The following is a 50,613-nucleotide window of genomic DNA, read 5'->3' on the forward strand; positions in this document are numbered from 1 at the left end:
TAAACCTTTTTACTCTTAAGCAAATTTGCATTTGAACATCGATGTTTGATTTAATGTGCACAAACAAGATAAATCTGCTGTGAAACCAGGTTCCGAACATAAAATCCTCTAGTTCTGAATCTCAGACTTAACCTACAACATTTGAATAATTAATTCGAAATAATGCTTTAATATCAGGTAGCTATATTGTCAGGTAGCTCAAGTTATGTTAGCAAAGAAAGATGTCAGAATCCTTGTTGATTATTCAGAAATTTTGTCCGTAAAAAAATAAATAAATACAAAATTGCTAAATCTCTACTCTCTCCAATAAAATAGGAGTGTTCTGCCCTTTTAAATTTAGTAACTATTCTCTACGAAATTTGATCCAAAACAATAATTATTAAACATATATTAAACTTTATTAATATAGCATGTCATGTTTCTGTTATCTGCGTAATAAAGCGTAAGTTTAAATTAAATAGATCGCCAGATAATCAATCTCTATAAGGCCGCGGTGGCCTGGTGGTAAGGTCTCGGCTTGTGAGCCGTAGGATTTCAGGTTCGGGACCCGATTCCACCGAAGAATCGTCGTGTAAGGGGATCTGCACGTTAAATCCGTCATGCCAAACGTTCTCCCGCTGGTGTGGTGTGGAGAGGGGGGTGCCAGCTCAGGTGTCGTCCTCGTCATCTGACCGCGATTCAAAATTACGAGGCCCGTCCCAAAAGAGCCCTAGTGTTGCTTTACAACGGTCGTTAATATAACTAAACCAAATCAATCGCTTTGTCAGATCTGGTACAAAATCTGATGCAATTCTAAAATTTATGTGGAAAAAATCATAAGCCGAATTTCATATACCTAGCTCAGCTTGTTTCTAAATTATCATTGATGGATTTCTATCAACTATATTTTTAAATTTAAATATTAAGCCTCCGCGTAATATTTCTTTTATCTAGCTCTTTAAGTTTTTGAGTTATTATATTCTCAAACTTACAGACAGTTGTAATTCCAAAAATGGTTTGTTTGAATTCAGGAAAATCTAAAAATGTAAAATTTATTGATTTCATTTATTTCGTTAATTAATTTAATTATAATTAATTAATTAACATTTATTAACGTGTTTGAATGGAATTTGTTAATTTTTATTAATGTTGAGATCTAATTTTTTGATAAAACAGCAATGTATCTTTGTGCATTTTATGTATAATGAAAATTAAAAGCAAGGTAATCTTAACGTTTTTTTAGCATTTTTTTTATGCGTATCTTCATACACTTCATAAAGGAGGAAGTAAAAAAGCAAGTAAAATTTACGTTTACTTTAGCAAATTTTTTTGACGATTATAAAACTTTCTCTTTGCACAAATCTTATACTAGAAAGTGAAAGAGCAACTCTCTCACTGTAAGCTCTTCTATCTGTGTATGCATTTAGTATAAAGAAAGGGAAGAATTAATTTTTACAGTTATAATAATACAATTATAAAATAATTTTTTTTTAAAAAGTAATTATTTTATAAAGCTGAGGGCCAAAAAGTAAAGATACTTTGTAGATTATTAATTAAATTCAAATTTTTAACAATATCCTTTGCTTAGCTACTGAACTTTCAATCAACCAATTGTATATGCATGTATTTTTGTATATAACTGTTATTCACTTAAAAATTCGAAAATACAAGGACGTGTCATTTCACAAATATTTGAGATGAGATAGTCATCCTTCTGATAATAATAAAGTTAGGTGTTTTTTAACTATCTATTTATTATATGAGAATAGTATTTTGAAATATTTATCTAAAAATTGCGCATATAAACTTCCATATATTTTTGGAACATGTTTTATCCGAAATATATTGATTAATGTATTTTTCATAAAAAAGCATTCAACTGAATTTAATTTTTAGTCAACAAAATTACTCAAAATTTTATTTGTTCTTTTAATTTTACGATTCTTCTTATTATGTCCAAAAACATATTATTTGCTGTTCTGTGAAAGAACAATAAAATAATTTTTTCCGGCATCAAATACGAACAAAATATTTAAAATAATAAAAATCATCAACTTATATATTTAGTAATAAAATATTCAACTTATAATTGACTTATACATCCTGAACTTATCAAATATTTCTATTAATGTGACTCCTTATTCTACTTCAGAATACTTTTTCTTTTTTAATTTCTTTCTAATTACTTTTGTTAGAATTTTGTAAATTGATGCATTCTGAAGAAAATTTAATTAATTATGAATACGAAATAAATAAATATGATATTTTTAATTAAAAAAGGAAGCAGAATATAATTTACAAACGCCGTCTCATAAAATTAACTATAAAAGAGATTCTTGTTATTGCATTAAATTGTTTTTGTTCTTTCTTCCATTTTATCGTCTGTTGCTTTTAGAAACAGGTTTAGGATACAAGAACCGGAAATGACGTTCAGCAATCCGCAGTGCTTTCCATGATGTCACTTCCTGGTTGCGAAGGTGTCCGTTGCTTGGCAACTGCGTCTGTCACTGATCGATTTTATCGCCCGCATTACGATGCAACACCGTCTTGCATCTAGTCATGTTGGTTCCTCATTCGAAATGTAGTTCTGAAATGAAGTCGAATCTTTTTCATTTTTGTTTCGTAATTCTTTTGTTAATTGTCGTGTCTCGTACTGCACGGGGAAAAGTAATCAATGCCAAAGATGAAGGGAAATTATATCCTCTGCTGATGCCAGATGTTCAACCGCTTATGGTGAGTACTTTTTTTACCTGTAAGCCTAAAGCGAAATGTCACGTAAAATTCATTCTGTTTCGGGTCATATATTTTGCTGCTGACATTGCGGCTCCATGTCTGCATGTGAAAGGTACAAAATGTGGATCTTCTTCAAAGAAAAATCTGCTGACAAATGTTTAGGAACGAATTTTCTTGTTAACAGTGGCAGCATATGGTGGTTTCGTTTACCAAGAAATGGCAATTTTGGAGTATAGTTTTTAATTATAACAAATAGCCGGAAGTAAATATAGTTTCGCTTTCGGCTAAATAACTCCAGAGAATTGTATTTTTTTAAAAAAGCTTTGTCATTTTGTTAGTTTTATAAAATGTAAAACAATATCTATTGTAATTAAATTATTTAGAAATAAAGCTTAATGAAGAATTTTAATAAATGCTTCGAACATGAAAATTATATTGAGTTTTTTTTAAAATTAGTATTTTAAATTTGAAGACTTAAAGTTTACTATGAAAAACTGCCGTTTATGTAATGTCTATCTATCTGTAATTTTCTAAATAAATATAGAGCTTTTTTAAAAAGTATCATTAAACATAAAAATATATTGTTTTGAAGTATTACATTATACATTATGTGGTATCGTATCTCTACAAATATTACCAGATAGTGTCATTGTATAATATTTGAAAGAAAATTAACAAATAATTAATTTTGAAACTCAAAAGAAAAAAATGTATAAAGTTTTAAATAATATCAGCATTTTATACTTGACTATTTTGAAAAATTGTAAATTATCATATGGTTCTTCATTGGTAACCTTATTATCAATATCAATTATTATTTATCAGGACAATGCTTTTATTCAATATGTTTTTAAAATTTTAATATAATTTTCTAAAAATGTTCATGGCAAAACTGCAATGGGGAATATCAAATATTTTTTTTAGTTGGTTAAGTTTTTGTTTTTTAAAAATGAATTATCTTTTTGTATATATTTCAAATGTTATTTAACTTATAATTAATACCTCTAAATTAATTCATTAAAATGCGGTTGTTATTTAATTATATTACGAAGTTATGTATATTTATATGAAGTTATGTATATTATTTATATTTATATGATCTGTATCTGCACATTTAAAGTTCCAAATCTTTTTACTTAAATAAATATCTTGGTGTTTTTTTTTTTTTTTTTTTTTGCTTGGAGTCAAAAATTATTTAATGAAATTTAATTTGTTTTTAAATCTAAAATTTTTAAAAATTGAAAATTTTAAGATATTATACGAAGATATTTTTATTTTGTAATATAATTTTTAAATAAATTTTAATTTTAATAAAAATCTAGAGTTGGATTTAAATATTTTATCACATAAAATGCACTGATGGATTTAACTATTCGGAATATTTCCAAAAAATTAGATTTAGTATTCTGCAATAAATAATTTTACAGTTTTGAAATCGTATAAATTTATTTATCGTTCTCTTCGTTTCCGTTGTAATTCCAATTCATGCTTATTTTTGAGTAGATACAATCTAAATTTCACTTTAGATTTGTTTTTTTTTTATCATGTGAGAACATGATATTGTTTTGGTTAGGGGGAGTTGAAGCTCGAAATCACGTAGGAAATGAATATAGCATAAATGGCAATTTTCATATCATCTTTTAATCGCATATATTTTTTACCTGCTTTCACCAGTATTACATTATTATTATGCATGCTTCTTTGAAAGCAGATGCGTTTTTAAAAGGTTGACTTGCTTTTACCAGTATTGCCTTATTATTACGTACGCTTCTTTGACAGCAGATGCGTTTTTAAAAGGTTGACGTAGAACTATGACATCATAGCTGTTATTTCATCTCAAAATCGGTCGAGTTCCAAAGCTTTGTTTTCCAGCTAGAAAAATTGAAAATGAAAGTTTTTAAAAAATTATATATATATATATATATATATATATATATATATAGAGAGAGAGAGAGAGAGAGAGAGAGAGACCGTGGATAGAGATCGATAGAGAAGTCTCGTGATTGTTTCAAACCGGTTTAAACTGGTTAATGACTTAAATTAATTAAGACAAATAATGACTTAGAAAAAAAATAATATTGTTTGCAGATGATAATTTGAAATTTGTGATCGTAGATTTCATTTTAATATTTCTCTAGTTTTTTCTCTTCTTCATTTGATAACTTTATACGGTCTATGAATTACCACTAAGAAAATTATTTAATTCGTTTTAAAAGTTTAAAACGAAAATAAACCAAAAAGAAATGCTGACAGTCTTGCTCCAATAAACCAAAAAGAAATGCTGAAATCAATCTTGCTCCAGTAAGATTGTCAGCATTATTATGTCAGATTAAAAGTAGAAAATAATACAAAAAAAAAAAAAAATTAAAGCTTCAGCAGCTTCTGGAATTTTCCGGAGTTCATTATTTTTATACTATTTTGCCAATAAATACTCTTGATCTCTTTTCTAACTATTTATTTAATAAATCTCTTCAGAGTTTTAAATTTGATCCAATTGCATTAATTATTTTCAAAACAAGGAAGTAACCTTAGAGTGATGATATCTATATCTGGCCAAACCCTATTCCAAAAATAGCATCATGATATTAGTGCTGATTTTTCCTAGATTTCTTCGATTCATTCATAGATTTATAAAATTATGATTTATAATAAGATATATTCAGATGGTTTAGGATTAAAATTTTTTCTACAGTGAAATGTTCTATCTTTTCCAATAATGTTTTCCTGAATAATGTTCCAGTATTATTACTGCAATTTATTGTTTTTTTATGAACACTGAATTTTTTGAGGGAAAAAAATGTCACTCTGCATTTTAGTTCCACTATTATATATCTAAATGCTTTTACCATCTTCTTTAGTAAGCGTTTACTTACTTACTTACTTAAGCGTTATTTCGAATCTATTTAAAAAATGTGAATATGATTCCAATATTTTTAACTCATAAAAAATAATTATGGTTTTAGTTTAAAAGAAAGAGATTTAGTAAAAAGCTGCAATTATCATGATGTTATTTTTTTTTCAATAGCAGAAAAAAATAAAAGAATAAAAATAATTCGATTTTAAGGTATTTCCATAATAGATATAGAAGTGCCATAATTAAAAAAAAATTGATATGTAAAAATATCAGCATAAAAATATCCATATATGATGGAAAACAAATAAAATCCACTCTTTCAATGACAGATGCTTTTCTTTGATTTCAGGTTTTTGATACATAATCGAGAGTAGAGTTATCGTTTTCAGGAATAAAAAATTAATTTTAAACTACATAAAGAGTATAATTTTTTTATGAAATTTTAAAACGTTGTTACTGGAATAATGATCTAATTCAATGATTCAAACTTCTAATTGTTTTTATTTGCGTTCAAAGTTAAGGACATAATTGATTTAAACGATAAACTCACTCGAGAAAAAAAAGATCTAAATCCTTCTTTAGAAACAGTTTAACATAATTTGGGGTGCTTTTTTTTCAGTGCTGGTTGTAGAAATTAAGTATTTTCGTCATTCAAATTCAAGAACTAATTAGCTGTATACATTTTCAGTGAAAATACAGAAACAGCGTTTGAAAACATTGCGACCAAGCTCATTAACATTTTATTACGGAACATTATTTTATTAAATTTATTAAACAAAGAAGACTACAAAAAAGAAATTATTGTATTTAGTAGACAAAAAGAAAACTGTTGTGATCTTAAAAAAATTTGACCATAAGATATTAATGAATCTCCACTTATCAGACTCTATGCTTCCGCAAAACACATTTTTTGCATACGTAATATAGAAAAAGTATAGCAATGGTCAAAAATCGAACTTTAGATTTGATGAATCTCCACGTTTTAGGTCTCTCCGAATTCGAAAATTTTATTTTCACTATAAACACAAATTTGATTTTCGAATTCTATTAAAGGCATGCCACGGATTAATCGCCAAATGACTCTACAAGGATAACACGATATATTCAGTAAAAATGCTGAATCCGCGCCAAAAGTTAATATTTCTTAACTATTGTACGCCAATGCCATGTAAGGCGTTCAGTGGTATGATAGATTTAGTAGAGGTATGCGAGAAAATTTTGGAGAGACCTCTCAAGCTGATTAATTATGCCTGTCTGTCTGCAAACCCGATATATCAAAAATGATTTGAGCTAAACGCATGATATTTGGTACGTGGCCTTGAAACCAAATTCGAATACACCTGTCAAATGTTGAACGAAATCTTTCTCAGGAAATTTGTCTGTCTGTGTATCTGAGAGCATGTGAATGTGATGAGTTCAAAACGTATACAATTAGATGGGGAAAATGTTGTCAATGATTTTATATTTGATTTTCTTTATACATTCGTAACAACTTTAGATCTAGATCTGTCTAAGGATTGACCATTTGTCCATCTGTCCGTTCGTATGCATGTAATAAAGATAACTTAAAAAAATATAATGATTTGGATCAATGAATGTTCGCATGTGATCTTGTCACTAAAGCTTTGTAACTTTTTTTTGTCAAATTTAGATTTTAATCGATTGTTAAAAAAAAAATTGTCTTTCGAAAGGTATCCCTTTTATTCGTCCTTATATTATGAAGCCCAAAACGCTCATGTGCGGAATGCGGAAATTAAATATCTGCTTTTTCATGGTGTTCATGGCTTAGTCTAAGGTTAACAATTTTTATGAAAGTGAAGGAGGAATGACACTTTTATTGCGGAGTAGGCGAGAAAGTTTCGGGAAGACCATTCGTATTGATTAATGTCACATTATTAAATAAGTACGGCTTTGATCGGGGAGTGAAAAACTTCAATATCAATAAGCATCTCTTATTTGTGTAAATGAATGCACATCTTATATTTTCGCTTATTGTAAATTCTTAAATATTTAAAAAATTAAATATAAATATAACATATTACATTTATTATAATTATATATGCCAGATTTAAATTATATCATTAAATATTTAAATTTATTACAATATATATACATAAATTTAATATATATTATTACATTTATAAAATATTACCTTATTTATCAAATTGTAATTTTATCGCCTTCAGATGATTTAAATCAATTGCATCAAACACAGATTTGTGACTAATGCACGCGAGAAAACTATTTCGTGTCTATTAATCAAATGTTATTTTTTTAATTAAAGCTATTAACTACCTTTGAAGGAGTTGTTCGTCAATCCTATATATGTAAAATACTTGGCAAAACCAAGAGACCAAGTCACAAGCATTGGACAGACTTCGCCATTTTTTTTTCTTTTTGTTTCACATGATAGTTACTGTCAAATACATACGTTTCAATAGTCACCTGTCTCATACCAATCTCATGTTTTGAGAGAAATTTCAAAAATGTTACTTCGATTTCTCCACTTTGTGTTTCGCATGAAAAATGCATACCCTTAGATACGTTATCAACGGTCGTCTGCCGTTTTCGCCTCCATTTTCAAAAGATATCGCAAAATAAAAAATAAAAGAGGCTTCCTTTTCAACAACTGGATTCGGTATCGCCAAATATCGTCGCCAACTCATTTCGCCAATTAGCAGGCATGGTTAACTAATCAGAAAACTCTATCATTACTACCCATTCTCAATTTATATTAGTACATACATTCTTTTTTATACTGCGTATTGCATGAAAATTAGTCAACAACAAAACTAATTACAATAGTATGATCAATAGCATTACAATAGTATAGTGATTGTTATCAATCAGATTAATTTAACCATGTCTTTCAGCTTTGGGAATCTACATCTTGTCACACAAAAAAGAAATTTCTATTTTAAATTATATTTGCATATTAATGATATAATTTTCTGATGGGTTAGCGATATTTCAGATTAGTGAAATTATTTAGCGACGAAAATCTGCGAAATTGGTCCAGTTGTGGAGACTGAAGCCTTTTTCGATATTTTATTTTGCAATAATTTTCAAAATGGCGAGAAAAAAGAATAAAAGATCATTGATGACTTAGGAATCATGAGTGTTGATATAGAGCTCTTTTTTTTTTTTTTTTAGTTGGTGCAACTGTTTTGTTGGGAAAATTCTGTCGATTTTTTTCCTGATACAGAATGCGCAGTGATTTTTCGATTTCTCTGGAAAATGGGGAGACTTTGGGGGAGGGGGGGGGAAGGTAAGACTGCTATTGAAGATCTGTTTAGAGGTGGTGAACTTTTATATAAAATTTGAATTTACGACGGGGTTGACGAAATCAGTCCCGGAGTTCCTCATAAACAATGTAAAGTCAAGCAATGCATTTGAAGTGATATATTTAGAAACCGTGAAATTTCATATGGAATAAAAAACTTGAGTAATCGTACTGGCGGTTTAGGTCGGGTGTTTCTATGGTTATCTTTATTAAATGCGCATTAAATGTTTCCATATGTTCATGTCACTTTTGTGCACGTATCATCCTTTCTTCTGAGTAAAAATTTCAAATATTTTAAATTTTTTTATTCATTTTCCTTCAGTATTTCCACTTGTTAAGTTTGATAAAATTTTATATCATTCTTTAAAATATATTTATATTTAATGAGGAAAATTAGCCTTTGGTTGTTTTTAAAAATCGTTTGGTATAATTTGCAATTTTTCTAAAAGTAATGAGTTCTAAAATTCGTTTGGCACTACTGATATCCTCATTTTCTTTAAAAATACAATCTCAAAGATTAAGAACATCTTTATACTATATTTTATATCAAAGTATATTTTCATTAATATATTTATATTTATTAATGCTTTTATTTTTTAAATACTAATGTTTTCGTGTTGGCATTTCGATTTTACTTTCTCGCTGCTGATGTTAACATTCAATGGCCATTAGGATTTGTAATATATTTTTTTGTTTGTTTGCAACCTATACATATTCATGTGTGTATTATACAGTGTAGATGACATACATCCTATTTTTGCATATACATACATGCAATTTTGATTTTATATTAAAGTCCTTAGGTATGCATGTATGTACTTTACCATTATCGTATAAATATACGTGGGAACATTGCATACATATATATGCATACGCACGCATTTAGTGCATTGCATACATACACATGTAAACATGCGCATTTTGTGCATTGAATAATAGCATGTATGTGCATGAACGTATGCATTTACAGCATTACTTACATGAATATGTTTAAGTGCATATGCATTTCGAATATTTCACACTTAAGTATGAATAAATACCTATTGGATAATATGTATTCGCAGTATATGCATACATATACATTTAGTACGTACAATTAGCACGCATGTACATTCTCATTTGATTTTGGACATTACACATATATTTACTTCATATATACACAAACGTTATATTAGCACATGCACTGTATATGATTGTACAATCGTATGGTGAACATACATACAATTGTTCATAGATCATAGTATCCGTACGTACGCACATATGTGCATTAAATAATACATATACACATGTAAAATTAAATGTATTAGATAGTACGTAAGTTTCGAATATACATATGTATGTATGTACTACGGAGTGCGTTAAATACATAGTGCACTAAAAACATATGCACGTATTTAACTAGTGTATTATATAAATATATAATTACGTATATACGACACTTTAATGTGTACTTGATAAATTACATAAGTACTAGTTGCTTGTTTTAGACTTTACATGTGTAAGTATACGCATACCTATGGACATACGATTGCCGGTTTACATGTATTTAGTATATTGCATACGCAAGTATATTATAAGCCGTATTAAATACACATATATAACAGAAATAAGTATGTAACTTACGCAAGTTGAAATTTATATTTATGTATATGTTTATTATAAACATAGATTTATTTACATTTGTATAGTACATATTACATTACATACAAACACACATGTATTTAGTGCGTTGCATATATGCATACATTTTGCTTCACATATACACATGTGGAATGGCTGTATACGTATTATAATATGATTATATTCGCAAGTAATTTGAACGTAGCAAAAATTTGCGTACATGCGTACGTTACATCCATATGAATGGATATTTCATAAATATATCAAAACATAGCAACACTGGCAGGAATTGTAATTGAGTCCTAAGGGCCATCACTGGCCACGGTACAACCCTTCCCTAAGGAAGTACGTCCCGTCATCGATGGGAGGAGCCAGACCCCCACCTTTTCGTGCACCCGCAAGGATGGCAAGAACCAACCACCATGCTAGAAGTTTCTCCTCCTCAATTACGAGAATTACTCCCCTGAGAATTGACTTCAATGATAAAAAGGATCTCAGTTTTTCTGAAAAGAATAAGGAACATGCGAATTTGATTAAAAGACAATTGGTGAAAGGTCTTGGCTCCGTTAACAATTAATATTTTTAGCAGCATGTTTATAAAATTCAACTGGTGCTGCTATTTTGAAGTTGTAATTGTGATTTCTGATATAGGTATATATTATTTACTGATGGTTTCTGCTAATTAATCTTGTGTTATTTTTAAAATTTTTGTACTAAGCATGTATTCAAAAAGTATTTTGGTTCATTTTCATCAAATCATAAAATTCCAAAATACCTTTGCATTACAATAAGCTGTAAATTATTTATTCCCGATTCAGGTGTCCATCTACATGCTCACGTATTTTTTATTATTTACCTGGAACTCAGACGGTTTTCTTACTTCCCGAACTTATTAATCTATTTTGCGCGTTCCGCTACGAAGAGCAACCGGAACAACTCTTTTTTAACGACAATGAAAAAAACTTCGAACAAACGAAGCTGGATAAATGTGTTTGTTAGACCCTCCGGAATCGCAGATGGTTGGCTAAAGGTCGTCAGCCGAGATTGTAATCTAGTGTTGTGTCGACACCCTGAAAGGTTTATTTTCACCATATGATTTCATACTTTTTGGTGACAATATTTCTGCACATAATACCAAACCTAACTAACGACTACGACAGTAATAGTATCATTTGTTGATTGCTTTTGCTTAGAGATGCATGATATAAAAAGAAAGGAGGCACAAAAATAAGTAAATGGACAAATAAAATTTGAAAATGCCTATTATTGAACGGTAAAAAAAAGGACACATAATTTTTTACATAAATTAAATATACAATATAAACTATGTAATGTAAAAAATATAAAATATATAATATATATAATATAAAATATGAAAAATATAAAAAAATAGATAAATGTATGTGATAAAATATCTTTTATCGAGAAACCGAATTAAACGATTCTAATTGTGATCTTTTCCTGTCCGACGTTTTGAATATTTATTAGTCACCTTAAACGACTAGTTAGTTCCTCAGGAATATTGGTAACATTCAATTTCAGATGATTTCTTTTTCATAATTTGAATGTCCATGACTCCTGTTAAAAGTATTTTTAAGAATCAAAAATTGATATACTTGAGATTGGGTTATTTTCATAGCCTTACACCTATTCCCTTTATCATGTACATGATTTTCTTAATGGAGATAAGCCCCGTGTTCTTTTAAAAGCATAATTGTATGAATAACTGTTTTTGAATTGGGTGTTATCTTTCGTTGTACTCAAACTTTAATTTCTTATGCTCAATTCTTTATTTGAAGCAAATTTATATTTATTAAATTTTTATTTTAAATTTATATTTTCCAGAATTATTAAATTGTTAGGTGAAATTTCAAATGCATGTATTCAATATAAATCAATTTATATTTTTCAGTATTAAACTGTCAGGTAAAATTTTAAATTAAATTTTAATTCATTGTTAATAATTTGACAGTCAGAAAAGCTAATATTTTTTGAGAAGGAAGCAAATCGATATGAGTGATATACAGTTAATTTTTTTAAAAATCTAATTTCATAATACAACAATTTTTTAATATTTTTAAAAACATTTTGTTACTTTCCCGAATATGAAATATATAAAAAGAATGCAATGCAAAAAATTCGAATTCAAAATTTTGATGAATTTTTACATTTTAAATATTTGAATGACGCATTTTTTTTCTTTGAAATTATGTCTTTCTGTGAACATGGTACTCAAAATGACTCTCGGCTAGAAGGATGAAATTTGGTATCTGATTTTTACACCAAATTTATAGATTTCTACCAAATTTGGCAAGCATTTATTTAGAGGAAATCTGCCTGAATGTCTCCAGTGCAAGTGAACTCAGTAACTTCGAAATAAAATAGGGATAGATGGTTAGAATTAGGCACAGTTTTTGGCATTTATTTCTTGTATTTGTATGAAATTCTAAATCGGGGGTTGACTGTTTGTGATTATGTGTTTTCGCATAACGTAAAAATGTTAATCATTAATGATATTTGATACACAGTTTTAGCATCTAAAGTATAGATTCTTATATTAAATTTCGAACTAAATTCTGTAGCTATTAACTAATTAAATTTCGAACTAAATTCTGTAGAGCAAGACTATCAGTATGTCTGTAATACGCATGCATGTATATGCAGTAACTAAAAACTCAACGGCCTATATAAATGAAATTTGGTACACGATTTTGTCCCTAAAATAGCAGCTCTGCGCATACAATATATTTTATCTAGTATAATCTTTACTATATTACTGTTCCTGCTATATTATTACTATTACTATACTATATTATAACTGTTACTATATTGCATACTGTTGACTATATGCATGTATACGTGCTAACTCAAAAACTAAACGACCTAGATAAATGAAATTTGGTATATGATTTTGTCACTAAAATAGCAACTGTGTGCTTACCATAAATTTTATCTAGTATAATCTTTACTAAATTATTAATACTATATATTATTACTGTAAGTATACTATACTATTACTATAACTATACTATATTATTGCCATTACTATACTATATTTTTACTATTATTATATTATATTATCACTGTTACTATATTACATACTGTTGACTATATGCATGTATACATGGCAGTTCAAAAACTCAACTAATTAGGTAAATGAAATTTGTTATACGATGTTGTCACTAAAATAGCAGCTTTGTGCTACCATTAATCGAGTATAAGCTTTATTATATTACTATTACTATATTATTTCTCTAACTATAATATATTATTATTATTACTATACTATATTATTACTGTTGAATATATGCATGTATATGTGAAAACTTAAAAATTCCACGACTTAGATAAACAAAATTTGGCGTAATATTTTGTTACTAAAATAACAGCTTTGACCATACCCTATATCTAATCTAGTATAATCTTTACTATATTACATATTATTTATTATATACATGGCTGTTATGTGTGACATTCATTTTTATTTTAATGAAAATAAAAATGTGAAAACTCAAGGTGTTTACGGTCTTTTCCGAAATCCATAATTTTATACGGGGAAAGAGATAATATCATTATTAGAAAATATGCGCGAAAGTTTCGACGAGACCACTCTCGCAGATGTAAATAAAAACTTGTGAGATTAAAATAAGTTGCATTTAAAAGCATTCCTCTTGTAAAAAATAATTTTGGGAAACAGCGCCTCGCGATACACACGTGTATACTGGAACCGTGTCATCAAAAGGTTCAATTCACACTCTGTTGCGTACGGCCTTATCTAAAAGAGGATCTAATGAAAACAACCAACCAGCAAGTTGTATAAACAAGGTTAGAAACATGGTTTATTTACTTTGCTTTGGAAACGATCAGAGATGAAAAGTATATTTTGAAATTTGAAGGTCTGTTTTATGTATGCGTACAATTTTATAGCTGCGTATTTTTGTAAATCATAAAACACAGACAGAAATTGCATAGAATATATATTTAATTGCTGACATGATTATAAAACATTTAAGGTGCTTTACCACTTTGTGCAACTAAAAATTACTTTGTGTAAATAACTTTTGCTGTGATATGTGATGAAATCTTTTATTATTATTGTCTTAAAAGAACGTTTTTGAATAAATTAAAAAGTGATTAATAAAATTTATTTGTTTATTATGCTTCCAATATTACGCAAAAAATGAAAGTGGGGATTTCTCGCATATTTTCTATTAAAGGTGAATTTTTGTTTTAGACACGTTTTTTCCAAACCACAAAACTATAATCCAACCGATTAAAGTATAACCGCTCCAACCGATTAAAGCCAAAATTTAACACAAAACTATAATTATAGTCACAGAATCGCATATCAAATATAAAAAAATTGGATCACTGCGTTTTTGAATTGCATTTACTTACTCTGAAAGTACAGATTAACAGACAGACAACCTTGTTGGATTTGGCTCAAAAATTGTTATGTATTTGCAATATAAATTCTAAATCTATATAACGTAATTTTTTTCACCTAGTTCTCTTTGTTATGTTAACTTATATTCTATCATATACCAAATCTCATCTGTCTAGCTCATATAGTTTTTGAGTTATCTTTGTCACAAACAGATGGACACACTAACATTATCGAAAAATGTTTTTGCGAAGTCATGGAAGTCTAAATTCTTAATAATTACTACATTTTCTTTGCATCGCGTATACGAGTAAGTATAACTAGAAGCATTCGCTATTAGGCGTACGCCTACTATATTAATAGCGTTAATTTAGTTTATATCAAACAACTTTGGTGAACTATATCTTATCCTAGCAAATGAAAGTATTATTTTAAATTTCGTTTATTAACATTATTTTGATTGATTAGCTACGCTCCAAAGTGGCGAAATCAGTCCATTTATTGTTCATTGATCGTGTTATTGTTTTATTTCGCAATATCTCTAAAAATGTGATAGGATAAACCTAAAATAACTTTAAATAACATATTATGTTAAATAACATGTTATTGTCTAACCTAAAATAACTTTAAATAACATATTATGTTAAATAACATGTTATTGTCTAACCTAAAATAAGTTTTGAGATGAAACAAGATTTGGAAAATCATCAACAGTATGTCACAGTATTTTCTTTTAGAACAATGTTATTGAGATTTATCCCAAAAATAGAGAGAGAGAGAGAAGCGAAAAATGATGTTATACTCAAGAGGTCGTGAATTTTCAAATGAATTAAAAATTGGCGAAATTGCTGCAGTGACAGGAAGTGGAGAATTCTGTCTTGATTTTTCCTCCTATAAATAATATTCAGTTAAGTATTATTTTTGAGATTTCTCTCAAAAATTGTGCGATGGGAGACAGGCGACCAATGCTGCAATATTAATTTGATTAAAAAATTGTTTCATTTGAAAAATGATGATATTTAATAAGCCATTATTAAATATCATCATTTTTCAAATGAAACAATTGTTTAATCAAATTAATATTTTAGACCGAGGCACGAGTTCTTTGGATTTTCGTAATTGTTTTAAAGAAAGAAATATTTTAGCCAAGAAATTTTGATTAACCAATAACGTGTTTAACTAAACATATTTAATTTTTTAAAAATAAGAAGCAATACTAATAATAACTAAAAAATAAGTAAATAATAACTAAAAATAACTAAAAAATAACTAAAAAAAATAAGAAGAAGAATAAGAAAATAATACTATTTTTTTATTATTTATACATTTAGATAAATATATTTTTATAATTAATTAGCGTTATAATATGTACTAAAGTTCGAAATTTTAAACAATTTGTGATTTAGTGAATTTTTATACAAAGAGAATGCAAAGAGTATGCAAAGAGAATTTATTTAAAGATAATTTTCCTTTTTCTTTCAGAAAGAAACATATTTATGTACTGGATTCCGGATGCCGAAAAGTGATTATGAATATATTGGTAAGAGTATATTCATTCTATTTTATTATCTTTAATCTGAAATTTATGTAAATCTTAACAATAAAATGAGTCTAATTAAGTAAAATATTCAAGTAAAGCTTTTTTATTGAAGCGTTACTAGATTATACTTCCTAAACATGATCGAATGGCATTCCAAAAAAATTTATAAATTACTAATAAATTTCGAATTTATTATTTTGTTGCCTAAATCTTCATTTCATATTTCTATTCTAAATTTAATTAATCGAGTAAATTAAGAAAGAATTACCTCATCGGTATTTGCAATAAAAGCACATCAAGGAATATTTTAACTTTTTGTCTATGAAGTATATAAAGATAAATTACTGTAATCATCGAACAATACTAGATTATACTTCCTAAACATGATCGAATGGCATTCCAAAAAAATTTATAAATTACTAATAAATTTCGAATTTATTATTTTGTTGCCTAAATCTTCATTTCATATTTCTATTCTAAATGTAATTAATCGAGTAAATTAAGAAAGAGTTACCTCATCGGTATTTGCAATAAAAGCACATCAAGGAATATTTTAACTTTTTGTCTATGAAGTATATAAAGATAAATTACTGTAATCGTCGAACAATTCAGCCTCGATTTGTTAACGAATCTTTAACGTTTAAGACATATGGAATTATGTCTATCTGTGATCAAAATAACTTTAAAATGTTTTGAGCTAGACAAATGTAATTTGGTACGTTATCTTTTCGCCGGATGGATGGCTGTCCGAGTGTAAAAGAACATCATAATTTTAAAAAAAATAAAAAGTTGGACAGATAAAATTTGGTATACCGATTTAGTATCTATATTGCTAAATTTGGAGAAAAAAATTCATCAAATTGACTGTCAAAATGGATAGCATCATCAAAAAAGCGATATATCAAAGACTTAACAACTTAAGTAAAAGAAATTTGGTATACAATTTTAGCATTTAAAGCATTGAATTTAATCAGATTTTAAACCAAATCTCACAAAAGCTTGACCATTTTTTTTTTAAACTTTCACGTGCCTGTAAGCGAGATTACTTATAAATGCAGTGGTAAATATATTTATATGTGACCTTGTGACTAAATTACAGTTCAGTGACCCATTTGAAGGTTGATCGATCTAAAAATGTCATCCAAAATGCATATTCTGTTTTCTTTGCACGTGTTTACAATCCGAAACACGCAGCCCTCATGTGCGGAATTTGGAAAATATAAATCTGAGCACTCGTGGTGCTCATGGCCATTCTCAAGGCTTTACCCACATTATTAAGTAGGTATGGGAGAGGGTAATAACATCTTTATTAGTGAGAATGCGGGAAAGTTTCGGGGGGACCCCTCTCGCAAATTATTTTATGGAATAAAGATACTAAAGAAATTCTTACGAAAATTGATCGCAAGAAATATATATATATATATATATATATATATATATAATAGATTATACAAACGCATTTAGTGAGCCCTATCGCACGTGCTAAATATAAAAAATTCCAAAATTGTATTGTATAACACAAAGCATTTACGCAGTGCAAAATACACATAAATTGTCGAACATTATTTTGTTATAGAGGTAATAGATGAATAATTTTGCATTCAACGTTTAAATTTTAAAATTTATTTTAGAATCAATTTAAACGATGAAAATAATTTCCTTTCGATTTTCTTGCGTACTTCCACGATAGGGCTTGTTTCGTATTTAGATCGCTCTTTCTCTTTCTCTCTCTCTTTATATAAATATATGTGTGTGTGTGTGTGTGTGTGTAATGATATTTTAAACTCTTATTTTAATCCAAATTGATTTCCAAAACTTTAGATTAATTTAGTCCATAGTAAAAGTCCCCTTTCCCATTTAGTCCCTTTTCGGTTTAATTAATTCCTTTGTAAAAATTACTGCGCCATCAATCTACGTATCAAGAGAAAGTGATCCTTTCGGTGCCCTTGCCAAGGTAACGTGTATTCAATTGGCGCGTGGCCGGAACTCCCATCTTATATAAGACTAGTGATCATTTGTTTCGCGCTTTTTCTTACTTCCCCTTTTGTGCCACGCTGTGTTGGACGTGCCTTGTCCACGTATCTGCTTGTAAATAATTATGCTTTCACGAAATGGATATTAAAATTAATTTAAATATATAAATTGTCTCTCCAACGTATATATATATATATATATATATATATATATATATAATGTAATGTAATGATATTTTAAGCTCTTAATCTAATCCCAAATTAATTTTCAAGATTTTATCTTAATTTAGCCCATCGTACCTTCATTCTAAAATATTCTCTTATTTCGTGATCCAATTCCACTTTCGGTTTAATTAATTCCTCTGTAAAACTAATGCGCCATCAGTAGTACTACGTATCAAGAGAAAGTGATATCTTCGGTTACCCTTGAAAAGGTATCAAAGGTCATTGCATTGACACGTGGTCAGAAATCCTATGTTATATAAGGCTAGTGATCATGTGTTCGTCCCTTTTTCACCGTTTTTGCCTTCTTTCTTACTTCTGCTTTTTGCGCCGAGCTGCGCCTTCTTGTTAAAATCATGCCTGTCACTCAGAATAGAATAAAACGAAATTAAAGATACAAAGTCTCTTCACTGCTTGTTCAACCTGCATTCTACTTAAACCCAAATATGCTACATATTATTTAGCCGACAGTATTAGAAAAGTTTTATATATATATATATATATATATATATATATATATATATATATATATATATATATATATATATATATATATATATATATATATATATATATATATATAAAACTTTAAATTGCTTTTCTTTTAAAAAAATCTAATTTATTGGCGAACATAATGCGGTTATGGCATCTGTTGGTCTGAAATTGTGTTCGAATTAGGCAGGAGATATATTAAAAAGCTTAAAATTCGCACTCTTTGAAAAGGTAAGAATAAGTAAATAAAAGCAGACATCTAGGAAAGAAATACCGAGCGTCTGTTTAAATAATATTGTATACAAACATGAATATCGCATAGTCAGGTCTTTAAAAAATAAAATCACAAACTTATAAAAATTAATTATTATACCTCTGGTTAAACATATCATGTTAACCAGGGGAGATGGTCGCCCCGAAACGTCCTCACGTACTCATCAATTAAGGTTCTTATCCTACTCAAACCCCTGTATAAAATTATGGGCCTTCGTTAAGGCTGCATAGTTACGAACAATAGTTAGTAAAAAGAACCTTAGTGAACAATAGTTACGAACAATAGCCTTAGCGAACAATCGTTACGTAACGTAAATCTTTGGCATGTATCTAACATTTTTACTGTAACGAGAATATGTATTTCAAACGTCTTTTTGTTGGCTGATTGGCACCAAAATTTGGCGCGAAATGACAGCTGTCGTTAAAATATAACATACCTAATTTCATATATTTAACTCATTCCGTTTACGAGTTATTGCATCTATATAGCATGTGAAAGGACAGGCCGGCAGAGGTCAATCGATGAAGGATTTTGTTCAAAATTCGATAAGAATCGATAATGTAGATAATAAACTTGTGTACAAAATTTTAGTTTTTTTCACTTTGTGGCTATCGATTTCCCTTGTAATCGAAGAGTCCGACAAAGAGACTTCCTCTGGAAGGATTTCGTTCAAAATTTGATAAAAAATCAACACATTTGGTCGTAAGATTTTATACTAAATTTTATCCGTCTAACTCAAAACGTTTTTGAATTATCGTGTTTCCTGACTGACAAATATACGAATTTAATTCCAAAGATGTGTTTTTATTACCCAGGAATTTCTGGAACGTAGAAATTTGTCAAAATCTCGATTTCTTTCTTTTTACGATTACAATAGCTTCTCTATACTTTGTGCGTGAGACTGTAAAAATTAATAGAAATGTGAAGTTAAATTGAGCAGTTCATTAAAAATGGAACCTCTTATTGTGCGCAGTTGCCCCAAAATAGATCAATTCACCTCTTATAGGAACAGACTCAGACTTAATAGGAACAAAACGCTAACACAGAAAGTGCACAAAGCATGAAATACTATTACGGTTGTAAATATACGATGTTCAATAAGAAAAAAACGAATGTGCTTTTATATTTCATTTTATATGGCAATAAAACTCGCTCATAAAATTCGGTTCGAGGAGACAAGAATTGTCAGCGTATAAAAAAAGCAAAAATGGGGAACGTTTTTCATTTATTTTATTCATATCATAGCTCCAATGCGATTGATACGTGCTTTGTAATATTTATGATGAATTGCTTCGTACATAAAATGCGGCTCTTGTGTTGCTCTGATGTGTGCAATCTCTAGAATTTATTTTTCTCATTTTTCTTTTCAAATGAAATGTAATTTCTCTGATGATTTCTTATTTTTAACTTTTTTACTTTCTAGTATATGTAGTATAGAGAAAGAATAGTAATCTTCAAAATATTCGAATGTGATGTTTTGAAGAATCTTCACGTGTTCCCTGTGTTCGTAAAACACGTTTTTAGAAATTGTCAGTCCGTATATCTGTGACAAAGAAAACTCAAAAACATTTTGAAATAAACTACCAATGTTATGCAAGGCGTTCTCTAGGATATCACTTTTATTAGAGACTATATGAGAAAGTTTTAGGGTGACCACTTCCGCTAAATTTAAAAATATGTTGGAACACGATTTCAAATATTGATTTAAGTAGTGGAATGGAAACTTGCAAGATGAAATGAATTCAAATTTCCGACGCTGCAAAAATGTGATATTTCGCATAAATATTTTATTTCACTCATGCATGAAATTTATTTCATATTTGAAAAAGTTTAAGTAACTTTCCAACTAAGGAAAAATTGAATATATTCTTGCAATATATATTTTCAGCAAGAACATGTCATTTTTATCTTCTTCTAATAGGAAAAAAATATATAATTTTCAAAAGAAATCAAACTCTTAATTTTGGCGAATTTCCTCTCCTCAAACCTCCATCGGTTAAAAAACAAACATATTTTTAGAATTACAATGGAACCTAGCTTAACAAACGTAATTCTTTCCCAAATCTGGCTACTACCGTGGCAGCAATACTGGTGGGAATTGTGATTGAGTTCTAAGAGCCATCTCCGGCCACGGCACAACTCTTCCTGTGGGAAGTATGTCCCGTCATTGACGGTAGGTAGCCAAACCCCGCCTTTTCTGTACCCGTTCGGGTGGCAAGAACAAACTACCATGTCCTCCATGTACCTTATTGTCTTCATTTCTGAGGTGCCACCTGGTGGGAGATATTACTCTTAATGCGAAACATTTTTTTTTTCCGATAGGAATCCATTTAAAATAGGGCAATGCGTTTCGTTCCGAAAACAAGTGTTTGTACATATTTTAACAATGTAATTTATTATTATAATACAGTTTTTTTTAATTAAAAATATTTTATACAGGCATTTGTTATTGTCTAAGTTTCAAAATTTGACGAAAATGTGATATAGGATTATCATTAAACGAATTTTATTGAGCTTTGCTATTGCCTGATTAATAAGGTGCAAGTTCACAGATAAAAATTTAAGACCATTTTTCTTCTGTGAGAAGTCTGCATCTAGTGCAATTTACTTGGTTACGTTGCGATTTCTACAACTGGGGTGATGATTCCAGAAATTTTGTCTCTCAATAAGACGGGGCAGCACCCCATTTGAACACTGAATTAATGATTTCTTTTATGTATTCCTACAACGAAAAACCTTAGAAACGCTTAGGGAACTAATCAATATCAATGATGACCATTGACAGAATGAGTGGAACGAAATTCAGTTATCACATGGATGTGTGTTGTGTGGCCTAAGAGGTGCACATAGAACATTAAGAGTGTGCAGAAAACTTGATGAGTTTGTGGTTATTTTAATGTATTATTCATTTTTATTTGTATAATACTTTTGAATATATAGCATTTTTAAAGTGAATGTATTAGCCTATTATTTAAGTAAGATTCAAAGTTCAAAATCTGAGAGGAACGTCATCAATATGTAAATGATTTCTTACAGCCTGTTGTATATTCTAGAAGGTATAGGAATTACCAGACTTTATTTATTCGCTTAAACAGTCAGATGTGATTTGCCGAAAAGAACTAAAATTTTATCATATATTTGCGTGAGAACAAAGTGCGTCAGACAGCAGGTGCGAGTATTTACCATAATTATTAAATCAACACACTTCAATACCTGCATACGCTACGCAGCATCCAAATGTTTACTGAAAAACTGCCTGGCATGTATAAGTGCATGAAAAAGCTGAAAGTGGAAATATCGATTCAATCTGTTCGCTGATCTTGCAGAGCAGAATGTTTGATAAAATTGCTGATAAAGCATGAATGGTTTGCATTGCACTAAAGTATTAAACTTTCTCGACAAATGTATACATATTTATGCATTCATACATTCCAGCCTACATAAGAAATTATGCAGATGTTTTTTTCATGATAATACCAAACGACTTTTAAAAACTACCGATTGCTAGTTTTTGCTACAATTTATTAGTATTTTTTATATAAGAACTAAATTTATACACTAATCAAAATTCTATTTCTTTTTATTTATATTACTTATTTAGTGTTTCATTCAAGAAGCAGATACAGATGATAATGGATTTTAGCACAATAATTTTTTAATCAAATTAGATAAAATTTAGAGTTTTTTCAATTGAAAGCGTTACAAAAATGTTTTTAAATGAAGCACACATATTAAAAAAGCTGAATGTTTTAAAAATTATTTAACAATGGATTGCTTTGTTTAGAAATCGTCTGCAACCATTTAAATATTTATTAAATTGTGAAAAATTGATTCATGTTGAGAAAAAAATGAACAAAAATAACATTGATATCATTGAAAAGTAAAAATTTTTAATTTTAAATTGACATAAAAATATTTCTATTGGAATAATTTGCTCCGAAATTACTGCTGCAAAATAGCATAATTTCGATTAATTTCTAGGTAACTGAATATTTAGTTAAATTGGAAAGTTAATTGTATTCTTTCACTAGTATGAAATAATAAATTTGCGAAGTTAAGTTAAAGTCGGTCCATTTGTTTAGAAGGATATGCGGAGCATAATACATGCATAACCTAGATTACTTTTATTTATATTAAAATAGTATAATCACTACAGTTTAATACTAGTAAAACGGTATAAAGTCAAATTAAGTGAATAAAAATAGCATTTTAAGTGTATTAAAAAGTAGATTTTTAAAAAAAATTATTAATTACACTATTTTCTAAAATTTAATATGAAATTTATTACAATAAATATAGCGGGATCTTCAAAATTCATTAATTCATAACCAAGTTGCATAGTAGATGAAAAATAAAAAAAAATGTATTTAAATTAAGAAAGTAGTTGATAATTAGATTGTGTAAATCTTAACCCATTAACTGCCATTATTTTTTGTAATTTTTGGTTGGAAAAATTATATACATGCAAAAAAAAAAAAAAAATGTGGAACAGTATAATTATATTTCAATTGTATTTTGTTTTGAAAATATTCGATATTTTTTAAATAGAGCATCGTTATAAATTGAACAATAAAATCATTTCAATAAAAAATAAATAAAACTCAAACACTGAGTAAATAACAGATTGTTACTGTAACCTCTAAATTGGGCTGGGATAGCCTGCTTGGTAGGGCGTTGGTTTTGTGTCCCTTGGGTTACGAGTTCGAACCCCGTCGGCCGAATACTCTCTCTCTGTGTGTGTGGTGGCTGGCGCATGTATAAATTTGTCGTGGTCGCTAAGTCATCCATGTCGAGAGTAAAACCACTGGGGGATACTGGATCAGGGGTGATCGTTTTCTGAATCAGGTCTAAAGTACAATGTGTGAATGAAAGGTGTGAATGAAGTCCGCCCCGTAAAAAGGGTTGTGACGGTTGTGTAGCTAAGACGTACTCTTGGGCCTAGATGGCGCTATTGAAAAACAAGAGACGCACCCTTAACTTAAAATCACTGACTTCGTCAGTGGGCTTGTCTATGACAAATGCCATTAGAAACAGCAACCTCTAAATTGCATATTTGTGTAAGGTGTTTTATTACAATATAAAACCAAACCGAAAATATATTACTTCGAATAGGACAATTTTAATCCATTCAACAGAAAGATAAATTTCAAATTTGTCCGCATGTAAAGAAACAAAGCACAGAATACACACCTTCTGACAAACACAATATTGTTTAATATATATAGAATAAAACTAAACTATTTGGCGTACCAAATATATTTTTGCCCTCGAGTAGTGTACGTGAAATTCTGAAATCTCCAAATGGGGATCATAGCAACTAATGGGTTAAAACAGTGTACTGCCCTCGAGAATATCTGAGTTTTCACACCAGTATATTAGAAATTTAATAAAAAGCGTATTACTAATTTTCTCTTTGCAAACATGAAACAAGTCAATTTAAATAAAAATACAAAAAAAAAAGATTCTAAATAAAGAACTGTGTGATTCATGATATATAATTTCATTCTTTATTAGATATTTATACTTCATTTTCTTTTTCAGTCGAGTTCACCCCCAATGCATCCATGCACACGGCCCACCACATCTTGCTGTATGGGTGTGAACTTCCTGGAAGGTGGCAGAGGGACAGTCCCAGGATTGTTTGGGACTGCGGCGAAATGAGCGGTCAGAAATCTGGATTCCCTCGAGGTCCCACCTGTTCCTCGGGATCTCAGATCATCTACGCATGGGCGAAGGATGCTCCTCCCCTTCATCTCCCAGAAGGTAGATTAATACTTTCACTGTTGACCCTTCATACAGATTGATGAATGAAATTAAAACTCATGCTATTTATGCCAATGTTGCTAAGAGATAAAATGTTTTTCTAATCTGGCCCTGTCTCCCACCCTCCACACCCCCAATCTCTTGTAGATAAGACAACAAACACTGAACATTCTTTCCAATCTAGCTCATTCTGTAATACTGTATTTTTGTCTCGTATGTATCATGGATAGCAATGTCCGTGGAACCATGGATGGGAGTTTTACCTTGTGAATTATTACCATGTGAATTTTGCCAAGGTTCTATTGGGTATATCCTAATTTGGATAGTCTGGCACTGATTCTCGCTTTTTCTGGAAAATAAGGTGTCATACAAGAATAATAGAACATTCTTGATTTCAAATCCATCCTATAATGTATTTTTACCTCAGAGGGTTCATGGCTCATAATGCTTCAACAATACCATCACCCATACATCCACAATGAGTTTCTCAGGCTGTAGTAAGTGTATCATAATGTGGGAAATATTTTTATAATTTAACACTGGCCCTGACCGTTTCTAGACGACAGAATGTCATTTTTTGCATCCCTTGTTCTTCTTGTATTGTTGTGTTTTTACTCCATGTGTAACATTCGCCACGCAGAAATCTTCTGAGTTAGTAATGCCATCGTTTACCATGCTGGAACTAACTACTTTAATAAAGCCATCATCTACCACGCAGATCCTGCTCAGTAGTAGTTATTTTCATATAATTCGGATTTCGATTATCTCCTATGATTAACCGTACCGAGACATCAAGTAGTTTTTTATTCGTTGAATTTTTTCCTACTTGTCAAGAAAAATGGAATCCTCATTTTAATTTTACTCATCAAACTTTTCACTAATTTGGGACCTATTTTTCTTATACAAGAACTGAATGTCAAATTGGCTCATTTCTGTGTAGGATACCATCGCTACACTCATCGCCCTGTCATTTTTAGCCAGAGAATACCAATATGTTCTACATATCCTGCTGATTTTTTTTGTGAATGAGACTGCCTTTCTTTTAAATCTCACCTTGATTAATATCTTCATTCATTGTCTCTAATCTTGCAAAATTTGATGGTTGAGAAAAATGCTTTTTTTTAAAATCTTTTTTACTTGCATTTAATATTTTTAGACTTGTTCTTCTTTTCTTGTAATATTTATAATCTTTTAAACAATTATTTTTATCGAGCTATTTATGTAAATAATGTTTGATTTTTAAAATTTATTATTACTGGATTTGATTTCAATCATAATCATAGCTCAGTTTAGAATGGCTTTTGAACCATGGCAGAATATGTGACATAGAATCGTCAATATGTGGAATGCAATCATCAATATGTGACAAAGATACTAATATATGATCAATATATGACATAAAGATATTAACTTCTGATCAATATGTGACATAAAGATGCTCACATCTGATCAATATGTGAAATAATGATACTAATCAATATGAGACATACAATCACCAATATGTGATATACAGTCATCAATATGTGGTATACAATCATCAATATGTGGAATACAATCATCGATATGTGATAGATACTAACATCTGATCAATATGTGACATAAAGATGTTCTAATCTGATCAATATGTGACATAAAGATGTTCTAATCTGATCAATATGTGACATAAAGATGTTCTAATCTGATCAATATGTGAAATAAAGATACTAACATCTGATCAATATGTGACATAAAGATGTTCTAATCTGATCAATATGTGACATAAAGATGTTCTAATCTGATCAATATGTGACATAAAGATGTTCTAATCTGATTAATATGTGAAATAAAGATACTAACATCTGATAAAAATGTGAAATCATCAATATGTGACATAAAGATGTTCAAATCTAATCAATATTTGAAATAAAGATAATAACATCTGATAAAAATGTGACATCATCAATATTTGACATAAAGATACTAACATCTGATAAAAATGTAACATCATCAATATGTGATATAAAGATAGTCACATCTGAACTCTATAGTGCCCCTTGAGATCGGTACGCAGGGTACCTATACCTCACTTTCCCCACGATAGTTCTATCAGATCGCCGAACCCCAATTAAACTATAAAAATCATACTGAGAAAGTTGGAATTTATTTTTTAGAGTTACTTTAAGGATACAATAACGATTTTTTTTGTTTTTAAATGTCCTTGAAAAGTTTTAATTAGCAATTTCTAATAATTCAAAAAGTGTTAAAATCCAAGAAAATTCCATTTTTTTTAAATGTTTTTTTTTCTCTTATAGGAGTTGCGTTCAAAGTTGGAAAAGGTACTGGGATAAACTATCTGGTGTTGCAAGTACATTATGCCCACGTGGAGAAGTTCTTAAGTAAGCTGGAATTTTTTTCTACTTAATCTCATAAACATTGACGAAATTATTTTAAGCTCGACATTGATTCTTTTCCTTCAATTTTTAATGAAAATCTATATATCATCGAACTGTAACAATTAAATGTCATAGAAAAATTTCTTCATAATTCATTCTGAATTTTTTGCAGAATGAATGATTCATTATAGCCATACAAATTAATGATTTGAAATATATATATAAAGCTTCTTGATGTTGAAGAAACTTTTCCTACGTTATTAAACTTGTCACGTTAATTAATAGTCAACTGTTATAAAAGAATCAAAACATCTTGATGATTCGTTAGTCTTTCAAATGAGTGATATAAATTTCATATGAATAGAATTGTTAATTTTCAGAAAAATTCCTAAATCACCAAAAAATAAAAATTAAACAGCATATGAAGAATTTCATTTTTGAAATTTTTAAAATTAAACATTTTGAAAATTGATTCATTTTGCAGAATGAATGATTCATTGCAATATTGTAAATGAATGATTCGAAATGTACATATAAATCTTCTTGCTGTTGTCGAAACTTCGTACGTCATTAAGCCGTAAGAAATTTTACAGAATTATGAAACTAAAATTTTATGCTCATTTATTTCTAAAAGTAACATATGTGCGTTTGGTTCATCATCTATTACTTCTTATTTAAATATTGTTTCACATTTAGGTGGTGGAACTGACAATTCAGGAATCATCCTCACAATGCTACCAAGTAAAACCAACAGGTATTAAACAACTTTGATATGTAAGCTTTATTTAAAAATAAAGAGAAGAAATTTAAAATAAACAAAGATGATTTAAATAATGTTTTCACAGTTTTGTGAAAAATTAATAAATCTGTGTGCATTCAAAATTGAAATTTTATACCGCGATACGAATGGCATGACAGAAATTTATGCAATTTTTACTTTCAAGTTCTTTACTTATTTTTAAATTAAAAATAATTCTAAAAAATTTTTCATATATCAATTAAAGTTTCTGATTTAAAATTTCCACTAATTTAGTAAAACAGCTAATTTTCTAATTTTCCTTTTTTATAAGATTCATTTTTACTATGTTGCTCTTGCAATTAACTGAACATTTTTCACTGTAGCTGCACAATTATATACGTTTTATTATTTATATCAAGTATACAGTAACGCTTTATATTTTTAATATTTTTTTACTTTAAATAATCTTTGTATTTTTATAAAACCTTTTCATCTCTTATTTGTTCGTGAATTTAAATAAATAAATTTAAATTAAATATCGATTAAAATTACGCTACGTGGAAAAACCAAAAACCTTTTATTAAATTACAAAAAAATTAAATTTGGCAAAAAAGATAAATTTTTACAAATTTTCTCTCGGATAAATATTTTTAAAGAGACACTTTAAGGTTGAAGGTTTTATGTTTGAAATAACATAATTGATTAAAAACCTTTTATTAAAGAATAAATTCTAGTAAATGCAAACGACTTTTTGCAGAAGAGTTTTAAAAATAAGGTTAGAAATAAAGTAAAAGATTTTTAAAAATTAAGAAAAAATAACTTTAAGTGCAAAGCAAACGATTTTTTTAGAATTATTTTCTTGAGAAATATTGAATTATTTATGAGCTCATTAAAAAGTTCTTTTCAAATTTCTTTAAAAGGATATCAGGTCCTTTTTATATTGATAATTATAAGTAATAATATATATATATATATATATATATATATATATATATATATATATATATATATATATATATATATATATATATATATATCCCATGTTTTCAGTACTATTGATTATACAATTACATAACACCCTCCTTCAGATTATGTAATCTTCTTCTTTACAGGGTGACGAAAACGGCGGGAGTTTATTTGCTTGGAACGAATGGAGTTATAAGGGCTGGAGAAGAAGGTAATTGCTTTTTTTATATTTATTTTTATCTATTTATTTATTTTTATTTTCAGTACTGTTATTGCATGATTTCAAACAAAAAATCATTTAGAAGCAGAAATAGCATCCTTTAACAGAACTTTTATAATATTGAGATGAATATTTAATGAAAGCTAGATGGGTATTAATTTTATCTAGCGCTTATGTTTGATTATGAGTACTTTAAAATTCTGCTTATAATCAAACTACTTGTTATTGTATGATATTTACATATGAGCAGAGTCACTGAATATTTTTAATGGAACAATAAATTTTAGATATCTCTAGAAATCTATTAACTAAGAAAGAAGTATTTATTCGTAAACATGGGCCGTGACAGGAAAATTACTCAAGATTTTCTTGATTTTATCTTGATGCTGTCAAGATAAAAAGATATATCTTTTTTTTCCGCTTCCTTTTTAATATCCGTTGTTGTCCCTCAGACATCTCAGTTTTAAAAATGGAAAGACGCTGATTTGTTGGATTGGTATAACCACACCCACCAACTCAGTAGCAAGGTCTTGGAGTGAAAACTTCCTTAATAAAAGGAGACATTCTCTTGTTAGATCTGAATCAAAAACAGGCAAGAAAAGTCTTATCGCACTTCTACAAGAAACTCCCATGTCTCTACAACACGCCCATGCATAGAAAACAACCTCCTCATTGGTCAGACCACTAAAACTCTAAATCTTGCTCCTCCTCTCTCCTTTCTTACACTAAAACAAATTTCACACGAGGCCAACTATTGCGCACAATTAAAGGTCACACCTACTTCATGAAGATCACATGATCGCAACCGGACAATGGCAAATAGTTGTCCTCATCAGACAACCATTTGCCATTGTCCCGTTGAGGTCACGTGATGTTCTTGAAGAAGGCGTGGCCTCTTATTGCGCTCAATAGTTGGCCTCGTGTGAAATCCGCTTAAAGGAAACAGCAAAATCTCTATTCCTGCCCACCTTATTGTGATTGGCCATCCCTCCTTCATTTTTCCCCGCTCTTGCCTTCAAAAATTTTGTTCGATTCTTAAGAATCTGTATTCTCACTTCTGATCCAATTTAGTTCAGTTCAAATTGTCTTTTAAGTATAGGTTTATCGTCGGTAGCGGCACTTCGAGCAGCTAGTACCAGATTTTTTTTTTTCGTTTAAATTTTCACACACCTCACAGATAGAACACAGGGTAAAGAACAACCAGAAATGATTCAATAGATTTGAATCATTTCTGAAAAATGACACGTTTAACGTCAGTCACCGATGATGAATCCTTCATAACTAAACACCCACTTTGACCTTTGAATCTAATCAGTAGATCTCCTTCTATATCTCAATGTAAGCAATAACTCGTTGCATGATATTAGCCGATCATATCTATATAGCTGCTGCCATTTTGAATCTAGTTAGTAGATGTCCTACATCCCCAAATGGGTAAATTTCGTTTAATGTCGTTCATCGATGCTGCACTTCTCATTGCTGTATAACTAATACAGTGTCTTTGAATATAGTCAGTATAGTCATATCAGCTTACTGATACTGTTTGAATGATTTTCGCAGCTTGTACCATGAAATATTAATCCTCTTTTGATTGATTTTCCACAGCTTCCCCTATGAAATATTATTCATCATTTCTTGAGTGAACAGAATTTACTTGAAATTCTGGGATTTTAACAAACTTATATGCGCCTTCGTTACATTAAATTATCTTACATCTACTATTTTCTAAAAAATGATTCACAAACTGTAATAAAGAAATTCAATGGATTCACTAACAAAACATTTATTTGTGTATTAAACAGTAGTTTATTAAAATTATTGCATTGTATTTCTAAATCTATAATCACTGCTAACTTTTTTTTTCCTTTCCCTTTTCTTTAGAACATTTCGAATCTGCCTGCAGAATCGACGAGCCTGTGGTGATACATCCGTTTGCATTTAGAACTCACACGCACGCTTTAGGTGAGAGGCACTATAAATTTTTAAAAAATTATTTTAATGACACTTTTTTAATTTAATACTTGTTAGCGTTCTAAAAATATGTTTTATTATTTTTTTATTTTTCCCGTAAATTTCTAATTATCTTTTAGCTTTTAACTTGTAACTCATAATATAGCAGACTCTTTTCAATCCGACATCGTTACTCCCACTAGTCAGATAAACTTGTAACTTCCCCAGTTTCCCTCACCTGATAATTGGCATTCCGGCCAGATGTAACGTCACCTATTACCCATACATTGTTACGTGCCTTCGGACTGCCAGATGGGGGATTCTCCTTCCTAGTAGGCTCACTATGTCTGTCATTAGTTGTATCCAGATAAAGGAGAGTAGATGTGCGTTTCGTCGTTTCAAAGAGATCCATCATAGCTTCAAGGGAAAAGAACGTCAAATCTAGGTGTTAAGCCTTTTTCCATTATGAAGGGCTCCTTTCATCCTCAAGAAACGATCGATCATCAGCAACCGTTGTCATTAAGTATTGAAGTCGGGTGGACTTTAGCCTGCTTTACCTGTGAATTGAATATAATTAACATGTGTTCGGGAAGGGTCATCTTCAAAGATGAATCATTAACAGACACTCCCACGGTCGACTAGAGACCATTGAGGAAGCACTGCTGAGCAGCTAATGGGTGATAATGAACTCAAATTCACCAGTGAGAAAAATCAGAGGCAGAAATAAAAATGCGGTATTTTTGAAGAGAAGGGAGAAGAGCAGTGAGAGGCATGGAAGGAGAAGTCGGAGAGACGTGATTGTTCGAAGGTGTTCCTGATTTTGTGAGAAGCTCCGTGTGATTCGAGTTTCTGTGTTAAGATCCACCCGATGAAGATCGGTGAATTTTTGGAACTACCCCTGGAGTACACGTTTGATTTAACAATCTGTTAGCGTTTTTTGTGGTTTTTATTCTTCTAATTGAACGAGGAACTATTTCATGGTTAACTTTCAATTGTTTGTGAACTTTGTAAATAATAATAACCTAGATGAGAACAAGTTGTTCTTGAGTACATATATAAGACTATAAATAAAGGAATTGTTTGTTACGCCGCTCTCTTATTAGATCTGTCATTACATTATTATCAAGACTGAAACCTATTATTTGGTGACGAGCCATTCTTTCCTGATAAAACTTGAAACTTTCACCCTTTCAGTGCATGAGTTGTGCATTTAGCATTACTGTTATTACATACTGTTTATTGTTGCTACGACATTTTGTAGGATTATCATTATTTCAGTTATAATTATTATTATTTAATTTATTAAAACTACTCAATGTTTATTTTCCTTCAGTATTATTTATTCAAAATTTTAAATATTAAAAAAGAAATCTTTATTGACACATTTAGCTTTAAAAGTTTATTTGCTACTGTATTCATTTTTTTGATTTCTTGCTTTCTTTAAAAATGCATTAACATTTTGCTCTTTACTTTAATACAGTTTTCAATATGATCTAAATTTTAATCAGTATGAAACCAAAATTCACAAATATTGCACTAATATATATCAAGTATACAAATCAATCTTTACTGAGTTATTTAGCTAAAAAAAATCGTTTGCTCACATCTTGAACAAAATATTTTCTTCGTTGTAAATTTAAATAGAATTATCTTAATTGAATAGCGTTAAATTCGAATTCGAAATGGCCAAGTTTCATTGTATCTAAAAGCACGCTATACATGTAAATTGAAAATAAATGTCTTATCTTTTATCGAATATATGAACATCTTACTCTTCTTTATATATAGTTTTTCACACAATTGAACTTTTAATCATTATATAATGAAGATTTATAAGCATTGCAATATTGCATATCAAATATAAAAATCAATCTTTACTGAATTATTTAGCTAAAAAAAAAATCGTTTGCTCTAATTGTACTCATTTCTTGAACACATTCTTTTTTCTTAGTTGTAAATTTAAATAGAATTGTCTTAAACTGAATAGCTACAAATTTTTGGTTCAATTAGTCAATTTCCAGTGTATCTATGAGAATGCTTTACATGTAAATGGAACAATTTAACATAATAATTTAATAATTCATAAATACTTAAGGAATTTAATCGTTTAATGCAATTTTAATTAATTAATTAATGGTTTTTGTTAATTATTATGAAATGAATATTTTAACGTATTGCCATAGTACAAATTAAGTTCTGCTTTTATTTTCTTTTTTCAGGTAAGGTTGTGTCTGGCTACAAGGTTGATAAGGATGGAAAGTGGCACTTGATAGGCAAGCATAATCCCCAGGAACCGCAGGTTTGTTTAAAATGACTATTGGCGCCATCTTGTGGTATTTTTCTTGCAACATTATTTTTTCCTACTCTTATTAAAATAAGATTTGCTAACGAATTTTTTTGATAATAAAGTTTCAGCCTACTAAAATTTAAAACACTTTTACTTTTATCTGATGAAATAACTTTATTTAAACATCATATTTTTTAAAAACTTATTAACAATCCTTTCCACTATAAATTATACAAATTGATTTTTTTTAAATTAATTAATGTATGTTTTGAAATGAAAATTGAATAATATATTTTGAAACGTTTCGTGTTAAAAATCATTTATTTATTCATCATTTGTATCCAAATCATGTTGCCATTCGGTCATGAATCATCATCATCATCATCATCAAAATTGAGATCATGAATCATCAAATTCTTTTCATCCTAAAATAAAAACGGAAATACGTATAAAAGCAGATTATTCCACAAGCACGAGGATAGTTAAGAAACTGGTTAAGATTTTTATCTAATTTATATTTTTTAAATTTTTAAAATGTGTGGTTCTAATTGTGTGCAAGCAATTTTTATTTTATTGAAATTAATCATTTTTGTTAATGAGTCAATCTTTGAAACTTTTTTTCTGTAGATGTTCTACCCTGTGAAAGATAGTAAACTCATCATTGATTACGGAGATATAGTTGTAAGTAAAATATATTCATGTGTTCATTCCTTTTTTTTTTTTCGTCTTTTTAATTAGAACGTGAAATATTTGTTGCATTTTTTATAATCAAATAAAATAAAATCCAGTATGTTTCATAGTAGTAAACAATTTGATTCGATTTGTCTCATTTTTCAGGCCGCTCGTTGCACTATGTATAACTTCCGTGACGTCGACACTTACATTGGGTAAGTTAATCAATTTTGTAATCTGTATTATATCATTTGACATTTTTATAGTCATATATTAACATCGCATCTGGAATTTTAAAATCATTGCAATCGCATTTGGAATTTCCATTTGAAAGCTATTCAAGAAATACGCGAAAGAAAGCCTTAAAAATTTGGCACAAAATTTTAAAGGCTTTAATCTTTTACTGCAAATGCTTCTTTCTTGGAGCACTAAACTTCTTTTAACTCCCCTTACAATGTTCGAAAAATTTTAGGCAGTCATCCAAATTTGGATTTGGATGTATCATACTTTATTATTTTATCGATTCCCCACTATATCCGGCAGTTTTACATGAGAATTCTGCATTTGAAGAACAAAAGAAATTACAAGGCTAAATTTGGTGAGTAAAGATGGTTGTCAAATGTAATGATGAAATTATGGACAAAAATATACGGATGATCACGATTGAATTTACAGAATTTCGAAACGATTTTTCTTTGCAGCTTTACCAAACGCAAAGGCTAGATCAGAATCATGGGCATAAGTTATCTTTCCCAAATTCAGTTAATCAGTAATAATCTAGATAGTGAATCAACGATCAAAAAGCACGTGAACTAGAATCAATGAATGTTTTTTCCAAATTCATCTCACCAACAATCATCTGGACAGTGAATCATCTATCAAAAAGAATGTGATTCACATGAATTTGAATCGGTGAGGGATTTTTCCATATTCATCTCACCAACAATAATCTGGAGGGTGAATCATCGATCAAAACGAACTTGAATCAGTGAATGATTTTTCCAAATTCATCTCACCAGCAATTATCATAAAGTATGACATACACTGGAACCTATTCAGTATGAAAAAATAAGCCGAGTCATATCTTGATCATCAACAAAGGGAGAAAACGCCCGATGAAATATTAGTAGAGACATTGGAAATTATTTGAATTTCACTGCAATTATGAAATATATTGCTGCAAAATCACTTAAAATATTTTTTAAAGTAAAAATAGAAAAAATAATGTTGGTATAATTAAAAAGATAATTTTTTTAATAATTTAAAATAAAAATAATTTTTGTGTTGTAATATATTCAGAAGTCATCTTGGGAAAATGCAAGAATTTTACTTAAATATATATATATAAAAGAAGATTACTATCATCAAATATATGTGCCAGGTTTATAGCATAAATTTCATTTAATTTAAAATTATATAAAAATTCAAAACGTCGTCTAGAGTATCACATTAAAATCCTCCAAAGTATGTATATACCTAATTTGGTAGCTTAAATTTTGTTTAAATTATACAAAATTTCAAGACGTCGTTCAAAGGAGCAGATTACCATTCTTGAAAGTACATATGTACCAAGTTTGGTAACTTAAATCTCGCTTAATTTTAAATTACATAAAAATTTTAAAAATTCGTTGAGAGGTGCACATTACCATCCTCAATAGTCTATATGCGGCAAGTTTGGTAGCTTAAATTTTGATTAATTTTAAATTGCATAAAATTTCAAAAAAAAATTTCTTTCAGAGGTGCACATTACTATCTTCAAAAGTGTATATGTGCCAAATTGGGTGGATCAAATTTCTTTTAATTTTAAATTATAGAAAATTTCAAAACTTTGTTCAGAAGGGCAGATTAATCATCTTCAAAAGTATATATGTACCAAATTTGGTAGCTGTAGGTTGAAATTTGCATTTATGTTGAATATAAGCACACAGATACACACAAATTCCTCTTTATTATTGGTAGAGATTAAGTAAACCCCTATAATAAATTGATAGACATACTTTTCTGTTTAGAAAAAAAATCAAACAGTTTGTATCATTTATTGATGTCTTGTTATTATTTTGAATTCTTCAGGCCTACTGGTGAGGATGAAATGTGCAATTTCTACATGATGTACTACGTGGATGGGGACAAGCCACTGGCGCAGAAGTATTGCTATTCTAGCGGACCACCCACATACTACTGGTCAAAAGACCCGAAGCTCGATTACATTCCATCGTACATAGACAAGGAGGCCAGTGCTCCAGAGTGAAGAATTCGTGATTTTTTTTAATTCAAATATTATTTCTGATTTTTGCATGCACTGAACATTGATTTTCCGTTAGCTATAGAATACGTACTTTTTTCTCATGCTTGTGGCTATTTTCATGAAGAATTGCTCCATTGGAACATGAATTTATCCTACAATGTTGGACTTACAGTATTATTTATATGAATGGTATTGTTAAATTCAAAATATCTCAATTTAAAAGATGGAACAAGTATGCGAATGTGTTCGAGATTTTTTTAAAATGATGTAAAATATCTATATTTTTTAAAATTTCTCATATAAACAGGGTTAAAAACATATATGGAATAAGTATATATCAGTTAAAAACTAAAAGTGTTTCGAAAATGAAAAAAAAAAAAAAATGTTGGGTTTTGGCAAGGGGGAGGACCTTAATAAAGGTTTAAAGCAAAACCTTCTAACCTAGAAGTGTATTTAATAATTTGCTCAAAATTTTGGTGTAACTCAAAAAATATTTACTAAAAATTAATTTCTATATAAATCTGGTCTCTAAATGCTAGGGTTTTATTAATAATTAGTATGAAATTCCCAATTCCTCAGCAATTATAAAATCTTTTGAAAAGAAAAGGTCGCATATATTGTTGCTGAGATGCCTCAAAACATGTTGAGAGATCCTTATATCAAATTTGAATAATAATTATACATTAAATTTTAGTTTATACATAGGTTTTTGTTGGAACGTTTTACCAAAATATAAAATTTCAGAAAGTGGCATTTAAAGCTGTAAATATCTTTAAAATGTAAATTTTCCACATATAAAAATGAATATAAATTCCCAGAATTAAAAATAAAAACAAAATTCAAACGGTTTTACAAAGAAAACAGTTGAAAACTTTAGAATATTGAATGAAAAATTTTCAATGCGTTCACCAAGAATTAATTTTGAAACATATTCCCATTTCTAAACAAGAATGAAAAGAAAAAAAAAAGATTTATGTAGGTCCAATCGATATTTTCTCGGTGGGTGGGCGGGAGGGTTTCTTAAAAATTAAATGGACTGCTCATTACTTAAATAATTTTAATGGGCAGGATAGATACTAAAATTGCTAATTAAAATCCGACGTGCATGATTAATTCTGATTAGTGTTGTTTAAAAGTAAAACTATTAGGAAATATTGAAGTGTTAATCTTACTGAAAGAGAATCTTACAATTAAAAAAAAACAGTCTTAAAAACTCGTTTTAATAAATATTTTAGTTCATTAAAATATTAAAATATTACTCACTAATAGACAATTTACAAAATTTAAGAGAGAAACTTTTTATTTAATGATCAAAAATTCCTAACAATATATATTGTTAAAGAATGCTTTTAATCTAACTGCACTATATGTCGGTGACTTTACTGAAAAATCAATTTTGAAATTCTATTTTGCTAAAAAGAAAATATTAATAAAGACAAAAAATTTTAAAAGTTGGCCTCAAATGGATGAAAAGATTATGTATTCTATATCTACAAAATTTCGAATAGAATAAAAGTATTTATTTATTGACAGAATACTCAGTTAAAGAATTTATTTGATTATTTAAAGAATCAATGAGAATTATACTTTGAATTTACAAAGTTTATGTGCCAAAGATCACCATTTTTTTATTTTCAAATAAAAGATAACGCATTCGTCTTAGAACTTTTCATTGACAATACATATCTTTAAAATGTTTATAGACAGAATTTTTCTAATGCTTTTTTATCTATTGAAAAACAATTGAATCTTATAAATGTGAACTTTACAATTTGATTTTTATCAAACACAAGAATAATTACAAATATTGTGACACTATTTCTTATCTTTCTACAGCTGTTCATCTAATTTTATTCAAGAAATTTCGGTAAAAAAATCTATAATGCATTCACAAAATTAGAATTCTCTGATATTTTTATTCTAAAAACAATTTTATAGATGTCAGTTAATATACAGTTTAGTTCCTGATTCTTTTTTATATTGTTGTTAGATTTCTTTAATTATTTAATTATCGATTTTTTTCAGTTATGTTACTCTTTTTATTTTATTGCAAATATAAATATATCATTAACTGCAAAGATCCCCAAATTGGGAATCACAAAAATTTCTTTTGGGTTTATAAAAGCCATTTTAATAAAGAACACGTGTTATTCGTCTCCGAAAAAAATTAAATGCACTAAAGCGTGAAGTGGATCCCTTTAGATTTGATTTCTAAAAAATGAGTCGCAATATTTAAAAGTTTGGGCATTTTTGTTTGGTTTTTTTTTTCGTTTAAATGTTCATATATAAATAAAATTCGAATATTTGTATTATATTTTTCAAAAACGCTCTTTGTAAATTAAAAAAAGGGAGGTATCATTTCCGATATTCTCTTTCTTATTTTTAACGAAATTTACATGCGAGCAATTTGTTCTAATTAATTCGGAATTTTGTTACTGTAATTTTCAAAAATTTCTCGTTTGCGTTAAAGAAGAAAAAAAAATTCTTTTATTCAACGAATTATTTTAAATAAAATCGTTTGCGTGAAGTTTTTCTTCTTTTTCGAAATAAAATATGCTCTCACATTTTATTCGTGTATTTTATTCCTTTGGTATTTTCCGTACATAAATTCTACTACTTCATTTACGCCAAGAGCCTCTAAAAGATAGATCTATTTTATCTGTCAACCAAATTAATGAGCATTTATATAAGAATCCTTATCTGAAAAAAAACAATACTTTTTTTAACAATGTAAAGTAGCTTTCACATTAAATTATATTTTTTTCAAAAAATGGAACTCAAATTCTAATTTGCTTGTTATCAAACAAGACTAAAATCATTCCAGAAATAGTTCATCCACTTCTTCTCATGGAGAATTTGAAATAATATATAGAGGAAGATCCTTTATAAATATCATTAATAAATTTGAATTATTATTCTTCCGTAGACGGACTTATTGAAGAAGAATAATAATTAAAGATTGAGAATATGATGCTTTTGAGACAAAATATCGTTAAAAAGGAAAATATTAAAATCCCTCTCCGTTTTTGAAGAAAGAGTCCATGTGGTTTATTAATTACTAGATTATTACTCTTTTTAGACGGACTTACAAAAGAGTAATAATTTAAGATAAAAGAACAGATAACCTATTTTTGAAACACTTAAATTGTCATTAAATAAAAAAAAATGGAATTCTTTATGCAAATAAATCGCTTACTAAAATTGAAGAAATAATTTGAATTAAACATTAACAACCATTTAGATTATTATTCTTCTGTAGACGGACTTACTGGAGAATATTAACCTGAAGGTGTTAAATACATTATAATGAAAAGAACTAAATATCTTTCCTTGCAGAAATCGCTTAGAAGAACTAATCTAAATGACAGATAACGATTCCTCAGTTTGTTATTCTGTGGTAGATGGACTTACTTCAGAATAACATTCTGAAGACTGGAAATCGATTCATTAACGACACATTAGATTATTCTTCTTCTGTATATGGACTTACTGAAGAATGGTATTCTAAAAGCGTTAAATAAATTAATTAAAATGAAAAGAATACAACTTTAATTCGTAGAATCCGTTCGTATTGGAGAACGAACCTAAACGAAATACAAAAATTTGTTCTGATTGTTATTCTTCTGTAGACGGATTTACAGCCGAATAACATTCTGAAAAGTTTAAATCAATTCATTAACAACTCATTGGATTATCATTCTTCTGTCGATGGACTTACTGAAGAATGGTATTCTAAAAGTGTTAAATAAATTCATTGTAATGAAGAAAATGAAACTTTGACGCTCATAAACTCCGAAAAATGCGCCTAAATGTACTAGAAATCTTTTCTCGGACTGGTATTCTCCTATTATGGCACGTATAGCAGAACAACACTCTTGAGATTGGAAATCGATAGTACAATAAGGAGGCCATTTTGAAGAGCCAAACCGGTTTTAACCTAATATCCGTTTGACTTCTCAGCTTTCGAATTCTTATGTAGAGTAGTATTTAAGAAATGTCAATGGATATTTTTACATTTTTTTCACATAACTTTATATAAAAAAATGAATACATACATGCAGAACGGAAATACTTCGTCCTCCATCGTTTTTCTCAAATATGTAATTGTGTAATTTACTCTGTGTGTATACTATGTAGATTTTAGAATTTTTGTAGAATAGGAAAATGCGGCTTATAAGACAGGATTGCTCAGTGAACAGCATGACCGAGGTATTTTTATATCAAAGGAATTTTATCGGATGCTGGCTACCTGAACATTGTTCAATGCTTGTACATAATATTAGCTTAGATTTCATGTAAAGTTCTAAAAGTGAGAAGTCAGTGGTACAATTTCAGCTTGAATTCTTATTCAAGTTGAAAAGTTAAAAAAAAAAATGTTTAAAAAAAGTGAAAATGTTTCAAAGAATTGAAACAATGGTTCGATAATTTTTAATTCTCCAATACGCAATTAAATGAACTTACTAGTAATGAAAATTTTGTTCTTCATATTAATCGGAATGCGTTCTTAGAATATTAATAATCGTTTGGATTTTTTTTCTTCTGTAGACGGAATTACAGAAAATTAATTATCCATAGGTTATTGATAGCTGAGAATGATTTTCCGACGAATTTCTGCACGAAATAATAAATTCATAAATAGTAAAAATAGGTAAATTTTAAGAAATATATTCATTTTTTTAATGAATAATTAAAATATTTTTGTATATTGTATTATATCAACAATTGCTTGGATTCTTCTTCTACTGGAGAGAGATTTATAAAAAATTTCAATTCTATAATGAATCTTCAATACCGGAATTAAACAAACTGAGCGAATGATTATATCTTTTGTTACTTACTTCTAATTCGATGTTAATTTGCGGAAAATTTTTAACTTTTTAGATTATTTTTCTTCTGTAGACGGACATACAGAAGAAAAATAATTTGAAAATTAAATAAAAATAAAATTACAACATTATTCATAGATCATATGATACTATTCATAACTAAATGAAAATTTTGGTATTAATAACTCTAGCTTTATCAGGTGCAATAAAACATTTGAAGAAACAAAATAAAACATAATTAATATTCTCGATTTTTAAGATTTATATGTACTTATTAAATTTCTAATTCTCCAATAAAGAACTTTAATAATAAATTTATTTAGTTCGGGAGAAATTCTTCAAATAATCCAAATTATTTTTCATATTCTTATCTTTCTGGTATTAAATTCTTCAAGAAGACTAATTTAAGATTAGAAACAGAAAAAGATGTTCTTTTAAAGCATTGCAGCATGTACCAAACTACTAATTTGACAAAAATATTAGAATATAATTAGAAGCAATGCAATTTCAGTATTATGTTTTTATACTGATAATATGAATATACATTTACGTAATTTTAACAGTAAGTTGTAATGATTTTAGTTTAGTTTATAAAATGTTTCTTAACTATGATATCTGTTCATTGAATGCTGCTGTAAAATTCGAAAACTTCAATTTCCCCGTCTTTGCAGCTGAAAAATCATTTTTAATAGAAAATGGAAGAAACAAATTCTATGCGATAATTTTTTATTATTTCTGATTTAAAAATAAGAAAGAGAATAAGATGAAGAAATGTGCGTTATTTATTACTGAAGAAAATATTTTACTTTTAATCATAGTTGGTATTTAATTGAATTGTAATTGAAAAATAGAAAAGATTAATTTGAATTCTAAAACTATGTCTTGTGTTATCCGTTAACATTACTTAATGTCATAACAAGTTGCATTTTTTTTAATGTTTTTCAACTGGCAATATGTTTTTTTGGAATTCCAGAGCTCAACTATATTCGACAGGCACAGACCCATTTAAAAGAATGAAATTTTCACAATTATTAAAAAAAAACTACCATTTTCAAAAGCTGCTTTAAAAAAAAATGAAAAATTCAATACAACTTATTTGCAGTAGTTTGTTTTCTAAATGACAAAATAAATTATTTCACTTTTAAATTATCCATTCAGACTCGAACATTTAACTTTGAAATTAATTAATATTTATTGAATAATTTAATTATAAAATTTTCCCCCATTTTATATTCGTAACACAACTGAACCTAAAACGCTAATAGTAATTCGTGTTATTTGCTTCCTGCAAAATTCAAAATCGAATAAAAAAATTAAGTAATCACAACATATTTTTAACGTGTATCACATGAACATGAATTAATTCCATTATTAAAATTTAATAATTTAAAAAATATAAAAATTAAAACAAATATTTGAATGTATAATATATGAATTTTCATTGAAAGCATTTATCTTTAGTCGAATGCGTGATTTTTTTTTTTTATGATTGAAATCTAAAAGAAGAAAAAAAGTGCATGCAAAAATCTTTTGCAGTTTGAGTTATTTGAATCTATTTATGTTCAAACAATGATTTGAATTAATAATTTATTGATGTGTTTGATTTGTGTAGTAGAAATTATTCGTGTAGATGTAATTTTTTGGCATAAACACAATTTTGTTAGTGATATATTTTTTATTTATCATCATAATATTCTTATTTTTCTGATGAATTTATTATTTATCCTTCTCCGAACGTCCATTTTATGTGATCTAGACTCCACCCTCTAATATAAGTTCCCAAGGCAACTACTATTTGTTTTAAAATTATTTATGATTTTTCTGTTCCAAATTTTTTTCACAGAGCTATATAAATGTTTAAACAAGAAATATTACATTTTATTCGATTTGTTCAAAACTAAGTTTTTCTATTAATTATTTTTATTAATTTTATTCATCAACTTTAAGTTGTATTTAATACTTGTCACCTCGGTGGACAGCTTGTGTTTAATTTTGATGCATAATGTTTTATTATGTTATTTTACCTAAATTTCCATTTATAAATGCTTAGTTATTTCCTTATTGTTTTTTTTTCACAACGTACATTTCTTAAAAGATTAGTTTTTATTCTGTTTTATTTTATTTGAAACATATGCAGAAATAAATTGTTGCGATAAAACAACTAAAGGTAATATTTTTTCTTTTTTCATGTATTAAATAAATGTCTTAGTTTTAATTATACTTACTATTCCATTAATGGGACCCAGATTGCCGCCAATTTTAAATTTTGGCGCTATTCTATTGGCACCAACGTTTTTTATTTAAATTTCGTTGTTTTTTTTTTTCTTCTTTTCGTTTTCTTTTTTTCTTTTTATTGTTTCGCCTAAACTTCTGTAATAAAGTCAAATTTAGATACATATCAAATAAATAATTAGAAAAAAAGTCATAATAATATTTTTATAATATTTATCTATTTCAAATGAGTAAGTCATATAACAATAGAAAAAATCCAAAGTGTTTGGGAAATTATCACATATATTAACAATCATTATTTTTGAAGACTTAATGGAATTTTATGAAATTCAAACGCTGTGTTTCTTTTCATATGGCAATCATATAATTCCGATCAAATTATACATGTGAGGATGATGTCGATATATTTCTTGTTTAAACATCGAGTTTATTACAGAAAAAAAAACTCACTGAGATTTTTGTTCTCCTCAACTTTGTTCCTAAATGTATAAATTATTGTTAGTAGACAATTTAAATATCTATATTTGTTGTTAAATCTCTTCTATTTTGTACGCACATATTAAATCCTGTAAACTACCAGATTATAAGTTAATGTTATGCCCCAGAGTCTTATAATAAAATTGTATTATCTTATGTTTATTGTTTAAGGAGATATAATATATGTATACATCATGAAAAGATTAATAAAATAATTTATAAAGCATATTCGACTACAGTGTTTCTTATGTGATTAAAACTGAACAAAACACATATACTTAGCCGAAATCTATGGAATTTCTGCAAAAATTCTATAGAATAAAATTCTCTGCATCATGACGAAATAATGCCTTGCGTCATGATTTGAAAATTAAAGATAATTTCTAAAAGCTATCTAACTCAGGTATGGTCCACGTCATCTGATAGGGACTCAGAATTACGTGGCCCATCCCGAAATAGCATAGCGTTGCTTTAAAACCGGACAAGGACAATAATATAATTAATCTAAGCCAAATTCTACATGCTGCCTAGGAAAAAAGAACAGGAGAAGGGACACAAACATAAAAAACCTCACCAAGAGGTGTGGAAGGAAATAATGTTTGGTGATCACCGATTAATTATATTTAATTAAATTAAACAAATCATCTTCAGAGACTCCAAAATTTCCAACTATATTAACTACTCCTCCTCGCCAACTATATTAACTACACCATTAATTTTTTCATGTCCACTAACTTTGATGAACCACCTTTTATCGAAACAAAAGAAAGTACCATTTTAAATTTAACTTGAATAGTTAATATAGGGCGTTCTGATTGGTTAACAATATATACAAATTGGCGAAATCGGTCCAATTATTAAAGTTGGAGGTTCTGATAAAGTTTTATATAGCGATATCTCTCAATTTTTTTGGATAGTTGGAAATGGAAGGATGAATTTTAATCACATGTCTAGAAGTCATGAGATTTCATGAGAAATAAAAATTTTCGAAATCGGTGCAATAGATGCTGTTGAAGAGATCTGACGATATTTTTTCACCTAGAGAACATGCAGTGAGGGAGAGTTTTTGAAACTTCTTTCAAAAATAAGGATGAAGGGCGAATTTCCATTGGTAATACACAAAAAAAAATAATTGGACACCTGTGATACAAGAGATAAACGCAATTTATTCATATTTTGTCAGTAGAGCCTCCACCTGAAGCAGTTACAGCCTTAACTCTCCAAGGCATGCTTTCCACCAGTATTTGGTTGATGGACAGTGGTATTTTCTTCCACTGAGCTTGGAGAAGACATGTAAATTCATTCACCGATTTTGAATGGTTGCTGCACTCCTTAATTCGAGGATTCAACTCGTCCCAGGGGATTTCTATAGCATTCAACTCTGATCTCTGGGCTCCTGTCAGCGTTGAGCTTATCATGATTTGTAATCCAGTATCTCAGTCCATACTACGAGAAACATTCCCAGACTACAATCCCACCTCCGCCAAACGTTGCTGTAAGCACAATGCATTCTTCATAGCGTTCTCTATGCATATGCCAAACCCAGATTCTGTCATCCGACTGCTAGAGATTGAACCTTGATTCATTATAGATACTGGGCCAAAAATTACTCTTAAGGAAGGGATATTATCAATGTAATTATTAGCCGCGTTTCTACGATTTGTTGCCCATGATATTAATAGCATTAATTTAGTACTATCGTCCAACTTTGATGAGATACACCCTATCACACCAAATAAAAGTACTATTCTAAATTGTAGCTTGCACAATAAGCATAGAAGAGAATTGCGATTACATAGTTATGAATATTAAGGAATGAAACTAATTGGTGAAATCTAAAGCTTCCGGGATTCTGTTGAAGTGGAGGGAGCGGCAAGATTTTATTTTTCAATATTTTTCGAAAACAATTAGTGGAACTGAATTAAGTAGCAGGTGGTCATTGACGCCATATCTATTAGTCATGAGCTTTGAAACGAAAATATATTTTAGCAAAATTGTTCAGTGAGTGGAGTTGGAGAATTCCGTCAAGGTGTTTTCCCCATAAAGAATGCATAGCAACATTAAATTTTTGGTATCTCTTACAAAAATGGAGGTCTTAATACCATATCTGAGGATCATAATTTTTCATATGAAACAAAAAATTACAAAACTGGACAAGCGACTGAAGCTAGATTATTCTGGTTCTTCCGATTCTTCAGTTCCGCTGATTATTTTGAATATTATTAGGAAAAAATATTGTCCACTGAGAAAGGATAACAATACTTTATCCCAAAGAGTGAAATACTGATAATAAAACACAGTTGAAATGTACAACACAAAGCGTCCAGAATACTGTTAAAGAGCTCGCTCTACAAACAACACTCCTGAGACAGAGATCCCTTCGTTCCCATCTCGAGAATCTCTTCAATTTTTATATGCCATCTTTGTAAGAGCATAGAACCACCAAGAAGAATCGGCGAATCTTGAGTTATATTAGAGATATCCTCATAATTCTTCTATTTTCTAGAATCTATTTTTGATACCAAATGGCCGAAGTTCCGCGATCTGCTATCCATTCGACACCCATTAAAATATTTGTAATCTTTTTAAAATGTATCTAATTACACAGAAAAGCAATATTATAGGTTCGCAATAATATGCAGATGACGTTTCATCATCTGAATGATGGGAATGTAGGAAAAAATTATTACTCACTACATCAAAAAATGATTCCATTAGTGAATACAGATTTAAATGCATCTACAAATGCTTTCAAAAATCTGAGAACATGTCATTGCAGTTAGATGCATACCCAGAAAGTTTAACAGCAGAAAAAATAAATCATTCAATCAAGAATAGAATAACATTTCAAAGAACCAAGAACGTTCCGCTTCCTTTCTTTATCATAAACCTTCATGGAGGGACGAGAAAGATTTAAATGTCCCAAGACAAAAACTCGAATGGAAAAACGACACATTACATTGATTTTTTTTCTCTTGAAAAAAATATCATCATTTGTTTCCATTGCGTGACTGGGGTTCCGTATTTTTCCATTTCCTGCCACACGACAACTGCCAGGGGAATTCTGCTCGCATATTCATCGTATGTGTTTTGATTAGAGGTGCAAACCACAAGCAATTTCTCCTATCCAAAATGATTTACAGTTTAAACATTTCTTTGTTTGTATCAAGAGATTCTCTGATATATTTATTTTCGCATTGTACAGAAAATTACAGTCGGGTAAATAAATGGATGCCCAAAATCCCCCTTCTTATTTTCTTCCATACGTGGTTTAGAGAAAATGGCGCAGTATTAAAAAAATGTTTTAGACCTCTTGGAATTCGAAAAACATATTTTTGGAAAATATTTGCGTGCCCATCTATCTGTTTGTCTGTGACAAAGACGATTTGAGCTAGATGGTTGAAATTTGGTAGATGGTCTTTATAACAAATTTGCAGATTTCTATCAAATTTCAGGAAGTCTGTCTGCCCAACTGTTCGAATTTAAGTGAACTCGATAACAATAAACTAACAGAGCTGGATCGATAAAAATTTCGTACAGATTTAACATCCACAGAGCAGAAATCTAACAAAGTTAGAACTAAATGCAATTAAGGATTGGCAGTCCATCCATCTGCACTTTTAGAAGCATGTAATGCGATAGCGGAAAAGCGTAATGACGTTGTGACTACCATTGTGTTTCCAGTTGGGTTGGAAAAAAACGCGTCTACAATACAAATTTGATTTTTGGATACTATTAATCACTTGCCAGGGATTAATCGTTAAAAAACTTCAAAGGTGAAACGATGGATTCAGTAAAAAATTCTAAATTTATGCCAAGTGTTAATAACTGTAACTATTGTACGCCAATGCAATGTAAAACGTCTAAAAGATCAATAATTTTTTTTGTGAGGTATAAATGTATGCTAGAAACTTTTGGGAACACCACTGTTACTAGTTAATTTTATACAGTTATATCCTGATCTTTGTATTTGTAACCAAAGGGTTTTGGATTGTTTGTTTAAGATTTTGTTTGAATCGTAAAGATATATGCATTCCTTAATTCTTTGTACTATATGTACGAAGTATATATAGAAAAAAATTTTGCAATCATCAAGAAATTTGATCCATCATTTTAACAAATCTCCACATTTTTTCTCATGTACGAAGTATATTTAGAAAAAACTTTGCAATCATCAAGAAATTTGATCCCCAATTTTAACAAATCTCCACATTCTTTCTCATGTACGAAGTATATGTATTGAAAACTTTGCAATCATCAAGAAATTTGATCCCTAATTTTAAAAAAATCTCCACATTCTTTCTCATGTTCGAAGTATATATAGAGAAAAACTTTGCAATCATCAAGAAATTCGATCCCTAATTTTAAAAAAATCTCCACATTCTTTCTCATGTTCGAAGTATATATAGAGAAAAACTATGCAATCATCAAGAAATTCGATCCCTAATTTTAAAAAAATCTCCACATTCTTTCTCATGTTCGAAGTATATATAGAGAAAAACTTTGCAATCATCAAGAAATTTGATCCCTAATTTTAAAAAAAATCTCCACATTCTTTCTCATGTTCGAAGTATATATAGAGAAAAACTTTGCAATCATCAAGAAATTCGATGCCATAATTTTAACAAATCTCCACGTTTCACACTATCTTGATTTCGGAAAAAAAAAAAAAAAAGACTATTTTTTTCTTTTGTAATTATGTTTGTTTGTGATTGGGATAACTGAAAAGCGCCCTGAACTAGAGTGACGAAATTCCATGTGTGAATTTAAAACGAAATTTGTAAATTTCTATCAAATTTTGAACAAAATTCTTTCAGGTTATGTTTTCGGTCTAAGAGCGAAAGAATATGATAACTATAAAACGTAAATAAATAGAAGAATAAAATGAAATGCTCAGTTTTAAGTAGTGTTATATTGTAAACCCATATCAAACATTGAAACACATGTGGAAAAAAATCAACTGTCTATTACTGTGTTAGCAGAACATATTGCAGTGCATTTAATCATACACATCTACTCTCGATTATTCAAAATTGCAAAGACCTAGATAAATGAAATTTGGAATGAGATCTTGTTTCTAAAACTGTAGGCCTACGTCAAATTTTAGTTTTAAACGGAAAGAAAACATAGAAATTTCCATTTAGTTTTAAACGGAAAGAAAACATAGAAATTTCCATTTAGTTTTAAACGGAAAGAAAACATAGAAATTTCCATTTAGTTTTAAACGGAAAGAAAACATAGAAATTTCCATTTAGTTTTAAACGGAAAGAAAACATAGAAATTTCCATTTAGTTTTAAACGGAAAGAAAACATAGAAATTTCCATTTAGTTTTTAACGGAAAGAAAACATAGAAATTTCCATTTAGTTTTAAACGGAAAGAAAACATAGAAATTTCCATTTAGTTTTAAACGGAAAGAAAACATAGAAATTTCCATTTAGTTTTAAACGGAAAGAAAACATAGAAATTTCCATTTAGTTTTAAACGGAAAGAAAACATAGAAATTTCCATTTAGTTTTAAACGGAAAGAAAACATAGAAATTTCCATTTAGTTTTAAACGGAAAGAAAACATAGAAATTTCCATTTAGTTTTAAACGGAAAGAAAACATAGAAATTTCCATTTAGTTTTAAACGGAAAGAAAACATAGAAATTTCCATTTAGTTTTAAACGGAAAGAAAACATAAAACATAGGCAGCTACTGCGACCTACACGAAAAAAAAATCTGAATGACTGGACAGCATAAGTGGGAACTAAGTTTGAGTCCTAAGGACCATCACCGGTCACAATACAACACCTCCTGTAGAAGGCAGGTCTCGTCATCAGCTGGAGGTAACTGACTGCATGCCATTTCTGTACCTACCAGTTCGGCGAGAATTAACCACCATACCGGAAGTTCCTCATCCTCATGTCTGAGGTGCCCTCAGTCATCAATTGGAAGGGAAAAAAGTTCAAAATGCATTTCTAAAATGCATTGCTAATTGACTCTTCATTACGAAGTTCAAAAGCAAAAGCACGAAGGTGTTCGTAGCCTTGTTCAAGTCCATAATTTTTATGCTGGGGAATGGAATAACTAAAATAACAAGAGAGTATGTATATTAAAAGCTTTTTCGTTCCGTTTTTTTTAAAATTTATCACAAAATATGGAATTCATGGAATTGCATTATAGAACATTAAAATCTTTTTGCCTTAAATTCTTTCTAGATGGCGCCACTCGTGTTGAATCAAAATTTAATTCAGTTAATCTACTAACTGCTAATTAAATTATAAAATTGCAAAAATCATGACTCCGTACATACTCTCCGTACAAAAAATCCATAAGTGTACATGCTTTTAAAAATATTGTATAAAGGAAATTGAGAAAGCAAACGTTTTTAAAAAAATCTATCATTATGAACATGAAACAAAAAAAAATTAAATAATCAGAAGGAGAGTTCCCCTCGAAACTTTTTTGTATATTCTCTAATAAAAATATTATCTTGCCTCCTCCCGCATAAACCTCTGGATCTCGA

General features: G+C 28.9%; 1 protein-coding gene across 1 annotated transcript; it reads left to right on the plus strand.

Moving 5' to 3' along the window:
• The first annotated feature begins 2,477 nt into the window (after positions 1-2,477).
• Positions 2,478-37,562, plus strand: LOC129955758 (peptidylglycine alpha-hydroxylating monooxygenase-like). The gene is made up of 11 exons (XM_056068249.1): positions 2,478-2,712; positions 16,336-16,393; positions 24,896-25,117; positions 27,409-27,492; positions 28,186-28,243; positions 29,341-29,405; positions 31,296-31,376; positions 33,584-33,663; positions 34,279-34,332; positions 34,489-34,538; positions 36,394-37,562. Exons 1-11 carry the CDS (start codon positions 2,539-2,541, stop codon positions 36,569-36,571), a joined length of 1,104 nt encoding a protein of 367 aa, XP_055924224.1. The 5' UTR covers positions 2,478-2,538; the 3' UTR covers positions 36,572-37,562.
• Positions 37,563-50,613: the final 13,051 nt, after the last annotated feature.

This window comes from Argiope bruennichi, chromosome 2 (assembly GCF_947563725.1).
Source record: "Argiope bruennichi chromosome 2, qqArgBrue1.1, whole genome shotgun sequence".
Taxonomy (NCBI): domain Eukaryota; kingdom Metazoa; phylum Arthropoda; class Arachnida; order Araneae; family Araneidae; genus Argiope; species Argiope bruennichi.

What these genes read in the sequence shown, in the direction of transcription:
- LOC129955758 (XM_056068249.1), top strand. Translation starts at nt 2,539, where the DNA reads ATGTTGGTTCCTCATTCGAAATGTAGTTCTGAAATGAAGTCGAATCTT. An exon ending in CTACCAAGTAAAACCAACAG is followed by an intron (nt 28,244 to 29,340) that starts GTATTAAACAAC and finishes TCTTCTTTACAG; the next exon opens with GGTGACGAAAACGGCGGGAG. An exon ending in GACGTCGACACTTACATTGG is followed by an intron (nt 34,539 to 36,393) that starts GTAAGTTAATCA and finishes TGAATTCTTCAG; the next exon opens with GCCTACTGGTGAGGATGAAA.